At 35.7% G+C, this 72,089-nt stretch overlaps 4 protein-coding genes and 1 pseudogene across 5 annotated transcripts; 2 read left to right on the top strand and 3 right to left on the bottom strand.

The window, feature by feature from the left end:
• Positions 1 to 12,799: 12,799 nt before the first annotated feature.
• LOC115951774 lies at positions 12,800 to 13,426 on the bottom strand. Its single transcript, XM_031068921.1, has one exon. The coding sequence runs from the start codon at positions 13,424 to 13,426 to the stop codon at positions 12,800 to 12,802; it is 627 nt and encodes a 208-aa protein (XP_030924781.1).
• A 17,418-nt stretch (positions 13,427 to 30,844) lies between these two features.
• Positions 30,845 to 32,847, top strand: LOC115952276 (probable L-type lectin-domain containing receptor kinase S.5). Its single transcript, XM_031069372.1, has one exon. It carries the CDS (start codon positions 30,865 to 30,867, stop codon positions 32,845 to 32,847), a length of 1,983 nt encoding a protein of 660 aa, XP_030925232.1. The 5' UTR covers positions 30,845 to 30,864.
• Positions 32,848 to 38,000: 5,153 nt separating this feature from the next.
• LOC115951773 lies at positions 38,001 to 40,410 on the bottom strand. The gene is made up of 5 exons (XM_031068920.1): positions 40,273 to 40,410; positions 40,119 to 40,191; positions 39,934 to 40,007; positions 38,414 to 38,558; positions 38,001 to 38,287 (listed from the first exon to the last, which is right to left on the bottom strand). Exons 1-5 carry the CDS (start codon positions 40,408 to 40,410, stop codon positions 38,001 to 38,003), a joined length of 717 nt encoding a protein of 238 aa, XP_030924780.1.
• A 1,262-nt stretch (positions 40,411 to 41,672) lies between these two features.
• Positions 41,673 to 44,572, bottom strand: LOC115953744 (histone H3.v1-like). Of its 2 annotated transcripts, none has more exons than XM_031071511.1 (2): positions 43,782 to 44,572; positions 41,673 to 41,930 (listed from the first exon to the last, which is right to left on the bottom strand). In XM_031071511.1, the coding sequence occupies exon 1, from the start codon at positions 44,366 to 44,368 to the stop codon at positions 43,928 to 43,930; it is 441 nt and encodes a 146-aa protein (XP_030927371.1). In that variant the 5' UTR covers positions 44,369 to 44,572; the 3' UTR covers positions 41,673 to 41,930; positions 43,782 to 43,927. The 2 variants fall into 2 exon arrangements, with proteins under 2 accessions (XP_030927371.1, XP_030927372.1); XM_031071512.1 differs by having other exon boundaries at positions 41,673 to 41,919.
• Positions 44,573 to 50,222: 5,650 nt separating this feature from the next.
• On the top strand, positions 50,223 to 63,647 carry LOC115951772 (annotated as a pseudogene).
• The last annotated feature ends 8,442 nt before the right edge of the window (positions 63,648 to 72,089 follow it).

Genomic DNA, 72,089 nt, shown 5'->3' with positions numbered 1-72,089 from the left:
TGAAAATTAATCAACATTCATTATGATAATTAGAAAACAAGAAAGAGCATGCGTTTGTCAAACCAAGAAAAAGTTAAATTTTGAACTTCTGGATTTATTTTGCCGGCAGTCCCACATCCAATAGTAATAATAATAATAATTTTCCTTCCTTTTATAGTACTTGCAATAATTAAACAAACAGCCAAACATATTCAAATACATACATACGCTTTTTTAATGGTTCTAAAAGCATTCTCATTAAAGATGCTAAAAATGCTCTGATATGCTATTTTTATAGCTCCAAGTACAAAAAATGTGCTCCATCAAAGAATGCAAATGCTAAATTTTTTGACACCCAGCTACAGTGCATTGCTATCTTTAGCAGCACACTGTAACTGAGTGTCAAACCCAAATATTATATTTTAATCTCCACACGTGCCCTCTCTCTTTCCCACATGCAATTTCCATCATCTTTCTCTCTTTTGGTTCTCCCTCAATCCACGCCTCATCAGTCATCATGCTACCCTTCTTTTTATTTATTTTTATTTTAATCTCTTGTTGGTTCTCCTTCAACCCAAGCTCTTCCCTTCTCTCTATGGCCTAACCCAAAAACCCAAGCTTGAGTCGACGTTCAAATCAGGTTGAGTCAGCATTCTTGAGTCTACGTGGTCGATGTTCTTGGCTGGGGTTGAGACCAGAGAGGTTGGGCCACTGCGGTGGTCATCAGAGAGGCTGGGGTGGGTTTTGGTTGCGGTTTTGTAGTGGGTTCAAATCGGGGTGAGTTTGATTTGATTTTGGGTCTTGATTTGGTTTTGGGATTGTGTTTTGGTTTTACAGTGTGAAGGAGGAATGGGAAAAGAAAGTGAAGCCGCCGCCATGGAAGAAGATGATGACGGGAAGGGAAGTGGTGTATGTGTCCGTGTCCGTGGGAACGAAGAGGCGGAACCAGAGGTTGAGTTGTAGAAGAAAAATGTGGTTTGTTTTCGTGTGTGTGGGTGCGTGCTACAAAGTTAAAGAAGGGATGAACTTTTTTTTATTTTTTTATTTTGGTTGTTGGGGGTTCAAGTTGGTGGTGGTGGTGGCTGTGGCTGTGGGCAGCAGTGGCAGTGGGTGTTGGTAGTGGCAGTGGGTTTGTTAGCAGTGAAAGAGATGAGAATGAGAATAAAAAATAATACTTTAATGAAGTGGTAAAAAATATAAAATCTTTAATGTTGGATGTATTGTAAAGTAAGTTGTTAAAATTAATAAAGTAGGTTTTTGAGATACTAAATACTAATTTTTCTGAAATTTTTGATGAGAATGCTCTAATCACTTTCAAGAAAGTGATGATAATGATACCATAAATACTAAAAATAGAATTTTAGCATTTATTACACTCTTGATGAGAATGCTCTAAGTAGCAAATCTCATCTTATGATGCTACTAAGAATAGATAACTTGTCATTGGTTTTAGTCACAAACCGGCACATCATGTGTTGGTTTTCCATTGCAGAATAGATAATTTTTCAAGTTTTCAAAAATCAAAACGGGCAGTTTCTGGGAATAATCCCTTTCTTTGCAACTCGTACCTGTTTCTTGTTTTTTGAATTACATTCTATTTTCTCTCTCATTATCTGTTTTCCTTTTATTTTTTACATTTCTGTAATAAACAATCAACAAAGAATAATCAAATTCTAAAAACCACGTTTTCGAGATGATCAATTAAATAAATTAGAAGTTTGAATGATTTGTTAATTGGCCTAATTCCTATGGATTATCTCTATATTCCTTAGCTGCAAATGACTCTACATGTTTGAATTACCTTTTTTGTTTATTTTATTTATTTATTTATTTATTTTTAAAGTTTCAATCTATGATGTTAATTAGCTCTTGATAATTGCTCTTTAGTATTAAACCAAGATATCAAATGGTTTTTGGTACAAATGGTAATCAAACCCCAAATCTCTTATTTGACCTTAAGAGACTTTACTAATCGAGGTAACTAGTGTTGTTCCAAAAAAATAAATTGAATTTTATAACATTCAAAATATCATTTTAAATAATAATAATTCACATAATTTAGAAATTAGCATAAAATTAGAGAATAGTTGAGAGATATTACCTCAATGATACTTTAAAATCATTTCATAAAATGATAAACAAATTACAATCAATTCATGAGTTTTTAGGTGGCAGGGTTGATGCGTGGACAAAGTTACTATTTTCAGATTATACATGTCGTTTACAGAATTTCCGGTGTAGTAGACTAAAAATATTATGCGAGCTGCCCCTGGGATACAACAACCATTGTTGATTATCATTACAAGCCTACACCGCTTGTAGGACATGAAACTCTCAAAATAATAGTACTTTCCAAACCATGAAATATAATACTCCCTCCATCCCAATTTAATTTATTTTCCTTGTTTCAAAATCAAACTTTTAAGGGAACATAATTTATTATCTTGATAAAAATGTATAAGTTTCCAAAATTACTCTTAAATAAATTTATCAAAAAATTTGAATATTAAATTTGAAATTACACGAACAAAAATCTGGTCCTTAACAGTGTTAACATTTTTGAAATTACACATACAAATTGTAACTTATCCTCTTAATCAAATTTGAAAAATCTACAACTGCCACAATACAAAAACTATTGGGTATTGGCTCCAAGAATTTTGGATTACTTTAAATAAAAATTCTAGTTTATCTTTTGAATCAAATCTTAAAAACCCAATACTTCTAAAATACAAATTCTATTGGCTCCAAGTCAGAAATTTTATCAGCTCCAATCCAAATGTGAAATTTTTTTTAATAGTGGCGGCAAAAAAGAATTGTTACTAGGAGAAAATTATTTGCAACATTTCATTGCCTATAAAATTCTCATACGTAAGTAGATCTAGATTCTAGAGTATTCCTAATCTCAATCCAATACAACCTTTTTCATTATCCTTTTGCTAATGGGTTCCGTGCCAACATAAAACTCTACCCGTTGCCTTGCCTATTCTCCTTCATCATTATCCTCTCTTCAATTCTTGTCTTTCATGGGCGGCGCTACTCTATATTCAGGGGTTCAATTGAACCCCCTGACTTGAAATATATATTTTAATATATATATATATATATATATATATTATTTTATTAGTTTAAAATACTTTATATAATTGTAGCTTATAGGGCTGTCCAAATCAACCGCCCACCCGCCCGGACCCGACTTGAAATCACTCGATCCGACGGCTCCAGTGGTCGGACTCAAGTCCTGACTCCAAAAACCCAATTCTGGCGGGTTAGGTTTCGGATCTTTTCCTCTAAAACCTGTGAAACCCGACCCGTCCAATGTCCATCAAAATTCGGCCATTTTTTTCCAGATTTTGGCCCTTTTTTCCAGATTCCGACCATTTTTTTCCAAATTTTGGCCATTTTTTTTTTCCATATTTTGGCCATTTTTTCACTTAAATCCATCGATTTCTGGCACAATAAACACCGGATCTTGCCGAACCAGTGATTTCTCAACACGATTTGGTAGAAATCTTACCGGATCCGACGAGATCTCACTAGATCTTGGATGGATCTAGCAAGATCTCGCCGGATCTGGCAAGATCTCGCCGTATTTCGAAGGATTCTGGTGATAATCGGGTTCACCCAAAACCGACGACCACCCGTAGGCAACTCGAATTGACAAATCCATTATTGTTACAAGTCGGTTGCAGGTTGAAAAACCACTCACCAAATCTTGTACAAGTCGGTTGCGGGTTGGGCAAAAACCCAACCCAACCCACCCGGCCCATGGACAGCCCTAGTAGCATATATATATATATAATTTTATTTTATTAGTTTAATATATATATATATATATATATATATTATTTTATTAGTTTAATTTACCTTATATTCAGGCGCTATTCTATTTCTTATATAATTTTAGCTTGTATACGAAATTTGTGAAACCCCTTTGATTTTAATTAGAAATAAGTTCTTAAAGGTATCATATATGCTCTAGCTCTATGGTTGACACGGTGATTGACCTACTAAATAAAACAAATTCATCGAACCTGATACCTTTTTGGAGTGCTTCTATTGCTTTATATGCAGTTTATTTAAAGATATTTGGGGTTAGCCTGACAACTTTGTGTTTCTTGTTCTAGAGCAATTTGCTTTAGATCTTAGTTGGGTATACAATTTAACAATTGTATAATTAAAGGTTGCCTGAAAGTACATAGAATACAAAGACCGTGTGAGAGAGGGAGAGAAGATGAAACTAATGATGGAGATCAGTAAAGAGTTAATAATGTTTTTTATTTTATTTTTATACTTTTAATAAGAAGAGTTAATGACTTAATTACTAATTTCTAGGGAAAATGGAAACCACTCTTACCACTCAAAACTTGACCACACATTTATGTAAAGAAAATTACAACTGATGAAGTGTGAATGCGTCAGTCGAAATGGGCAGATGGAACTCCTCGTCAGCACCAATGTATCCTTTAAAAGGGTCACCGGTGTGGTGCCTGCCACAACGCCTCCGATGCCAAAGTTAGAACATAAAAGCAATTCGCCAAATGGGAATGAATGAACTAGAAAAGTAATAGATATTTTCTTAGAATATCCGTATATGTACCTTGTGCTGCCAATGCAAGGGCTTTATATATGTGATTTTGGTTGCTAGCCGTTGGAGTGTTAATGCCTTTCTTAGTAACGCCTCCAGCCCAATAATGGGGCTTTTAATAGGCTTCCAACGGTCTGTTTTGCTGGTTTCGTAATTGCTCAGGCTACTGGTTGGCATCATTGAATGACTTTCCTTCCCTCGTCAGTGCTGGCTGATTTCCTCGTCGCTAAGGATGACCTCGTCATTAGTGTTGACTTCGTCAAGGTAGTGCATTCTCGTCACTCCCATCAGTTGCCCCCGAGGTTCTGTGGTCGTCAGTGACGTGTCATGAGGGCCACAGAAGGTGAAAGGTTTTTCCTAAGTTGTCTGTGACGCTTGGGGTTCTGCTCCAAATTTAATGCATGATGGCGGCGCAGTATGCAACGTGGCCACGTGGCACGTGCTGATTGAAGGCGTTGATGGCATGACCTTTGGGTTTCCCGCTACTTTTCAGTTTCCTTGGATTTTTGGTTTCAAAACTTTTCTTTTTCCTTTACTTTGATTTTTGCTCTGAGTCTTATCTTTCTTGCTTATATCTGCGATTACTCCGATTCTGCTCCGGCGACTTCGACCTTGCTCCGGTGACTCCGACCTTGCTCTGGCGACGCTTCTTTCCGAATTTTTCTGGCTTCTACCGCTTCGCTCTTCAAGGTTCGCTACCCTTTTATTCTCCTTCTGATCCTTTTTCTTAACGGTCTTCTTATAAGTTCCTAATTTTTCTTTTGTCTTTTGCTTTTGTTGTTTTTGTGTTTGATATTTGGGTTTTTAGGATTGTGTACCCTTTTCATGGCTAGTTCTTCTGAGGTTTGGGTAGCTTGCCCCTCAGTCTCTTTCTTTTTTGCTCGCTTAGGGGCGGCTTTGGGTGTTTCCGGTGACTTTTTCCCTTTGGTTGGGGACTATATCTTTGAAGGTTGTGGGTTGAGTGTAGTTTTAGGGGAACTATCTCCAATTTTAGGCCAGTCACTAGCTTGGTTTGAGGGAGAAACGAGAAGGATGTCGGAGGTGAGATCCAGCGAACTAGACACTAGGTTGTCGTCTAGTGAAGGCCTGGTTAAGGGTGATACGGCCATCTCCATCCCTCGTTAGGTTAGTGCTTTTTATGCCCTTAACGAAGAGTGTGGGCTGGATGTTGTCACCGTGGCTAGGTTTAAGGATAGGTTTCAATTTCCTACGCGAGTCCGCGTTCGTCGGCCTGGTCTTGAGGATCGGGCCTGCCACTTCTTTCCTGGTGAAGTATGCTTCTACGAGGCTGCTTTCACTTCTGGGCTTAGGCTACCCGTCCATCCTTTGGTGATGGAGCTCTTGGGTTATTTTGGTATTGCCCCCGGGCAACTCATGCCTAATTCATGGAGGATAGTGATCAACTGTATGGAGATATGGTTGGCTGCCAACGAGGATATGATCAAAGTGAGTGAGCTCGTCCACCTTTGCCGCTTAAAGGAATCGAAAGAGTATGGGTATTATGAACTAGTCCCTTGGACGAGGAGGACTAGAATCATTAAGGGTTTAGCCTCGTCATTCAGGTACTGGAAGTCACGTTTCTTTTTCGTGTTCGGGGACGATTTTGAGACCCCTTCTAGCGAGGCTTGGGGTGATATCCCAAGGTTACTCCGTCGGTGGGGAACCCCAAACTTAGGTGCGACAATGTTTCTCCTTGTCTGTTACTTTTCATCTTGCATATATCGTCGTCCTTAATCCTTTGTTCATTTTTCGTTGCAGTTAAAAGACGCCCCAAATTGAAGAGTAAGTACCAAGGTCGTATTGAGAAGGCGATAGAATACGCCAAGTCGATTGAGAGTTGGGACGACCTCGTTGACCCACGGACGCTTGCTTTCTACTGTTTAGGCCCGGACCCATCTCCTTACGTCTTGCGCAGCATTAACATTGAGGAGAAGAAGAGTAAGTGTTTAACTCGTCAGTATTGCTCTTCACGTGTGTACTTTGGATTTCTTAGTTTCTCTCATTTTTATTTATTTTTTATTTTATTTTTTTTTTAGAGATGACGACCAGGTTCAACAAAGATATGTACGCTAAGATGAGGTCCAAGAAGGACAAACCTTTGGAGAATATTGGCCAAAAGGGGGTTCGAGTCACGGGGAAGGGTTCGTCCGTCCTCCCTTCTGCAGATGCCACTCCCATCGTCTCGGGAGTTGAGAGCCTATGGGTGGCTTCACCGGCTACTTCAGTTGAGGAGATCCCCACCCCTTCATCCAAAAGGCAGCAATTGTCGGCTAAGGAGAAGGAGAAGGAGAAAGTGGGTTCGTCCGTCTGGGACGATGAGGGTGCAGCCGTGGAGCGTGCACATGACGTTGTAAAGGCTAAGGACCTTAAGGTCTTTTCTGGAGTGCCTCTCAATGTGGTTGCGAGCCAGCATGTACATAAGATCGTGCAGGTAAAACCACATCTGCATTTTCCTTGGTCTCCTTTCACATAAATTTCCCCACTTTTTTTATTGACGAACTTAATTTACCTTGTCAGGTGTTGGGGGAGAGCCTTCACCTTGCTTCTAAGTGTCTCACTCAAGAGGCTAAGGTGGCTTCTTTGGCGTCCAGGATGGAGGCCCTAGAGAAGGAGAACTCCACGCTGAAGAAGGATCTTATAGGGTTGATGGACGAGGCTACTGCTTTGAAGGAGAAGGTCAAGGCCTTGAATGCCGATCTTAGGGTCGAGCGTCAACTGAACCTGGAGAAGGATGACCAGCTACAGGTGGCAAAAGAAAAGCTAAAGACGATCGTTGCTAGGTCCGTCGAAGCCTTCCAGCAAACCGAGGAGTACTCCACAGTGCTCTTTAGCTGGTACCTCGTCAAGCATCCTACCGGGGTTGATCTGCCGAGCCTGGACCTAGAAGTGGTAGATCAAGAGATGGCGGCTAACGAGGCTGCTCAGTCATCGGCCCCCAATGGTGACGCTCCTGCTTCTGGTGACGCTCCTGCTGCTGACGATCTCCTTACTGACGCTCCTACTGACACCCAGACCTGATACTTATGAAAATTTATTTGTTATGTATGCCCTTTATGTTTTGGGCTTTTTGGTGGTATTTATTTTATATATTTTTTTATCTATTTTGAGAACAATGTTTCTTGGTCCTGTGTTTTACGGGTTTGTAGGAAGAACAAGGTTAATTGCCCGTTGTTTTTGGGCTTTAATTGGTTTTATGATTTTGTACTTGTTTTTATGACTATGCTTGTGCTTGTGATGTTTAAGTTCGTCCGTACCTTGTACTTAGCATAGATTTCTTAGCTGTGTCAGTGATTTGTTTATCACTCTCAATCCTTCAAGAGGGCTTGAATATAGCCCGAGTTTTTTTTTGATTTGTTGCAAGGTTCTTGTCCCTCTTCTTCTTCTCTTTATCCTTTTTCTTGTGGATTCGTCAGTAGCCTGAATCCGTCAAGCGGGATTTCGCCATTTGCACAGGCTTAAGGATTGTGTCTTCGTCAACAACTTGTTCCCGTTGAGAGAGGGGGGGGGGGACCTTCCTGCTTGATTTGCACTTACTCTGGGGATATTTGCTGCTTATACGGCTTTGTTAGTGACTTACATCCGTCAAAGCGGAATCTTATCACTTAGCCATTCTTTTGGTGACTTACATCCATTTAAGGAATCTTGTCACTTTAGGCTTCGTCAGTGATTTACATCCATCTTGGCGGAATTTTATCACTTAGCTTTTATATGTCTTATGCCCATTGGAGGCACCGACAGTAACTTACATCAGTCAAGGTGGAATCTTGTTACTTAACTTTTTTTTTTATGCCTTAAATCCGTTGGGGGTACCGTCAGTAACTTACATCCGTCAAGGAGAAATCTTGTTACCTAGCTTTTTTATGCCTTAAGATTGGCTAGACCTGCCTACACAAAGATATCAGAGGAATAATTCATTAGAGGAATGATTCTTTTATTGACTTCAAGAATGAACATGTCCGTTTGTTACATCTACTTGTGGTACTTTTTTAAATGCTCGATGTTCCATGGTCGGGGGAGCTTTTGTCCGTCCATGGTCTCCAGGTGATAATTGCCTTGCCTTGAGTAATGAGTAACTCGGTAAGGCCCTTCCCATGTGGGACCCATCTTTCCTTGGGTAGGATCTTTGGTTGCTACGGTGGTCTTGCGCAGGACGAGGTCTCCTATGTCTAATCGTCTGAGTTTAACCCTCTTATTGTAGTATTCGGCCATCTTCAGCTAGTACTTTGTCATCTTGCTAGATGCGTTGTCTCTCACTTCATCCAGACAGTCTAGGTTGAGTCGCAGTTCATCGTCATTGCAACCTAGGTTGAATGTCCCTCGTCTGACGCTTGCTACTCCCACTTCGACTAGGATTACTGCTTTCGTGCCATAGGTAAGCCTGAAGGGGGTCTCTCCTGTTGGGGTTCTTGCTGTGGTTTTGTAAGCCCACAGGACATTAGGTAATTCTTCTGGCCAGGCACCCTTCGCGTCGTCTAGCTTGGTTTTGATAATCTTGAGCAGCGTTCAATTCGTCACTTCTGTCTATCCGTTTGCCTGGGGATGTCCTGGGGACGAGAACTGATTCTTGATCCCAAGGTTTGAACAGAAGTCTTTGAACCCTTGGTTGTCGAACTACCTCCCATTATCTGATATGATCGTCAAGGGAATCCCGAACCTGCATATTATATTCTTCCACACAAAGCTCCGTATTCTTGCTTCGGTGATCGTTGCTAGGGCCTCTGCTTCAACCCATTTTGTGAAGTAATCAATAGCAACAAGTAGGAATTTTACCTGACCTTTACCTTGGGGTAGTGGGCCGACGATGTCAATCCCCCATTGTGCAAATGGCCACGAGGAGGATATGGTCGTCAGTTTCTCCGCTGGAAGCCGTTGCACGTTCCCGTATCGCTGGCACTTGTCGCACCTCTTGACGATCTCAATAGCATCCACCTGCATAGTTGGCCAAAAATATCCTGTCCGTATCACCTTGTTCACTAGTGATCTGGGACCAGCGTGGTCGCCGCAAACTCCTCCATGGAATTCTTCCAGTATGTATCTAGTTTCTTCTTCGTCGACACACTTCAAATAAGGCATGGAGAAGCCTCTCTTGTATAAGGCGTCATTAAGGATCGTGAACTTGGCTGCCCTCTTCCTGACCTTCTTAGCTTCTTCTGTGTTCTGAGGGAGGTGCCCATCCTGGAGGAAGGACATTATGGGTGTCATCCAGCTATTTGCGCTCTGGATGGTAAATGTCGAGACCTCTTCAATGCTAGGGTGTTTCTGGATTTTCATCGTCAAATCCGTGCTACTTTCTTCTCTACTTGATGACGCTAGCTTCGAGACTTCGTCTGCCCCCATATTCTGGCTTCTTGGGATTTGCACGAACTCCACTGTATCGAATTCCCGAGTTAAATGTTTCGTCAGCCTGAGATACTTCTGCATTCTTTCTTCCTTTGCTTCGTACTCCCCTCTAATCTGCCCGATTACTAGTTTTGAATCATTTTGGATTAACAGGTTCTTAGCTCTAAGTGCCTTTCCAAGTCTCAATCCCGTTAGTATCCCCTCATATTCAGCTTCGTTGTTGGTAGCCGAAAATTTTAGTTGGACCCCATATTTCAGCATTTCTCACCCCATATTTCAGCACTTCTCCGTCAGGGGTGGTTATGACGACCCCTACTCCCCCCTTCCTCTAGGCTGACGAACCATCAGTTTGTATCGTCCATCTATCTACCTCGTCGGTAATCTTGTCTTTGTCTGGAAGAGTGAACTCTGTGATGAAGTCCGCCAGAGCTTGCACCTTGATTGCCGTTTTGGGATGGTACTCGATGTCAAATTGACTAAGTTCAATCGCCCATTGGACCATTCTTTCGGCTGCCTCAGGCTTGTTCATTGATTTCTTGATCGGTTGGTCTATCATTACAAGGATAGGGTTTGCCTGAAAGTACTGCCTTAGCTTGCGCGAGGCTACTATTAACGCAAACGAGATCTTTTCGATCCTTGGGTACCTGGACTCAGCCCCTTGGAAGGCTTGACTGACGTAGTAAACTGGGAGCTGCTTCGTGCCCTCTTTTCTGATCAGGGCTGCACTTACTGCCGAGGCTGACACTGCCAAGTATAAGTATAGGTCTTCCCCTTCTTTGGACGGGCTTAAGAGGGGTGGACTGCTCAGGTAACGCTTTAGTTCCTGGAACGCAGCTTCACATTCATCGGTCCAGGCGAAAGCTTGCTTCAAGGTCTTGAAAAAGGGCAGACATTTGTCTGTAGCCCTGGAGACGAACCTGTTCAAAGCTGCTATCCTTCCTGTGAGTTTTTGAACTTCCTTGACTGTCCTGGGTGACGTCATGTCGATGATGGCTCATACTTTCTCTGGGTTTGCTTCTATCCCTCTTTGGGACACCTGAATCCCAAGAATTTTCCCGAAGCTACCCCAAAAACACACTTACTTGGATTCAACCTAATCTGGTGTGTTTTGAGGGTTGCAAACGTCTCCTTCAAGTCGTCTAGATGTGTGAGCTCTTCCTTACTCTTGACGAGCATATCGTCCATGTACACTTCCATGTTCCTGCCAATCTGTTGACTGAACATTTTGTTCACCAACCTTTGATACGTAGCCCCAGCATTCTTCAATCCAAAAGGCATTACCTTGTAACAGTAGAGTCCTTGACTTGTGATGAAAGCAGTCTTCTCTTGGTCTTCCTTAGCCATCTTTATCTGGTTGTACCCTGAGAAGGCGTCCATGAACGTTAGTAACTTGTGCCCGGCTGTGGAGTCCACGAGCTGGTCTATTCTCGATAGAGGGAAGCTGTCCTTTGGGCATGCCTTGTTCAGGTCAGTGAAGTCTATACACATCCTCCATTTCCTGTTTACTTTCTTTAATAGGACGACGTTTGCGAGCCATTCAGGATAGTACACCTCCCGGATGAACCCTGCCGTCAGGAGTTTGGTAACTTCCTTTGCAACTGCCTGATCTCGTTCTGGGGCGAAGGTTCTTCGTCTTTGCTGGACGGGTTTCCGTTCTGGGTTCACGTTCAACTTATGCTGGAGGACTTCTGGGGCTATGCCCGACATGTCCTCATGGCTCCATGCGAAGACATCTAGATTCTCTTTAAGGAACCTTATGAGTCTTGTTCTCATCTCGGGGCTTAACGTCGTTCCTATCTTAGTCGTCTTGTTCGCTTCCCCTTCTACCAATTCCACCGTTTCCAGGGCCTCTATCCTGTCTTCTTCCTTTTCTTCAATCATCCATGTGTGGTTCTCCTTCATAGCTAGGACGGCTTGATAGCATTCTCTTGCCAGGACTTGATCTCCTTTCACTTCACCGACGCCATTATCTGTTGGGAATTTTACCTTTAAATAGTAGGTTGATGTCACCGCCTTCCACTTGTTGAGCGTGGGCCTCCCAATGATGACATTGTAGGATGAGGGGCAATCTACCACTAAGAAGTCTACTTGACGGGTCAACTGCACTGGGTAGGCCCCCGCCGTCACCGTCAATGTCACTATGCCCCTGGGGTAGACCCTGTCTCCGCTAAAGCTGACGAGTGGAGAGTCAAAAGGGCGTAGTCTTCTCGGATCTAGTCTCAGTTGCTGGAAGGCTGGGAGGTAGATGATGTCTGTGGAGCTGCCATTGTCGACGAGGATCCTCTTGGTATTGAACCCTTCTATATTCAGCATTATGACCAAGGGATCGTTGTGGGGCTGCTTCACTCCCATGGCGTCTCCTTCACTAAAGGACATGTCCTGGTATGTTCGTCTATGCTTAGACGGGGGTACGGTGTGGACACTGTTTACCTGCCTCTAGTATGCCTTCTTGAGTGATTTAAATGATCCTCCCGAGAATGGCCCCCCTGTAATCGTCTTTATCTCCTCGATCACTTTGTGCGGAGGTTGGGATGGACGGTCGTCGTCCCGAGAAAAGGATTCATGCTGGCCTTTATTATCGTCCCTGAATTTACTATATTCTCCCTTCTTCACATATTTTTGTAACTTCCCTTTATGTATCAACTCCTCTATCTACTCCTTTAGGTCTCTGCAGTCTTCCGTGTTGTGGCCGTGATCTTTGTGGAAACGGCAGTACTTGTTCTTGTCACGGACATTGGGGGATGAGTGCAATGGTCTTGGCCATTTGAGGTAATGCTCGTCCTTGATCTGCGTGAAAATTTTGTCAACAGGCATAACCAAAGGAGTAAATCTTATCGTCCGAGGACTTTTATCATCCTTCCTCCTATTCTCGCCATTGTTCCGATGGTCCGGTCACTCTCTCTTTTGCCCCCTACGGTCGTCTTCTTTCTTTGCCTTGTCTCCTGGCTTCTCTACATCCTTTATGGCCGCTAAAGCGTTTTCAGCGTTCATGTACTTCTGTGCTTTCAGGAGCATTTCTGCCATCGTCTTTGGCGGGTTTTTTGCGAGGGAGGCCACAAGATCTCTGGACCTCAGTCCTGCTTTGAAGGTCGTCAGCTGCACCTTGTCATCGACTTCGTCCACCTGTAGAGTCTCCCGGGTGAAGCGTTTGACATATGACCTCAGGGTTTCCTTTTCTCCCTGTCTAATGGTGAGTAAGTAGTCTGCCGGCCTCTTTGGTCGTTGCCCCCCTATGAAATGGCACAAGAAAGCGTTACTTAGTTGCTCGAAGTTGTCTACAGACGAGGTTGGCAACTTCGTGAACCATTCTCTTGCAGCTCCTTTGAGAGTGGTAGGAAAGGAATGACACAGTATCTCGTCAGGTGGTTGTTGAAGACCTAAAGTCGTCTTAAAGGTATTAAGCTGGTCCTGAGGGTCTCTGAGTCCGTCGAACGGCTCAAGTTGAGGTAAGCGAAACTTTAATGGTACAGGGCATTCAAGTACCGCCGCGGTGAAAGGCGAGTCCGTAGCCTTTACCATTTTGTCTACGCTCCGGTCCGTCTTCTCCTTAATGGCGCTCCTCAGTTAGTCCATTTCCTTCCTCATTTCTCGAAGGAGATATAAGTTCTGCTCGTCCGGAGTAGTTGGCCTCTGAGGGGTACCTCTCCTATGGCTAGCCCTTTCTCTTTCCAGGTTGCCCTTGGACCGGTTTTCTTCCTGTTGAGCCTGTTGAACCTCCTGGAGTCGTAGCTTCATTTCTTGGTTTTGTTTGGTGAGTTCTTCAATGGTGGCTGCAAGGGCTTGAACTTGTTGGGCCAAGGCTGCTGAATCTGGGTTGGATTCCATCTGACTGTAGAGGGTTGATAGAAACTACGTTTTCAGATATGAATCTGAGAATGTCGTTCCCACAGACGGCGCCAAACTAATGAAGTGTGAATTCGTCAGTCGAAATGGGCAGATGGAACTCCCCGTCAGCACCAATGTATCCTTTAAAAGGGTCACCGGTGTGGTACCTGCCACAACGCCTCCGATGCCAAAGTTAGAACAGAAAAGCAATTTGCCAAATGGGAATGAATGAACTAGAAAAGTAATAGGTATTTTCTTAGAATATCCGTATATGTACCTTGTGCTGCCAATGCAAGGGCTTTATATATGTGATTTTGGTTGCTAGCCGTTGGAGTGTTAATGCCTTTCTTAGTAACGCCTCCAGCCCAATAGTGGGGCTTTTAATAGGCTCCCAACGGTCTGTTTTACTGGTTTCGTAACTGCTCAGGCTACTGGCTGGCATCATTGAATGACTTTCCTTCCCTCGTCAGTGATGGTTGATTTCCTCGTCGCTAGGGATGACCTCGTCATTAGTGTTGACTTCGTCAAGGTAATGCATTCTCGTCACTCCCATCAACAACCACTCATTTATGTAAAAGAAACCTACTTTATGTAAGATTTGAGGAGGCCAAAATTGTAAGATTTAATGGATTTTATGATAAATTAAATTTGTAATCTTCTCTCTCTCTCTCTCTCTCTCTCTCTCTCTCTCATAATTGTGGGGGCAGATAAGTAAAGTTTAAGGAAATTTCAAATTTTATTAGTATCATAGTAGGAAATTTTGAAAAGTCAGTTTCTCGCCTCAGTCCCAAAAAATCCTAAGTTGAAATTACCCTAGATTGAAAACACTGAAGTCTCTGACTCTAGAATAATCACTTGTTTATCTACAGAGTAATATAACAACAAGAAAACTACTTGAATAATAATCAATTGACTGAATGTGACAGTTGCTCTTAACATAATAAAGGAAGGATCGCACTAAATGACACCAAACAAATTTTTTTGATAAGGCGGCAGTTGGATAGAGTGGTAAAATTCTATCAGGTATGAAATCAGAAGCCCATTATCCGTATAGCCATAAAACATATGCAAGTAGGAGTGTCGATTCGGGTTAGCATGTCGGGTTCGTATTGTGTTGAGGTAGAGGTATTCGACTAAATGGCTTAACCCTAACCCAACCCATTTAATAATCGTGTCATGATCCTTCAACCCTAACCCGACCTGTTAATAAGGCGAGTTGACCTAACCCAACCCATTTAACACACTTAATAAACGAGTCGTGTTAGGTTGACATGAATGCAACATAACCCATTTCAACATACATAATATTAAATGTAACATTCATCTAGAAATAATTTTTTTACATCCTAAAAGCAGTGCATATACTTCAAGTCTTCAACTCACATTCAAAATAATATAGTTCAATAAAAACATAACATTCATCTAGAAATAAGTTCTTTATACTCTAAAAGAAGTGCATACGCTTCAACCCAAATTCAAAATAACATAGTTTAACAAAAATAAAATAACATAGTTTAACAAAAATATAATATCCTTGGAACTTGCCAAATGCTAAGTATAAATATTAAAAGAATTTGAGCAAACAGTAGACTAATCCTGATTATAACTATGATTATCATCCATAGATTCTTTGTTGATGTCCAAATTCATAACATCTTCCACAAGCTCATCCAATTTCATTTGTGCAAGTTCTATGCCAATATATATATATATATATATATATATAAGTATTAGTAGTTACAAAATATGATCATGCCTCAATAGTTTTAAAGACAATACTCATCAGATCTAGTTTATAAACTATCTTAATAAACCCACTTGCAAGATATGCAGACGGTGTCCAACACTAATACAAACACAAAAAAAAAAAAAAAAAAACACACACACGGCACAAGACAAAAGCTACAACTGTGGCCTTAATCAATAATTAATATATCTCATATATTAATAACGGCACATAGGTTCAAAGTTTATAGAACAAAAACATTATGCAGAAAAAATTACTACAAAATTTTGAAATACCAAGAAAACGGTTTTCTTTAATTCTAAAACTCACTAAACACATGAGAGAGAGAGAGAGAGAGAGAGAGAGAGAGAGAGAGAGAGAGCAATAACTGGTTTGAGATTTTGAGTTTGAGAATTAGGCGTGAGTCTATAAAATAGTAGAGCGAGCAGTACAGCTGAAATAAAATAAAATAAAATAAATTAGAGATTTAGGGTTTGTAGGGTTTAGAGATCTAGGATTTGTGAAGTTTCAATTTCCAATTATATCCCTTATAAGTTTTTGTAATTATTCACTTTTCTTTTTAAAAAAATATATGTTGGATATAAAAGGTATTTGACAAATCTAAAATAAAATGAATATTTATTTGTTATACAAGTTAAACTGGTTGTGTTAAGCAGGTCATTTCGGGTTGATACAAATAAATTGAAGTGTCAAACATGTCTATTGCGGGTTACGCAAGTTGACCTGCTTATGACACATTTCTTATCGTGTCACTTTTGGGTTGACCCGTTTATGACCAAACCCATTAAGGCCCAACTCTAACCCACAGTAACTCGTGTTGGGTTCGTGTCGTGCTCTCGGGTTGGGCCGAACATTGACACCCCTATATGCAAGTGTGAGGACTACACAATTGAGACCATATAACTTAAGATACACACCTAGTTCAATTAAAGTAAAGCAAATATCTTTTGAATAGACAAAGTAACCATAAATTCGTTATCAAGCAGAGTAAAGCAAGTATCAGATTTCTTCAATATTGGGAATAGAAAAAAATAGTCAAGTAACCACAAATTCTCTCATTACTTTCTCCGCCCAAACTCAATTTTAAGTAGACTAAAATCAAACTATAGCAGTAGAAAAAGAGAAAGAGAAACCTGTTTGACGGATTCAATGCACTAATATCATCACCAGGCCAGAGAAAGGTTGGAATTGAAGAACTCAATTTCTTCTTTTGTGGGTTTTCCTTAGAGTTTTGTTTAGTAGCTGTCTAGGTTTACTGTGGCTGGTTTGGAAAAGAAGAAGCATAGAAGGAGAGGGTTTTGTTTAGTAGTCGTTTAGGTTTCTTTTGGCTAGTTTGGAATGGATGAGGCATGGAAGAAGAGATAGAAGGGGAGAAAGAAGCCTGTTAGAGCATTAGTATTGGGGAATGCTAATGCCAAATGTAAGAGATATTTGGCATTTCAAGCCCCAAAATGTATTGCATCAGGAAATGCTATTGCTAAGTATTGCAAAATTTTTTGCAATAGTGCGACAGTGCAATTCTATCTTTAGAATTGCACTGTAGCATAATTCTAAAAAAGAAAAAACTAATATTTTATTGTGTCTCTCTCTCTATCCGTCTCAAAATCTCTGATTCTCTCTCCTTTCAGTCCTCACTCACTCCCTCTCTTCAGACTCAAAACTCCAAAGCCTACAAAACTCAAAACTCCATAGCCACCAAAACTCAAGATCAGTGTGGTGGAATGGAGATCGGCGTTTGGGGTTTGGTGCAGAGATTGGCGTTAGGTTGTGGTGTGGAGATTGGTGTTGGGTTGTGGGTTTTGTTTGGGTTTGCCGTGGGTTGCGTGGGTTTGGGTGTGGTGTGGAGATCAGCGTTGGGCTGTGGGTTTGCCATGGGTTGCATGGGTTCGGATTGGCGTGGATGATCGGCGTTGGGCTGTGGATTTCTACAGGTGGTTTTTTTTTTTTTTTGGGTGATCAGTGTGGTGTTTGGGTGATCGGCGTTGGGCTGTGGGTTTGCCGTGGGTTGCATGGGTTGCATGGGTTCGGATTGGCTTGGGTGATCGGTGTTTGGGTGATCGGCGTTGGGCTATAGAGATTTGCAGGTGGTTTTTTTTTTGGGTGATCGGTGTGGTGTTTGGGTGATCGGTGTTGGGCTGTGGTGTTTGGGTGATTGGTGTTTGATGCTTTTTTTTTTTTTTTTTTTTTTTTTTTTTTTTTTTTGGTGTTGATGGTAGATTATGGGTTGTTGGTAGTGGTGGTGGTGGTGTCAAGTGTGTGTAGTGCAGCGGTGGTGGGCATGTGGTGATGGTGTTTTCTGTAAAATTTGTGGTTATTGAAAAGAAAGAATGAGAATGAAAGAATAAATGATGGTGATTGGGGGAAATATTATTTTATTGTGTAGATATATTATTTTAATGAGTAGAATAGGAAAATAAAAGTTTGGGATGCTGGAAGTATTGTAAAATGGTATGGTATAATGATAAAGTGGCTTTTTGAAATGATAAAATATAGTAGAATTGGAATTGTGGGATGTTGACGCTCTTAGTGCAAAAGAAAATTCTTATTTTGTTTTTTGTTTTCTGTTTATATATGTAACATGCTCTATCAGTAACCAATATCCACTTAAATTAAATGAATGGTAGAATGACCCATAATTATGACATAAATTATATAATTATATATATGGTGTCAATGCAAAGAATAAATTAAGAGATACGTTACTAGGAGGAGCTTGAATTTGGGGCTATTTTGGAAGTGGCGGCCTTGAGGCTTAATGTGTGGCAATAGATTTTTTGTGGTTGAAGAAGGTGATAGCGATGAAGAGGAGGTTGAAGATGAAGGTGGCCATGTACTTGAGGAAGCTTAAGAAAGTGGTGGCGATGAAGAGGAGGTTGAAGAAGAAGGAAGCTTTGAAATTGAGGAAGTTGAAGATGAAGGGGGAATTGAAATTGAGGAATTTGAAGAAGAATGCTGCAATGAAGAAGTGGTTGAAGATGAAGATGGCCATGTAATTCAATTTCCTCAATTACATGGTTGCCTTCATCTTCAACTTCCTCTTCATCGTTGCATTCTTGTTCTACTTCCTCAATTTCAACACCCCTTTCTTCTTCAACTTCCTCAACTTCGACACCCCTTCTTCTTCAACCTCCTCTTCATTGCCACCGTCATCTTCAGCTTCTTCAATTACATGGCCATCTTAATCTATAACCTCTTGTACATCATCGCTGACTTCTTCAACCCCCTCCTCATCGTCGCCTTCTTCTTCGTCTTTAGAGGTTCTGGTGGATCCTTTGGGAGGTAGCGGCAATTGGAAGGAGACTTGATTGAAAGGCATTTCTTTCCTAAAATAATACTGTGTAATAGATGATGTCCCTATTAATTGCTCAGTTGGAGTCTTAAGGGGGAGCTGTTAGGACTTAATATGTCCATTGCCAGGGATGAAATCCTTTCAAATATCTATTTTTGACTCTATTCCAAGTGAGAAAATAAAATGCCTCAATTACTCATTTTTCATAATGGCTTTATTTCTTTCTTTAGGTCATTGTATTTGAATGACGTTATCTAAAAATACTACAAGTTGACCCATCACCCAGCCCTTTTTTTTTAATACTAATTTTTTTATTAAAAAAATGTTTATAGATAATGCCAACGTAATTGCATCTAAAATTAAACACAACAATTAGATTATTTTTCATGATATTAGATTATGAAATAAGTTTTCAAGATTGTAAATTTCTTATGTGTTTTTATTATTTGTCAAATTAGCTTATCCAATGGGGCATTTATAATTTTCTTCTCAATTTTGGGATATTAATATTGTGTGAAAATGGAACTTGTTTATTTTTTATATTAAATATTCAAATAGTTAACTAAACTTATTTGTACTTGTGCTATTTTGTTTTGGTTAGAAATGCTAGGATTTGTATAATTTTATTATTGAATATTGAAGCAAGTATCAATTTGTTGACTTGAACTCTTCTTTGACATGGGTGAATATAAATTAATGCATTTCACACCAAATAATTTATTGCATAACTTGCCAAGTGGAAAATACATGCTTTAAAAAAAATCCATGTAAAAATATATGAGTCAATTAGAATCTAACCCGACCCAAAACCGGATTGATCAGATTTGTTTCTAACCTATTTAAGATGACTCATTTTCTATTCAAACCTAATTAACATGACCCAACTTGGCCTGTTTGCCCCGTCTAGAACTTATGTATTTCACAATTTAATATGAGATTACTCTCATTCTCATACTAAGACTTTTAGTAAGAAAATCTTAAAATAATTTTGAATCAAAAAATATGACCTCTTCTTTGAATTTCATTGGCATGCATGCCACTCATAATAGAAGTTATCCAATTTCATATCTGTAAAGTTGTGATTTACAACTATGTTTTAGTGTTGGCTTATTCCATGACAAAAAGTGTTGTAATTACTTTAATTTTGTTCCTTGTATTTTGTGGGATTTTATTGTATTGAGTTTAGTATTAAGTTGGTGAAGAATCAAGCTTAAATGGAGAATCAGTGGATTTCGCAAGAAGCTTGTGAGAAGCTAATCCGTGAAAGAGCCATGTGAGGAGCACATGATTGGAAGCTGAAGAGTCGTGCCAAGCTATCGTTTTCGCAAGTGTCTCGCAGGTTAGGCCTTCCGGCAAGGCAGTCGCGAAACATTCTGAATAGAGGTTTTTTAAGTGTGACTTGCTTACCCTTCACCCATGCTATATATACCCTCATTATCCACAAATGTAAAGGAGGCCATTCAGAGAGAAAAACCCTAGATAAGTTTTCTACAATACAAACACCCATTTTTTAGAGAGTGAGCTACTCATCCTTAGTGAGAAATCATTGTAACCTCTTCTCTTTCTCTCTCACATTGTCATACCTTGAGAAGAGATTTGTACTCAAACACAACTCACACCTTTTCAGAGTGTAGAAAGTGTTTTGGAGCTTGGGAAGTTTTGGGGAATTGCCAAAAGAAGCCAGTAAGGTTTGGCAGATGTAATCAGGTGGATTGCGGAATCCAGAGAGCTAGATAAGACACGATTCCGAGAAGTCTTGTTGAAGTAGGAGCTTGGAGGGCTTAGGTATATCGAGTAGATTAAGCTTGGAGCGTCTCTTGCTAACCCATGTATCCCAACTGATTGTCTAATGAATCGATTATCACTTGGAGGGCGGCGGAGAGGTTTTACACCGAGAACTTCGGTTTCCTCTTCGATAACACATCGCTATGTTGTCTTTGTGTTTGCATTCTCTCTTCCCTTACTCTTGTACTTTATATTTATTGTTTGTTATTCATGTTTATGCACTAGAGTAATTATCGGTTTATTGCGCCTCATTTACTTTTGTTCCGCACTTAGATAAGTTAGAGTAAAAGCAATGTAGCTGTAATTTTAATTTGAGGGTCTAAATAGCTCTTGTGTTTTCACACATTTTAGAGCATTCAATTGGTATCAGAGCGGGTCCATTTGTTTTGGTTTTATTACCTAAGTGTGATCCTTGGCTCCTTGTGTGTTTTGCCATAGATAGTGTTTTGTATGCTTCTATGAATGTTTGTGAGTGTAACATGCCATGTGTTTGTGAAAATGCCTCTATGAGTGTTAATCCTCATAATTGTGATGACATGTTACATGAATCTATGGGTGTTGTTGTTGATATTCAAAATGTCAAACTCTTAAAGAAAAAGGCTAAGAAGTTTTATGAGAATTTCAACAAGTTCATTTGTGAAAAGGATGATTTGATTGCTAAGCTCAATGAATCCAATAAATTGGTTGAAAAGTATAAGAAACTTACTGAACAGTCTCTTGAAAAACTAAAGGAGTTTCAATGTTTGAATATGGACTTGGATGTTAAACTTGTTTTGTCTAACAAACTTGTTGATGATCTTAAATTTGAAAATAAATCTCTTAAGATGCATGCCAAGTGTTTGATTGATGAATCTATTGCTAAAAAAGATGAAAATATTTGTTGCAATCATGTTGTGGTTCTCGATTTTGTACATATTGTGTGTTCTACCTCAAAGGAGAAATCGGTGTACATTCCTCCACATAAAAGGAATCAAAAGGTGGAGAGAAAGGCTCTTAAGCCTAAGCCTCTATTTAGGTCTCATCCTAGGGAATTGAGTGAATCTAAGTTTGTTCCTACTTGCCACCATTACGGTGTGATTGGTCACATAAGACCTCAATACTCCATGTTGAAGAAAGAACAAAACCATGGTGCTAGATCACTCCCTAAGAAGCCTAATGGACCTAAACCCATTGTTTGTCACCATTGTTTGTCATGCTCTTAAAAGAATCAAAAGAAAAGAGAAACTTGAGCTTCTTGGAAGTTGTGCTAAAAAGGGTAAATCGGATTTGAGTAAAAATAGCATGTTGTTAAAGAAAGTGTTTAATGTTCTTAGCTCCTTGTCTATGTGCATCTCCGGTTCTCATTCTTCCAACTCTCGTCTCACTTCTCATGAGACACTCATTTCAAACAATCATTCCGTTTGGATGAGAAAGGGTTCCTATGGTTGAGCTTTTTCTCTTTTGGTCCTTAATCTAATACTTTTGATCTTTGTAGGACTCTTTATGCATTAGATGCTTCATTATCATGCATTTGTACATCTTGCATTTATTTGTATGCATTGTTTTTGCTTTTGATCGTACTTTTATGCTTTTGTTTTTGTGTGTAAAAATCCAAAAACACATAAAAAGTGGAAAATTCAAAAAATTTGATCGTATATGTTTGAGCACATTTCACTTGTGAGTTTGGCTTAGTACTTTCGTACTAATGGTGTAGTGCATTTACAAGCTTAACTTGTTATGTATGCACATATATCTGTGTGGGAGAAATCTTGAAAACTATGTGTGATTGTTGTAAATAGATTTTTAAGCTTGTCATAAATGATTGGTCAATAGTCTTGATGGTTTTGATACTTACATAGACTTGTGCCTATATCTCTTCCCACTTTATTTTTTTTTCTTTTCTTGAAGAGCTCAACAAATGTAAATCTCAAAATGAAAAGAGATAATGAGTTGCAAAAGCCATCACACATACTAGTATTTGACTAGGAAAAATGAAAATTGACTTTTGTATTGAAAGTATGGTGCTTAAAAAGTCAAAGGCTAATTCTCAAAGTTGAAATATCAAAAATTTCAAGCACTGATCTCAAACAGAGATGTATTATCCAAAAATGATCAAATGTTATAATTTGTAAAGAAGTCAAATGAAAAGCTTCAAAGATTTCGTAATCATTTTTGTGGGAGGTCATATATGTTCATTTCTATAATTGAGATAGATCACTTGACTTAATATTAGTTGTGTATGACTTAATTGAATTGATCATTGAAATTTCACTCTAGACTAAGGACTATTCCACACTTGATCCACACTCACAACACACAAGTCTAATGTTCAATGAATATCTATTTCATTTGTGTGATTGTACATGTTCAAATGTGATGGGTGTGTGCTCAACCATATGTGGATCAAACCAAAAAGATTTTTGTTCTTTTTGTTTGCTTTTGGAAGCGATTTGTATCACCCATGTTTTTCAAACTTTTTCAAGTTATTTTTGTGTGAAAACCATGCTTTCTAGGTGTTTTCGTGACTTATTTCATGCGTAAGTTCAGTCACGAGTTAAAGGGTCCAATTCTCATGTTTTTCAGCTTTGGACAGAGAGTTTTACGACTATTTCGCGAGTAAAGCTTACCAGCAAAATACTAGCGAAATTTTCGTGGTAAGCTAACTAGCAAAATTACTAGCGGAAATTTCCAGATTAGCTTTTAAAGGGCATTTCGTGGGACATCTGTTTTAAACGCCTCCCATCTTCTCCCAAGCCCCTATTTTAATGTTTCTACATCAGAACCCAACTGAATTCAATTATTTTTCATTCCATTAACATCTCTAAGATAATCTTTAACTCTTTTCATTGATTTTGATCCTTAGATTATGTTTTTTGGGGTTTTATGTTCATATTTGGGATTTTTTCAAATGGGAGTTGGAAAACTTAATTTTTGTCAATCTTTTTTATTGGAATTTGTTTTGAATGATGATTTGCTTTGGATGTTGGCACCTTGTGGCAAAAATAATATGTATTTAGGCAAGATTTTCATATGTTCATGCATTGTTTAACATACATGTGTAGAGTGTGCACTCTAAGTGTTTGATAAAATGTCCAAATGGAATTTTCTCGTTGTTTTGGACTCCGATGAGTTCCAATTTTTGGGGATAACCATAATTATTCATGTTTATCATGTTTTGATCATTGGTTATGTGTTTTATACACTTTGCCCCTTGAGTGCTTGCTCATGCATTGGTCATACATCTCACATGCACACTAGATGCACCTTTGTTGCACACACTTGATCACTTCACATGTTTTGTACTTCACTTATGCTAGTTAAGTCTTTTTAGACCTTTTAGCACGTATAACATGTTCTTGTGTCTATGTCATGCCTAGGTTTACATCATGTTCCATCATCCTTAGCATGTCATATGTTCTTTATGCTTTGTAGCATTTTTTTTAGATGTTTTTGTCTTTCGTTTGAGCTTTATTTTCTCATTCATCTTGCACCCCTCATGCATCTTGTCCTCGTTCATATCTTCTTTTCTTTCCCTGCTTTCTCTTAATTCATTTGTCTATTCATGAAAAAAGGGGGAGAGTATACTAGAGAGTATACCAGAATGTATCGTCATTTATATATGACTCATGTGCACAATCTTAGGGGGGAAAAATTATACCTCGTCCACATTCGTAGGGGGAGAAAGCCATAGGGGAGATGCATATACCAAGGGGGAGAAGACATTTTTTATGAGAAAACCTTGTTTTATTTTGATTATATTATGCTTGTTTTCTCATTGTTTTATGGTACTTTGAGTTATGTTTAGTATCTATACTTTGCTGCTCTCATCGCATCATACTTATGTGTTAGACATGCATTTATCTTTACGCTATTATGCTTTATTGGTTGCATGTTCGAATGATCATTTGCTTTGCTATATGATTATTGTAGTCATTTCCATATGACTGTCTGGTGTATGATCAAGTTGCTCACATGTTTCACATCATGCTTACTTGATCGCATTTTACTTGTTACATTATATTTGTCCTTTTATCACTTGATTTACCTTGAGGGTCTAATGCGTTTTGTGCAAGTGTTTCAGGTTACATGTATATATGTTCCAAGTTCATCACAGGTTTTAGATTTAGGTGTGAGTGAGTTTTACCATTGTTCCCAAACTCACGTTTAACTCTAGAGTCTGTTATAGGGTGTTTTGTCATGGAATAGTCAAAGGGAGAGATTGTAAAGTTGTGATTTACAACTATGTTTTATGTTGGCTTTATTCACTGACAAAAAATGTTGTAATTGATTTAATTTTGTTTCTTGTATTTTTGTGGGATTTTACTGTATTGGGTTTAGTATTAAGTTGGTGAAGACTCAAGCTTAATTGAAGATCAAGTGGATTTCACGAGAAGCTAACCCGCGAAGTAGCCATATGAGAAGTTCATGACTAGAAGCTGACAAGTTATGCTAGGCTGTCAATTTCGCGAGTGTCTCGCGGGTAAGGCCTTCCTCGTGGGTAAGGCCTTCTCGCAAGGTAGTTGCGAGACATTCTGCCTGGAAAATTTTTAAGTGTGACTTTCTTACCCTTCACCCATACTATATATACCCTCATTACCTACATAAATTGTAAGGAGGCCATTCAGAGAGAAAAACCCTAGATAGGTTTTCTACAACACACACGCCCCCATCTTTTAGAGAGAGAGCTATTCATCCTTAATGAAGAAATCATTCTAGCCTCTTCTCCTTCCCTCTCCCATTGTCATACCTTGAGAGGAGATTTGTACCCAAACACAATTCGCACCTATTCAGAGTGTAAAGAGTGTTTTGGACCTTAGGGAGCTTTGGGAAATTGCCAAAAGAAGCCAGTGAGGTTTGGCGGATGCAATCGGGTGGATTATGGGATTCGGAGAGCTAGACAAGACATGGTTCCGAGAAGCCTTGTTGGAGTAGGAGCTCGGAGGGCTTAGGTACATCGGGTAGATTAGGCTTGGAGTGTTTCTTACTAACCCATGTATCCCAACTGATTGTCTAGTGGATCGATTACCACTTGGAGGGCGGCAGAGAGGTTTTACGTCGAGGACTTTGGTTTCCTCTTCGATAACACATCGCTGTGTTGTCTTTGTGTTTGCATTCTCTCTTCTCTTACTCTTGTGCTTTATATTTATTATTTGTTATTCGTGTTTATACACTAGAATAGTTATCAATTTATTGCGTCTCATTTACTCTTGTTCCATACTTAGATAAGTTAGAGTAAAAGCAATTTAGCCGTAATTTTAATTTGGGGGTCTAAATAGTTCTTGTGTTTTCACACATTTTAGAGCATTCAATATGCATGCATGCTATGCTCATAATAGAAATTATCTAATGTGAGTAGGTAGAATAATATTGTTTGATTATTTGTCTGGGAAAAAAAATCCAATCAATCTAAAATTGGGGTATGTTCATATGTTAAAAAAAAAAAGCAACCATACGTGTATTTGGGTTTAATTCACTTAGTTAAGAGATTTATAGATCAAATTGTTGTTATTTTTTGATATTTTCAGTTGAGACATTCAAAATTCGAATATACCTTCCATTGTAACCATTAAATTATTAAAAAAAAAAATAGTTTAATTCTATCAACCCTCGTTGTAACCATTGAATTATAAAAAAGAAGTTTAATTCACTTAAAAATTAATCAGCACTCATTATAATCATAAAAAACAAGAGAGTAACTATCAAATATCGAATATTCCCTCTCCTCCTATGTTGTAACCATCAAATTAAAAAAAAAAAAAAATGAATTTAATACACTTGAAAGTAATCAGCATTCATTATGATAATAGTAAACAAGAAAGTGCATGCATTTGTGAAACCAAAGAAAAAGTCAAATTTTAAACCTTTTGAGGTCTTTTTTTTTTTTTTTTTTTGGCAGTCCCACCCCCAATAATAATAATAATAATAATAATAGTAATAAATTTCCTTTCTTTAATGGTGATTCCAATAATTAAACAACCAAGAAAACATATCCAAATGCATACAAAAGCGTTTGTTTTTTAATGGTTCTAATCACATTCAAGACAGTGATGATAATGATATCATCGGTATAGCAAACCTCATCTTATGAATCAGCTATGATTCTACTAAGAATAGATAACTTGTCATTGTTTCTAGTCACAAACCAGCACATCATGTGTTGGTTTTCCATTGAAGAATAGATAACTTGTCAATTACTCAAAAATCAAAAATGGAAAGTTTCTTCAAATAATCCCCTCTCTTGGCAACTGGTACCCGTTTCTTGTACATTTTATTTTCTCTCTCATCATCTGTTTTCCTTTTATTTTTTACATTTATGTGCTGTCAATAAATAAACAATCACCACCACGTACTCTTGGCGTGATAATTACTTCACAAGTATATATGTTTGTAGGGTGTAGGAGGAAAGGGCCAAAGTTTAAGTTTCTAAGAGAGAACTTCACACTCATATACACTCAAATTAGGTTAGAGTAAAGTTTTATCTCAGAGCATAAAAAAAAAATAAAAAAAAATAAAAAATTCTCAATACCACATTTTCCAGATGAACGACTATATAAATAAATTATAAGTTTGAGAGATTTGTTAGTTGGCCTAATTCATATGGAATATCTTTATATTCCTTACCTATGCTTTGCATGTTTGAATTATTTATTTTTTTAGTTTTAATTTATGACGTCTGCTTTTGATAACTGTTCTTTATCATCCGACCAAGATATCAATTAATTTTTTTATGTAAACGGGGATCAAACCTCATCTTTTATTTAGTTATAAGAGATTTTACCAACTGAACCTAACTAGAATCCACGCGTTATGTTTGAATCACTCAGTGCCGGCTGAATAGTGGAGCAAAAAATGCGGTTGCCTAAGGTCTCAAGTAAAAAAAAGGCCCCCAAATTTTAACCAATAGGGTTATTTATAATCAATAAATAAAATAATATTTTTTTTCCAAATGAAAAACAAATAAAAAATAGAGAAAAATGCAACGTCCACAATATTTTTTACAACACTTTTACAATCATGCTAAGTAGCAGGTTGTTACAACCTGTTATTGATGGCAAAAAAATAATTATAGTGATATTTTCAAAGAGAGAAAAAAAAAAAAAGAAAAGCAACTTAAAACCTAGGATTTGTTGTAAAAAAATATTGTGAATATTGTACTTCTAAAAAAAATAAGAATAATAATAAGTTTAGTTAGCAAACTTTTACTAGTTCTCATCTAAGTCCACCACTAACACCACTCTTTTACTTACTATTATCAATCTACCATATCAACAAGTATGAAAAATTTTGTCAAATTTTTTTTGTTTATAAAATTTCTAAAAAAAGAAAAAAAATTTACGTAGTTTATGTTAATTAGTAGTAATTTTGTATCTAAAACAAGATAATCAATTTTTGCCTTAGGCCCCCAAATACATCAAGCCGCCCCTGCAAACAGCACATAAGTTTTCTATTTATTGTATTATACATGTACTAGTTTGTCATTCTTTTTTCAATTCTCACGACAGCTTTTCTTACCCCTAATACTAACGGACTTACAATCCTACTACAACTCTTATATAAAACTAATGGGTTCTACTTAGTATTGATAAAAATAAAACAACCCAATACTTTGCGGAATCTGAGTCAGAAGCCTAATAGAATTCTAGAAAAAAAAAAGTATATATATAATATAATATAAAAAAACATGCTTTTAAGCAGGCCTCCCATCATTTTTTTTTTTTGGTGGTACCAGTCTCTTTCAATTTGAAACTTAGAATTTCTGTTGAGTTTGAGTTAGGTCTATATATTCACAGGTATATTGCTATACTCTTAATATTTTATTAATGTTGATTTATTTTTTCTATGGAGTATTTGTTTTGAACAGGGCCAGCTGAAGCTATAGGCCACTTAGGCAGTGGCCTAAGGCCCCCACTGATAAAGAGGCCCCCAAATAGTAATAATATATTATATAATATTCCATCAAAAAATTGTATAGTTTGAAAAAAAGTTGTCTTAATCTTGAATATTTTCTCACACATGAAACTTATTCCAATATTGATGGTTTAGATTTATTTTCAGAACTAAAAGTTTTAAAAGAAGTTTTGCAAATAAATGAAAACTCTCTAATTAATGTACTAAATTATATAAAGAGGCTAGAATATTTTCCAAATGCATGTATTACTTTCAGAATATTACTAACTATACCTGTTACAGTTGCTTCCGCATAAATAAGTTTTTCAAAATTAAAATTAATAAAATCCTATTTAAGATCAACTATGTCACAAGAAAAATTAAGTGGATTAACCATATTACCAATTAAAAAGGAAATGTTAGCGGAACTTGAATGCAAAAATTTAATTAGTAATTTTGCCTCTCAAAAAGCAAGAAAAATAAATTTGAATTGAAAAATATATATGAATTTATAATTAAATATAATAAAAGGCTCCATTTAAAAATTTCGCCTAAGGCCCCTAAATTTATTGAGCCGGCCTGGAATCACTTAAAGAAATTCTTCATAGCTGACTTTTTATTTATTTATTATTAGAATGTTTGCTGTTCCATTAAATCAAATCCATCCAGCTTTCAACAGTTTAGCTGGCTCCATGGAATTATTTAGAATTCAATCATTTTCTAGATAAAAGAAATATAGATATATATATATATATATATATTTATATTATTGAGTATACTTGAGGTAATGATATGGATTTAATTGCACATAGAAGACAAATAAAATTTGTAGACAACGAAAAGGACTCGTTCTTCCTGGGTATATTGGTCATGTTACTCTGCTTTAAAATTTGATGATAGCTTGACCAACTCTGTTGACATTGCTATCATATAGTTTCGTTGTTGATTCGGTCAGAGGAGAGCCGTGTCCAAATTACAATATCCTATCCAAAAATAAAATAACAATAACAATAACAATAAATTATAAATTTTATAGTCTTCTTATTTTTTAGATGTACTTAATACTCATAGGCTCATAGAAAAATGACGTGCATGCCACATTGAACTGTGAGAGACCATATACTAAAGAAAAATAACTAGACTACTTCAATTTGATCTATATTATATTCAAACTAGTAATAGTGCCCAGGATGAGAAAATTTTCTAAATAAAAATTCTAAATAAGGTGCCTATAAAAAACAAAATTGGAATTTGTAGATGAGAGAGAAAACAGAATATTATTCAAAGTTTCAAACTAAAGGGCCACTTATGATTAAAAATTGCAAGTTAACAAAAGGGCCACTTATTATTATTGTTTTTACTTTTTTGTTCTATGTTTGATTGCAACTTGAAAATGAGTTAGAAAATTTTTTTTTTTTTTTTTTTTTTTTTTTTTTTTTTTTTTTTTTAAGTTTGCTTCATTCGCATGAAAATTCATTTATAATTTTTTTAATTTCAAACTCCGATCATTACTACTGATTAAAAATTGCAAGCTAACAAAAGGGCCACTTATTATTGTTTTTACTTTTTTGTTCTATACATGTTTGATTGCAACTTGAAAATGAGTTAGAAAATGCTTCTTTTAGTTTGTTTCATTCGCAAGAAAATTCATTTATAATTTTTGTAATTTCAAACTCTGATCCTATTATAAAAAATGAAGTAAGAAAATGACTATTTTCACAATAAATCCTAAATGGTAGGTTGTTACTTGTTGTTATTGTTAGAGTAAAAAAGTAATTTTAGTGTTAAATTCAAATTTGAACTCATAACAACTAACCACTTATGATTTGTTGTGAAAATATTGTAGACGTAGCACCTCTCTTAAATCCTTTATAAATTATAAATGTAGAACAAGATACAAACAATTTAAATTTTAGTAATTTTAAACATTGATGAAATTGTAAGAAATATCATAATCCTGCAAAATCCCACAATTTAAATAGGTATCTTAAAGATCCTACAAATTTAAAATTTTACTTAAGATCTGAATTGTTTTAAGCTATTTGAATCTTAAAATTATATTATTTTAAATCTAAATCAAGATTAACCATTACCCACCCCTTCATAGTATTATTGTGACCACTTCCATGATTCCATGTTATTTGAGACTTGAGTAGGCATATGATATTCTACCATTCGAAGTTGAACAACAATAAAATATTATTATCGATCGTAGAAAGTTCAGGGAAATTTCTCTCTTCTAAAAGTCTGATAGTCTAGAACCTAAAAAACCTTTCATATTTGTACGAGAACAACAATTGTCTTCCATAAAATCTAAAGTTTGCTTTCATTCATCTTGATCATTATTGGACCTTACCAGAAATTGAAATTAATCCTAATACCTGTATTAAGACCCTTCTGCCTTTTCCGTAGATTAAGACCATATCTGTGTATTCTGTGAGTAGAATGTGTTTCTCACAGGTTGTTAAGTCCCTTTTTCTGGTGTTCCTCTTGGGTGGAACTCTTACTCGAGTACGGTGTCTTAGTTTTAATTATACGTTGTTCGACACAATCTACCCTGAAAGTGGTTCTGGTCAACTGATTATGTCGAAGTATTCACATATTGAGTTCGGTGCTATTCAAGTTACACCAGATGTTACGGGAGCTATTCCAAATTATTCTGGGCGTGTCTTTTACAACAATACATTCAGATTATGGGACAAGACCAAAGGTGTGACAGCAAATTTCAGTACCACCTTTGTACTTAATATCAGTCCTAAGACATCTCCAGGAGGCGAAGGCTTGAGCTTCATATTAGCTGCAGATACCACACCTCCACAGAACAGCGACGGACAATGGCTTGGGATTGTAAACGCAAGCACGAATGGATCCTCTCAAGCTAATGTGGTGGCAGTTGAATTTGACACGAGAAAGAGCTACCAAGAAGATTTGGATGATAACCATGTTGGCCTGGATGTAAATACCATCTACTCAGAACCGCAAGTCCCTTTAACCAACCTTGGTATCAATCTTTCTTCTTCTTCCAATATAACGGCAACGGTTCAGTATGATGGCAAAAATATGACTCTGCGTGTTTCTTCCAAGGATGTATTTTCTTGGCCGCTTAATCTCTCTGAACATCTTCCAGAGGAGGTTTATGTGGGATTCTCAGCTTCAACAGGAAATGACACTGAACTCAACTGCATATGGTCATGGGAATTCAATGGTTCAGATATTGGTGATAGTGGTTTTGGCGGTGGTGGTGATAATGATTTAAAGTTGTTGTGGTTATGGATCACAGCTCCCGCTGCAGTAGTGCTTGTGCTAAGTGGGATTGTCTTTTGCTTGTATTGGCGGAGGAAACAGGCTCTATATGCAGAGGATCCATATCCAGGGCTAGAAGACCAGATCAGAGGGTCCTCTACAGCTCCACAGAAATTCCTACTAAAGGAGCTGAGAAAAGCAACAGGCAACTTCAATCCCAAAAACAAGCTTGGAAAAGGCGGCTTTGGAACAGTCTACAAGGGACTCTTGGCAAATAAGGAGGTAGCTGTCAAGAGAATCTCAAAGAATTCTAGTCAAGGCAAGCAAGAATTTATAGCAGAAGTCACAACAATTGGCAGCCTCTATCACAAGAATCTTGTGAGATTGATCGGATGGTGCTATGAAAGGCGTGAGCTCCTTCTAGTTTATGAGTTCATGCCGAACGGTAGCCTTGACAAGTTTATATTTGGCAATGAGAAACTAGGCATGGAGGAACCAACACTCACCTGGGAGAAAAGGCACATCATAATTCATGGGGTAGCTGAGGCACTGGATTATCTTCATAATGGATGTGAAAACAGGGTGCTTCATCGAGACATAAAAGCCAGCAATATAATGTTAGACTCAGAGTACAATGCAAAGCTCGGAGATTTCGGACTAGCTCGTACCATTCAACAGAGGGGAAAAACTCACCATTCAACAATAGAGATGGCAGGAACACCAGGATATATGGCTCCAGAAACTTTTCATATTAGTAGGGCAACTGTTGAAACAGATGTCTATTCATTTGGTGTTCTTGTACTAGAAGTTCTCTGTGGAAGGAAGCCTGGAAATCAGATTGAAGAGAACAACTACAACAGCAGCATTGTGTATTGGCTATGGGAACTTCACAGGAATGGAAGGATCCTTGATGCTGTTGATTCACGACTGAACATGGAATTTGATGAGGAAAGAATGTCGTGCATGCTTATTTTGGCATTGCTCTGTTGTCATCCAAATCCACACCAAAGACCCTCCATGAAAACAGTTTTACAGGTACTTACAGGAGAAGCACCTCCACCACTTGTGCCCACTGAAATACCAGCTTTCGTGTGGCCAGCCAAGCCTCCTTCATTCAAAGGGGACTCCGGAAACTCTCTCTCTGAAAGCAAACGTTCTTCTTTCACAGAACTCACCGGAAGATGAATCATGCCAGAAGCTAGATTAAGAATAATGTCCACTTGGAGTATCTATTGTTTTTATTTGCAGATGTTTGACCTGTCTATACAGCATTAGTTTCAATGGTAATTAAGAAGATTGTGGTTGCATCAAAATAGTACAGACACTCTTTTTCGGTCCTGTACATGTATATAGGTCCCAAGTTTCATGTTAATTAGGATGTCAGGAAGCTTGTAGTATAATGGCACTGTCAAGTTTTCTTATTGGGGAAAATTTAGATTTGAATCTATCTCATCATTGTAATATAATAAAGAAAATGTAATTTAATGTACTCGCAGTGAGCATTGTAGACCTCTCGGAAACTGAACATGTATATTAAAAGTGTCTTACTTTCTTGTTCGTGGATCATACTCTCGTAAGATGCCATGTTGATGTTATGGCAACACCTTGCTGTACTAAACTATCTAAATAAATAAAATAAGTTTCCACTGTGGCAGAGCAAGTTACACTTCTGTTTGTTTCGCTGGAAAACTTTCTGTAAAGATAGTTTTCCACATTTTCTAGTGTTTGGTAGCACAAAAAAAAACCTGGTCAATGGAAAACTATCTTTGGTCAACAGAAAACTCTAATAAAAATAAGGTTTATTTTCTATAGGTTGTTTTCCAAAAAAAAATTTTGGAAAACAATCTCTCTCTCACGCGTTGCATCTCCTATAAATATTATCTTCGTCTATAGCCGTGGGAAACATAATTTTTTGACACCTTCTTTCTCTCATGGTAAGTTTTCTTACTTTTTCTCTCTTCCCTTTGCTTTTTCTCTCCTCACACCCTCATTGTCACTAACTCTATTCTCTCCTTTCCCATAGATCTCTTTCTCTGTCTCTCTTCTCTCTTTTCTCCATGTTTCTCTTCCCCTCTGTAATGCAATTCTCTAATTAGATTTTTTTTTCCTTCATTGATCGGTCAATAGCTTCGACTTGGAAAGGAAAACAAATTTGCAGTGGTAATTATTTCATTCCTCTCTACCAAAATCCCAATTCTTTGCTTTGAATTTCAAGCTCGATTTTCTTTTTTCTCTAAGAAATTTTCGGTTTGATGTATTCCAAGCAAAAGTTACTTCTTTTTTGTATATAAAGTGCAAAAAAATAAAAAATAAAATAAAAAGAAGAAGAAAAAGAAATAAAGAATGAAGTAAAAGATGAAAATTTTAAACATAGTACCTATATTGCTCTAAATTGCTTTTACAAGGAACAATCTTTACCGTGAACTAATAATATTATTATATAATGAATGATAATTATTTAAGAGAATTGCATTTGTTGGCAAATATTTTTTTTTTTGTTAGCAGATACTATGTAGTGATAATATATTATACAGTACATTATGTAAATACATAATTTAGAATAATATTGGAGACTTGTGGTTGACCATAGTAGATGTGGGGTCAGAGAACTTGTGACTCCGGCCCACTTTGTTTTAGGGCTCAAGGCCCGAGCCGAGGAGGGATATAGCCGAGAACATACAATGAAAGTCTAAATGGCCTAGAGATATAGCCGATGATGATTCTATTCTCGGCATCCCCACTCGCTCCTGAAAAAAAGTGCAGGGACGGCATAGAAACAGTTTAAGGAAAAGTTGAACACCTCCACATTGATGGAAAAAGGACCCCTGGACAATATGGCGACAAAGGACAAAGGAAAGGCTGCCATTACTGCAATTAAATACTCTGCGCCAGATAAAGCAATACTTTTCAACTTTTACAACCACCCCCAACCACTTTGGGTATGGGCTGATGGGACAAGTATCAGCTTTGGAAAGCTGAACCTACACGTGGACGTTGGAGGAAAAGTAAAGGCTAATATAAAAAGAGAAGTAAGCAATCCAGAAAAGGAGGCTAGGAAAAAAGGCCAAGAACCAGAGCCTCCCAGGCCATGCCGAGGAGAAAGACTTCTCGAGCAAACATGGGTCACCTCTGTATGAGTATCATGATTAACCACCGTCCGGTGACCAAGGCCTAACATTTCAAGCCCACGCTCTACAAATTATATTGTTTGGACCCTTAACGTACGAACCCAATACCATTTTTGGGGTCGTTACAAATTGAGTCCTTACAGTAGATAATTAGCATACCAACAAAAAGAGTAGACAATTAAAAGTTATTGTTATTTATACGTATTGAAAATGTATTCCCCTGTCAAATTTATATATATATATATATCGACAAATGGTTGATATATGTGTGTGTGTACGTACATTACTGTCTATATATATGAGCAAAATGAGTGGTAGAGATCTTAAAAATTTGACAACTAATTAATTTTGATTGTATCTATTGTCAAAATTTTAGTATGAAAACCAAATTCATTCTTGGTTTTTTTATTTGTAATGATTACATTAGTTAGTTTACATAATATACATGTTTTAAATTATAAAAGAAATATTTTTAAAAAAATTGCATACCAAACACTAGAAAACATTCTCAAGCTCATTTTCAAAGTCGTTACCAAACACTGGAAACTGAGACAGTTTTCTAGAAAATGCTCTTTGAAAAATGAGCAATTTTTCAGAAAATGTTAATGCTGAAACAAACAGAGCGTTAGTAAGTTAATACCTGAATTCAAATCGTTCTCATGTTTTCTGAGTAGTTAAAAAGCTATATAAATGGCTGTCGTTGATTTTTAATTATTATTCTTTTCTAAATTGTACACTAATAACAATGCTGCTAATCATTAGGGGCAAGAGAAAAATACTGTTTCACACTTTTTTCCGTACACAACGTCCACAAATAAATGCTCGACTCCAATTTGTAACAAGACGGTAATGTCGCTGGTCCTAAACAATCTTTTTTTTTTTGAGCCCATTGGTCTACGATGGTACTAGAAGGAAGGGACATTCGGTCACCCAATGAAAAACTATTCACCTTACATTCTCTAGAATTTCTAGAATTTAAAAAGAAAACGCATCAAATAAAATTTATAACAGTTAAGATATCTTGAAATCCCTTAATATGTACGGACAAAGATAAATTGTACATGTTCTTTTTCACACAAGGAAAATAGGGTTAGGAAGGCAATGTGGTGAGGACTGAGGAGAGTTCAGATCTACGTTAAAAAAAACTTACAAAGGAATTCCAGGAACAAACAAGCTCAAAGTGCTCAAGAATATTCTTGTGTTTTGTCTAGAAATTTAGGACAGTCAAAAAGAAATTTATAGGCTTAAAGAGCTCAAGAATATTCAAATCTAAAATTTCATAATAACCTACAGTAATTGAAGTCACCAATCTTGTGTTTTGTTTAGAAAATAAACTCTTTACTGAAAGAAACCCACTCTTGATTGAAAAATTAAGCTTTTTCTGTGATTTCAATATCTCAATACTTGATTATTAGAGTAAACCACATACTCTCACTAAAAAACTACATTGGCCTTCCTTTCTTACTAAGAGCAGCCCCTATTCCCAAGTGTGAAACATTGCACTCCACAATAAAAGATTTCCTAAAGTTTGGTAGTGCAAGAACTGTAGCTATCTATAGGGAATTAACCCGAAATTTTCAACTTGTGAGAAACAAAAAAATAGAGAAAACACACGCCAAAGAAAAACAATCACACGGACAAGATAATATTTACGTGATTTGGCAATTTGCTTACATCCACGGAGTTGCAGAGATTTTACTATTATCAAGGAAAAAAAATACAAAGTGCGGCTACAGTGTTTTAGTCTCTCAAAAGACGACAACAACAACAACAAACGACCCTAATCACCAAAAACAGTTTTTACATCTTGCGCACAGGATTTACAATGAGCTACAAAACAGGCCGCCCAAGCCTCCGCTCCATGGACTAAGCCTCAGAAAATCTTCCATTAAAAACCACACAACATTATTCAAGTCGGGTCGGGTCAGGTCGGGTCGTCAAACCAGATCAAACATAACTAGGCTCTACAAAGCCCAAACAAATCTTCCACTTGGAGACTAGTTCAATCACCAACATCAGCCGCTATCCTCCAAAAAACAATCCCTTATCCCTGTAACTCATCCTCCTGTCCTCAAGCTAGAAGGCCAACTAAAACTACACACAACTTCAGCTTCTCAATAGTGACACCCTTAGTCAATATGTCTGTTGGGTTCTTAGATCCACAAATCTTCTCAAGTATTACCAACTTATCTTCAACAAGGTAATGGATAAAGTTGTATTTTTTCTATATATGCTTCGACTTTGAATGAAAAGCCGAATTTTTAGCAAGAAAAATTACACTCTAACTATCACTGTGTAGAATGCCCATCTCCTACTTCTTACCCAATTCATCTAAAAAACCTGTAGCCAAATCATCTCCTTTCCAACCTCAGTTGCTGCAACATATTCAGCTTCTATAGTAGACAAAGTAACAATCTTTTGTAGATTTGAAGCCTATGATATAGTTGTACCACTCAGAGTAAATACAAACCCAGTAGTACTCTTTCTACTATCAATATCACCAGCAAAATTAGCATCCACATAACCCTGCAGTTTCAAATTTGCACCTGTGAAGTAAAAACATGTATCTGATGAACCCCTTAGATATCTCAGAATCCACTTGACTGCCTCCCAATGCTGTTTTCCTGGCCTACTCATGAATTTGCTCACAACTCCCACTGCATGTGTAATGTCTGGCCTTGTACACACCATAACATACATCAAGCTGTCAATAGCTGAGGAATAGGGCACCTTGCTCATATATTCTCTTTCTTCTTCTGTTTTTGGTGACTGTTCTTTATTTAGTTTGAAATGACTACCCAAGGGTGTGTTCACTGGTTTAGCTTCATTCATGTTGAATTTGCTGAGAACTTTCTTCACATACTTTAACTATGAAAGCTTCAATGTACCATTAGCTTTTTCTCTAATGATTCTCATACCAAGGATTTGCTTTGTAGCTCCCAAATCCTTCATTGCAAACTGTTTGGACAATTTCTTCTTCAGATTATTAATCTCCTCAATGCTAGACCCTACAATAAGCATATCATCCACATACAATAGTAATATGATGTAAGAATTGTCAAAAGACTTAACATAACAACAATGATCAGCTTCACATCTCTTGAACCTAATTCTATGCATAAAACTGTCAAATTTCTTGTACCACTGTCTAGGAGCTTGTTTTAGGCCATATAAACTCTTTCTCAGTTTGCAAACTAGATTCTCTTGTCCCTAAACAATGAACTCTTCTGACTGAATCATGTAAAGGTTTTCCTCCAAGTCACCATGAAGAAATGCCATTTTCACATCTAATTGCTTAAGATGTAAATTTTCTGCAACCACTATTCCTAGTACCAGTCTAATTGTTGACATCTTCACAATTGGAGAAAATGTCTCTGTGTAGTCAATGCCCTCCTTCTGTTGGAACCCTTTAACAACTAATCTGTCCTTGTAACATTTGCTACCATCACGGTTATTCTTTATTCTATATACCCATTTGTTGTGCAAAGCCTTTTTTCCTATTGGCAATTCAGTCAGTTCCCATGTCTGATTCCCCAACAAGGAATCCATCTCATCCTTTATGGCTAACTCCCACTTGCTTGAATTCTCATCTTGCAATGCTTCATCATAACACTCTGGCTCACCACCATCAATCAATTGGAGATAATTTAGAGCAGGTGAATAACGCTGTGGAGGTCTAATGTTCCTAGAAGATCTACGGACTTTAGCTACAGGTGTACTCTGATCTACCTGTGAATTTACATTCTCCTTATCTTTTTCACCCCTTTTCTGAACAATACTTTCAGTCAATTCATCTAAGTTGGCAAACTCAATTTTCTTTCGATCTATCTCTGTAACATCTGACACTACAGTTGACCTGTCCTTGTACATAACTTGTTCATTAAATATCACATTTCTACTTCTAATGATTTTCCTGTTTTGTTCATCCCAAAACCTATAGCCAAATTTCTCATCACCATAGCCAATGAAAAAACATATTTTAGACTTTGCATCAAATTTACTACGAGTATCAGAATCAATATGAACATAAGAAACACAACCAAAAACTTTTAAATATGAAAACTTTATCTCTTTACCGCTCCAAACCTCCTCAGGAAGTTTGAACTCCATGGGAACTGATGGTCCTTGGTTTATCAGGTAAGTTACAATGCTAATAACATCAGTCTAGAAAGTTTTTGATAGTCCAACATGCAACCTCATACTCCTAGCACACTCATTGAGAGTTCTGTTCATGCGCTCAGCCACACCATTCTGCTGTGGTGTCGCAGGAATGATCTTCTTCATCCTAATTCCTTGTGTAGCATAATACTCAATGAACCCTCTATCTATGTACTCTCCTCCATTATCTAACCTCAAACATTTTACTTTCAAACATGTTTCTGTCTTAACCATAACATTCCATTTCTTAAAAGTTTCAAATACATTAGATTTATTTTTCAAAAAATAAACTCATATCTTTCTACTTGAGTTATTAATGAAAGCAATGTAATACCTTGAACCTACAAGGGATGCAACCGAAGAAGGCCCCCTCAAATCAGTGTGTACTAACTCCAATTTTTCAACTTTTGGTGTCTTGCCAATTTTCAAGAAGCTTACATTTTTCTGCTTTCCTAAGATACAGCTTTCACATATGTCAAAATCAATAGACTTCAATTCTGGTAGTTTTCCTTTTGACAGCAGTATCTTCATCCCTTTCTCACTCATGTGACCAAGTCTGCGGTGCCATAGGCTTGTATCAGTACTTGCATCAGCAACTGTAATTGTGTCTCTTGGACTTGAGGTCATATATAAAGTACCAGTCTTCTTTCTACGAGCCAATACCCTAGCTCACTTTGTAACCTTCCAAGTACTACCAACAAATTGTATTGCATGTCTTTCATCATCAAGTTGTCCAACATAAATTAGATTCCTCCTTAGGTCAAGAATATGTCGAACCTTCTCCAGTAACCAAATAGACCCATTGGGTAACAATATTCGGACGTCTCCCATACCCACAACATCAACCAAATACACCTTAACCAAAATCACATGTAACATAATTTTGTATGATTTCTCGACGTGGAGTGGTATGAAATGAAGCTCCTGAGTCCAAAACCCATTCATCAAGTGGACTGTCTACTGCAAGAAGTAAAGCATCCTGTACCTCTTCTATTACAGCATTAGTAGAGTCATCTTCATTCTTCTTCTTAGGACTTTTGCATTGTCTCTTAAAATGACCTGTTTTCCCACAATTCCAGCATTGTACTTGTTGGCCTTATCTAGATTTACTTTTGTTCCAGTTAGAATTTCTAGATTTTGATTTGCCTCAATTTGAATTTTTGTCATTACCTTTACCTCTTGCCTCAAGGTTTAGAGTAGAACCAGATCCTAAGGTTTTACCTGCATCTCTTCTACGAATCTCCTTAGCCAGAATTAAATCTTGTATGTCATTATACTTCAACTTTTCCTTTCATGTAGAATTGCTTGCTGCCATCCTCATTGCCTCCCAACTATTTGGCAAAGAAGCCAAAATGATCAGTGCACGAATCTTATCATCAAAATCAATTTCTACAGACGACAATTGATTTATGATGGTGTTAAATTCGTTCAGATGTTGTGCTACTGATGCATTTTCTGCCATTTTCAGATTGAACAGTTTCTTCATCAAATGCACCTTGTTGTTTGCTGACGGCTTTTCATACATACCAGACAAGGCCTTTATCAGATCTGCTGTGGTTTTCTCCTTTACAATATTATGTACAACGGACCTAGACAAATTTAACCTGATAACTCCCAGAACTTGTTTGTCAAGAAGAGCCCATTCCTCAGCCTTCATAGTCTCAGGTTTTGTCCCCAAAAGAGGCAAATGCAATTTTCTCCCATAGAGATAATCTTCAATCTGCATCCTCCGATACGCGAAGTCTGTGCCATCAAACTTTTTTATTCCAGATGCCTTTCCTACTTCCTCTACCATTGCTCCCACTCAAACCTAACTCTAGGCTCTGATACCAGTTGTAGGAAATTAACACGAAATTCTCAACCTGTGAGAAACAAAAAAAAAAAAAAAAAAAAAAAAAAAAAGTGCGTCTATCATAACTCATATGAAAGTGCTTTGTACAATATTAGACCGTCCAAATAGCTTGTGGTCTATATTAGACCGTCCAAAAGATTGGCCACATTAACATTTTGTAAAAATATTGTAAAATAGTTTGTAGTTGTAATATTACTCATATCATTATTAACCACCCATAAAGTCCATCCAATGTCTTAAGTCCGTTTGTAACGTGTTTAGTTTTTTCATTTAACTTTTAACTTATTTTATTTTATGTAAAGCTTTTTAAAACTTTTTTTTTTCAAGTACAAGTGTACTTTAACCCATTTTCAACAATTAGATGTTCTTAGGTAAGGGGGAGATGGGGGCAGAGGGGAAGGAGGGAGGGGAAGTCCCGGTGGTTCAAATGTTGGTCTCTGTCAATGTATAGTGGCAATCCCATTTCATATACCATTTTCTACATCTTATATCCAAACACCCTTCTGATATTTGACCTCTTCCTAAAGCATTTTAATAATCGAAGGAGATTCAGGGACTAATTCCAAAAAAGGAGCTTGAGATGGAGAATTGGAGATACAAAAAGAAGGTGGTTTTGTTTCCACCTCTTATAGTCTTCCTTGTTTGACCACTTATTGATTAAATATACATAATATGTAATAAGGGCTTCTTTTACACAAGTATTGTTTCAGCACATAGGTGGAAAGAGCTTTGTAATTAGTCATTTTTCATATCAAAATTCAAGGCGATTTCTTTTTCTTTTTCTTTTATTTATTAATCTTTCAGTTTTCCACATTATATCAAGGTGATTTGCATTTTGCATTACCACCCTAGCGCATCAAATGAACTGAAAATTTTGTTGAAATGCCTAATTAGCCTTAGCATTTACAGAAATCTAAAAACACCTCAATTTAGTTCAAGACATCTACCCCTATTTGTCAAAAGAAGAAACCTAAATATTTTATAGCTGAAACTAACTAGATAAAGTTTCTAACTGCAAGACAGTAACTTCTTAACAAGTATATCACTCCAAGGCCACTTGACCCCCTGAGTCATTGCATGTGTGATCAATCTTCTATGATTTTCTCTTGCATTGAACATCTGCGAACAATCTGAGAAACATATGTCAAAGAAAAATATGTAAAGATCAAATTAAAAGTCAGAACCAATTTGACATTGAATTTTGATTAAAAATATTTCTAGATTTGATTAAAGCTATTAATATATATATATATATATATATATATATTAGAATTGACATCCTCAAACAAGTCCAATTGTCAAGCACAAGCTCATGACAAAGAAAATTTATTTAAAAAAAAAAAAAACAACAACAATTCACTAAATCATAAACAATCTCTTATTCATCATTTTATACAAATTACTGTCATTCGAGTGACCGAAAATAATCATGTAGTAGAATTTTTCCAGCATTTTCTATAATTTTGGAATGTTGTTAATTTTTTGTTGAAAGCTCTAGATTTGATGCCAACTTTTATCACAAACGTTCCAACCAATTCTCCTACAAAAATTGGACACTGTTGATAAAGAAGCAGTTTAAACAAATTATGTTAAAACTATAAAATTTACTTCCAAGAAATATATTACCAAAAAAGGGTAAATTGGTGTTGAAAATGAGTATACATGTGTTTAATAACATACATGTCGCAATCATGCCTGAAATATGAAAACAGTTAAAAATAAATAAATAAATAAAATGATAACAACCAATAGCAATAGATCAGGATGTTTAGACTTTTTTCACACTACCAATTTTTGGTGGCTAGAACTAAAACAGATGCAAAGGTATTAGCTCATATAGAGAACCACACATTGATAACCATGTTGCAACCAATCCTATAAAGGTAGCTGTGTCAATATGGAGAAACTAATTTCTCTCCTCATTACTTAGCATATAAGAACTATAAAAACAAAATTTGAGAGTACAAGGCTACACATGCATATTGTTCCTCAATCATTCAGAAAATCACACTGAATTCACTCACAAGTCTTGTAGAATTTGGCAAACAAATTGTGTGAAATTGAACAATATGCAGAACTTCTTCAAGCTAGAGGATGGCAGTTCACAAACCAACTTGAGCAAATACTAAAAGAGAAGGTAATACCAAACTAAACAGCCCCATGATGCAGGGGCGGCGACGTGGTGTTAATTGTTCTTGTTCTTCAGGGGGATCAAGTGAACCCCCGACTTAAAAATTAAAAAAAAAAAAAAAAAAATTATCTTACTTTATTAGTTTAATTTCTATAAACATCACAAAGACCCTCACGTGTTCTCTCTGGAATTCACTCCCCTCTCCTTCCTCGCTTACTCTGTCCCCCTCAGTTTCTCACCTCAGTCCTAGACCCAGTCCCAAAAAATCCTAAGTTGAAATTACCCCAGATTGAAAACACTAAAGTCTCTCACTCCAGAACGGCCACTTGTTCATCTGCATAGTAATAGAACAACAGGAAAACTACTTGAATAATAATCAATTGATTGAATGTGACAGGTGCTCTTGACATAATAATGGAAGGATCACCCTAAATGACACCAAACAAAATTTTTTGATAAAGCGGCAGTTGGACAGAGTGGAAAATTCTGTCAAATGGTAAAGATGCGCAAATTCTGTCAGGCATGAAACCAAAAGCCCATTATCCATACAGCCACAAAACATACCCAGGTGTGAGGACTATACAATTGAGGCCATATAACTTAAGATACACACCTGGTTCAATTCAAGCAAAGCAAATATCTTTTGAATAGACCAAGTAACCACAAATTCGTTATCAAGCAGAGTAAAGCAAATATTAGATTTCATCAATATTGGGAAAAAAAAAAAAAAAAACTAGTCAAGTAACAACAAATTCTCTCATTACTTTCTCCGCCCAAAATCAGATTTTTATCAAGCAGACTAAAATCGAATTATAATAGGAGAAAAAGAGAAAGAGAAATTAAGAGATACCTTACTAGGAGGAGCTTGAATTTGGGGTTATTTTGGAACTGGCGGCCTTGAGGTTTAATGTGTGTCAATAATTTTTTTTGTGGTTAGAGAAGTCGACGGTGATGTGCAGGAGGTTGAAGATGAAGGCGGCCATGTAATTGAGGAGGCTAAAGAAGGCGGTGGCGATGAAGAGGAGGTTGAAGAAGGGGGCGTTGAAATTGAGGAAGTTGAAGATGAAGGGGGGCATTGAAATTGAGGAAATCGTAGAAGAGCGTGGCGATGAAGAAGAGGTTGAAGATGAAGGCAGACATGTGTAATTCAATTTCCTCAATTACATGGCCGCCTTCATCTTCAACCTCCTCTTCATCGTTGCATTCTTGTTCAACTTCCTCAATTTCAATGCCCCCTTCATCTTCAGCTTCCTCAATTTCAACACCCCTTTCTTCTTCAACTTCCTCAACTTCAACGCCCCATTCTTCTTTGACCTCCTCTTCATCGCCACCGCCTTCTTCAGCTTCTTCAACCTCCTGTTCATCACCACCTTCTTCTTCAACATCCTCCTCATCGTCGCCTTCTTCTTCGACCTTACAGGTTCTGGCGGTATCCATTGGGAGGCAGTGGCAGTTGGAAGGAGACTTAATTAAAAGGCATTTCTTTCCTAAAATAGTAATATGTAATAGATGATGTCCCCATTAATTGCTCAGATAGAGTCTCAAGGGTGAGTTGTTATGGCTTAATATGTCCATTGCCAGGGAAGGAATCCTTTCAAATATCTATTTTTGACCCTATTCCAAGTGAGAAAATAAAATGCCTCAATTATTCATCTTTCATAATGGCTTTAATTTTTATTTGAGGTCATTGTATTTGAATGGCGTTATCTAAAAATACTACAAGTTGACCCATCACCCAATCCAAATTTTTTTTTTTTTAAATATTAATTTTTTATTAAAAAATGTTTTTAGATAATGCCAACTTACTTGCATCTAAAATTAAACACAACAATTAGATTATTTTTCAAGATATTATGAAATAAGTTTTCAAGATTGTAAATTTCTTATGTGTTTTTGTTATTTGTCAAATTAGCTTAGCCAATGGGGTATTTATAATTTGCTTCTCAATTTTGGGATATTAATATTGTGTGAAAATGGAACTTGTTTATTTTTTATATTAAATTTTCAAATAGTTAACTAGACTTATTTGTATTTGCGCTATTTTGTTTTGGTTAGCAATGCTAGAATTTGTATAATTTTATTATTGAATATTGATGCACGTATCAATTTGTTGACTTGAACTCTTCTTTGACATGGGTGAATAAAAAGTAATGTATTTCACACCAAGTAATTTATTACATAACTTGCCAAGTAAAAATACACGCTTTTAAAAAAAAAAAAAAATCCATGTAAAAATATGAGTCAACCAAAATCTAACCCGACCCAAAACTAGATTGACCAAATTTGTTTCTAACCCATTTAAGATTACTCATTATCCAATATGAGAGTCTCATTTTGGATAATATGAGACTCTCGTTCTCATAATAAAACTTTCAGTAAGAAAATCTTAAAATAATTTTGATTTAAAATATATGATCTATTCTTTGAATTTCATAGGCATGCATGCCATGCTCATAATAGAAATTATCCAATGTGAGTAGGTAGAATAATATTGTTTGATCATTTGCCTGGGAAAAAAATCCAATCAATCTAAAATTATTCATATGTTAAAGAAAAAGCAACCATACATGTATTTGAGTTTAACTCACTTGGTTAGGAGCTTTATAGCTCAAATTGTTGTCACTTTTTTATATTTTCAACTTAGACATTCAAAATTTGAACCTACCCTCTATCGTTGTAATCATTAAATTATTTTTAAAAAATAGTTTAATTCTATCAACTCTCATTGTAACCATTGAATTATTAAAAAAAAAAAAGAGTTTAATTAACTTTTTTTTAGGGACACTGAGTTTAATTAACTTGAAAATTAATTAGCACTCATTATAATCATAAAAAACAAGAGAGTAATTATCAAATATCGATGCCACCTCCCCTCCCCTCCCCAGTTGTAACCATCAAATTATAACATAAAAAAATATTAATACACTTGAAAGTAATCAGTATTCATTATGATAATATTAATAATTTTCCTTTCTTTAACCATCAAAAAAAAAAAAAATTCCTTTCTTTAATGGTACTTCCAATAATTAAAATAACTAGGAAAACATATCCAAATGCGTACAAACGCGTTTTTTTTTTTTTTTTAATGATTCTAATCACATTCAAGACAGTGATGATAATGATATCATCAGTAGCAAACCTCATCTTATTAATCAGTTATGATTCTACTAAGAATAGGTAACTTTTCATTGGTTCTAGTCACAATCCAGCGCATCATGTGTTGGTTTTCCATTGAAGAATAGATAACTTGTCAATTATTCAAAAATAAAAAATGGGAAGTTTCTTCAAATAATCCCCCCTCTTTGCAACTGGTACCCGTTTCTTGTATTTTCTATTTTCTCTCTCATCATCTGTTTTTCTTTTATTCTTTTTACATTTTTTCACTTTCAATAAATAAACAATCACCACCGCATACCAACAAGGGTGCAATGGTCATTTCACAAGTGTTTATGGGGTGTAAGGGGGTAAGACCAAGGTTCAAGTCTCTAAGAAAAAGTTTCACACTTATATACACCTAGATTAGATTAGAGGGTAAATGGTTCATTTTCTTCTCCTCACGCTAGGAGTCTTTTTCTCACGTTGAAGTGAGACATTTTTTTTCTTTTCTTTTTTTTTTTTTTTTCTTTTTCCTACTCTACTGTTGACTCCTGGGAGCTCTGTGCCAACCTTAGGTGTAGGAATCCTACTTTTCTCAAATAATTACTTGTCAACATGGACTCAGACTTTGTAGAATGGCTACAGAGGGTCAGTTTGACAGTAGAGAAGGATGAGGTGATCATGGTTTGGTCAGAGCATCATGAGAAAACCTTAGAAGACTTCTCCCTCAGTTTACTAGGAAGGTTCCATACGACAAAACTCATCAACTTCAGAGTAGCTAAAAACCTCTTACACTCTGTTTGGAAGATGGGAAACGATCTAAAATTACAGATGTTGGTGATAGGCTGTTTCAGTTTAAATTCTTGATGGAAAGTCAATTGAAATGAGTTATTAACAATAATCCTTGGAATTTCAATAATCACATCCTACTACTATGACGATGGGAGAAAAAAATGATGGCCTTTTCGGTTAAGTTCCTAACCATTCCAATATGGGTGCAAGTTTGGGGTCTACCTTTTGATTTGATCAACGAGGAAGCAATGAGAGATATTGGACAGGGAATTGGCAGAGTCATTGAGGTTGATTGCAAGGCCATTGCCTTGGACCAGGCAGGGTTTCTCCGAGTTAGAGTGGACATGTTAGACAAACCGATACCCCAGGGGCCCCAATACTCAGTCCGGAGGGTGATAAGGTGTGGGTGGCTTTCCAGTATAAACGCTTATTAGGCCTATGTTTCCACTGTGGCCGCCTTGGGCATGACACAAAAAACTGCAAAAACACAACACTAAAGGAAGGGGAGGAAAGTCCATAAGGCGAATGGTTGCGAGTTGGTTTTCGAAAACCAAAAGCAATGCCAGGTAGCGATACACCATGTCCACCATGGCTGCAAGAGACAGAGGGAGTTCAGCCACAATCCAGTGACTCTCCAATGACACAAGCTCACCAGAACAGAAACCCCAATAGTCACGGCATTGATGGTGCAGAAGCGGATCCCCAGCAAAATGTTATTGAAAGTAACGGACACTCCCATCATTCAACGACAATAACTAAGGAAGGAAATCTGGGCATTATGGAGATTGTTGAACGTAAGGAATTACAGGGGATCGGGATTAATGAGGAGTAAATCTCATAATTTAATGTTGGAATAAATCCTGAAAATCATGCTAGGTTGTTTGTTAATGTACCTATCATGTATGTGGACAATGAGGTTAGCCAGGTGCACTCTCTTGAAACTGAAAACCTAGCTCGCCTAACTCCTGATGGGTAGTCACATGAACGAACTAAAGGCACATGTGCAAAGGTCCCAAAGTGGACCAAAATCACAAGGGAGGCCACGGCAAGCAAGGAAAAATAAAATAACAGTGGGGTTGTTGGGAAAAAATGTGGACATGGGGAGAAGAAGGAAGAAGGTTGTGACAGGAAACACTTAAAGGGGGATACCGAAACCAAAATAAACTCAATGGTGGAGGCTAATACCCATCTCCACTGAGCATAATGATTGCCCTAAGTTGGAATTACCGGGGGCTTGGGAACCTCCGTGCAAGCACTATACTCTCTCACTTGGTGAGGGAAAAAGCTCCTAAAGCTTTGTTTCTCATGGAGACAAAACAAACAGTGGATGAGACGAAGAAGATTCAAGCAAACTTACACTATGATTCCATGATAGCAGTTTTGTGTGTTCGTAGAGCTGGTGGTCTTGCTGTGCTATGGAAGGCAAACGTAGAATTACATGTGCAAACGTACTCTCAAAACCATATTGATGCCATGAATAATGACTGATCCCTCTTCACCATGGAGACTAACGAGATTTTATGGACGACTAGAGGAGCACCAAAAATGCGAGTCTTAGGAGTATTTGAGACATCTTTACTCACGAGACTCTTTGCCTTGGATATGTAAAGGTGATTACAATGAAATTCTATCATCAGATGAAAAACAAAGACGAATCCCGAGATCACTTCGGTGTATAGAGGAGTTCTAGAGTGCACTACTACATTATGGGTTAATAGACCCTAGCTTCACCGAAAATATCTTTACTTGGAGAAATGGTAGACCGGGGAGTGCCTTCATTCAAGAGAGGCTAGACTAAGCTTGTGCAAATACTAGATGGCGAGACATATTCACACACGCCAAGGTACACCATCTTAAAGTTGCTTATTCTGATCATGACCCAATATTACTCACCACTCAAGTAGATGGAATAGTTGACAGAAGGAAAAGAAAGCCAAGGCGATTTGAAGAGAGATGGGAAGCATATCTAAAATATGAAGGGGTCATCCGAGCAGCATGGAATGCAATGGCTCCCACAAGTAGCCCTATGTATCACTTGTTTGACAAAATAAAAAATTGCCGAAGATGGCCTTGGTGGCATGGAGTAGAAATCTAGGTAACACAAAGGATAAGCTTGAGGAAAAACACAAAGAATTAGAAGCTTTGTCTTCTATGAACTTGGTCAAAAATCAAGAGGTGATTCAAAGGGTGAGGGATGAGATTAATTCCTTATTATTCCAAGATGAACTATTTTGGAGGCAGAGGTCATGATCTATTTAGTTACCTGCAGAGGATAAAAACACGAAATACTTCCACCAAAGAACGAGTCAAAGATGACGAAAGAATCATATACATCGTTTTATGGATGATGCTAGTAGGTGGTGCACATCAAAACCTGACATTGATAGAGTGGTAGAATCCTATTTTCAAAATTTGTTTACCTCGTCAAATCCAACAAACCTGGAAGAAGTATTGGATTCGGTGGACATGGTGGTAACTCTGGATATAAACCATATGCTACTACAAATTCACTCCGAAAGAGGTGAAAACGGCATTGTTCAGTATGCATCCATCCAAATCACCTGGGCCTGATGGTATGTCCCATTTCTTTTTCCAAAAATACTGGCATATTGTGGGCACTAATGTTACAAATGCTATATTATCTGTACTGCACAAGATGAGCTATACCCATATTGTACTCATTCCAAAAATAAATGAACCTAAATCCGTTTTTGATTACCGGCCTATTAGTCTAGGAAATGTTGTATCAAGAATTGTATCCAAAGTTTTAGCTAATCGGTTAAAACTAATTTTGCCAAATGTAATATCGAACTCACAGAGTGCTTTTATTCCTAACTAGTTGATTACTGATAATACAACTTTAGCTTTTGAGGTTTTGCACAGGATGAGGAACAAAAGAATAGGAAAGAAAGGGCAGATGGCAATTAAACTAGACATCAGCAAGGCCTATGATTGAGTGGAGTGGGTTTTCCTATGGAAAATCATGTTGAAGGTAGGATTTGATGAACGGTGGGTTCACTTAGCCATGGAGACAGTACACACAACTACATTCTCGGTGCTCATCAATGGAGAATCAAAGTGGTACATCACTACATCATGTGGGATAAAACAAGGAGATCCCCTCTTTCTATATCTATTCCTTTTGTGTACAGAAGGCCTCTCTTCTCTAATCAGTAAGGCCATGGAGAGGAAGTAGTTGCATGGCATCCTATCTTGTACCAATAGAGTGTGTATATCCCACCTATTATTTGTAGATGATAGCTTCATTTTCTGCCAAGCGGCGGTGGAGGAGGGTCAACGTGTACTCGATATTCTTGGAAGATACGAAGTCGCTTCCGGTCAAGCCATCAATAGAAAAAAAACATCCATTTTCTTTAGCTGTAACACAAGGCAAACAGTTAAAATGGATATCCAAGCACTCTTTGGGGCTAGCATTATGGAGGATTGTGAAACTTATCTTGGCTTGCCTATGGTTGGTGGAAAATCAAAGGTGAACACATTTAAAGGCTTACTGAGAGAGTAATAAAGAAAGTGATGGGTTGGAAGGAAAAATTATCTCAAAGGTGGGGAGGGAGATACTTATTAAAACAGTTGCTCAAGCCATCCCTACGTACACTATGGGGATTTTTAAAATCCCAAAGGCCTTATGCGACACACTAAACTCTACACTAGCCAAGTATTGGTGGGGCCAGACAAAGGATGAGAAGAAAATTCACTGGATCAACTGGAAGAAACTTTGCAGACCAAAGGGAAGAGGAGGTATGGGTTTTAGGGATATCCAAGCTTTTAACTTGGCTTTATTGGCAAAGAAAGCATGGAGACTTCGTCACAACACTTATTCATTATTTTTTTGAGTGTACAAGTCAAGGTATTTTCCAAATTGTTCTTTTATGGATGCTAAATTAGGGAGTAACCCATCATATGTATGGAGGAGTTTATTGGCAGCCAGGGAGATAATTTGTGAAGGATCAAAATGGGGTGTGGGTGAAGGCAGAACCATTGGTGTGACCACACATAAGTGGCTCTCTCATAAGCCAATTTTCCTCGAAAACAATAGCCGGACTTGATGGTAAAGGACTTAATAGATGGTGATACGGGGCAGTGGGATAGAGAGAAGATTTTCTATCTCTTTGCATACAAGACACACATGGAAATCATGTATATACGAAATACCACTCGGGATGTGCTGATTTGGAAGGAAAATAAGTCACAATCGTTCACTAGTAAAATCTGTCTATCGAGTGGCCCTTAGGATGAAGGCAAACACACAAATTGAACACTCCACAACAAGCACAGAACGACCCTTATGGAGGAAGATATGGCGACTAAATGTCCCCCCCAAAGTCTGCATGTTTCTCTGGCGTGCATTCAAATGTATTGCCAACCAGGGAAAACCTCCATAAGTGAAGAGTGCAAGTGGATCCTCATTGTGTAATTTACTGCCAGCAACCAGAATCAGTAGGCCATTTGTTGTAGGAATGTGCTCTTGCAAGGAACGTGTGGGCACTTTGCCAAGGTGGACTCCAAAAATGTGCAAATAGTTGCTATGACTTCTTCCTACTTTTTCAGGTGTTGGTGAAAAAGTTGCCTCTAGTGGAGTTGGAGAGGTGGGTAGTGACAACTTGGGCAATCTAGAATGCAAGGAACAAATACTACTTTGAAAAAACCCAAACCCATCCAAAAGAAATTTTGAGTAGGGTTCTCGACTTCTTGTAGGATTACCAGACGCTAATGGTAACACAACAACACACCTAAGCCATGAGGATGGCTTCTTGGAGCTTAGGATGGAGTGGGACCACACGGGGTATAGGGGGTCTTTGAAGAAATTGGAGTTTTTAAACTTGTGTTAATTTTCCTTTTTCCCCCCTGTTTCTGGACTACTTGAATAGGGTATATATGTTTGTGAGACACCTCAAAAAAAGTGTCCTTCAAAAAAGAGATTCGGGTACCTTTTAGGGCACCTCTCTTTTTTGATAAGTGGTGTGAAGTTGCTACTTATTTTTTGTACAAAAAAATAAGAAAAAATAAATAAAACATAACTGAATAGTATCCTTTCATTGATTGAATAAAGAATTATATATTTGAAAAATTACATAGTTTTGGGTCCTAGTTACAAACTACCAAATAATTACATGTTTTTTTGTCCTAGTTACATTCTACCCAAAATAAAAAGTAAAGACAAGGCTAGATCTACTTAGCCAAAGACCTAAATCTGGTGGCTAGGTTACAGAATGGGAAGGTGTTAGGCACCCATTCCGCCCAGACAAAGTCTAGTCTTCTATACTCTTGTGACCAATGTACCTTTTTATACATGTTATGAATGATATGTTGAACATGTGAAACAAAAACTAGATCACACAAATTTATTTATGAATGAAGTCTCTTCTTTTGAAAATAATTTGATCTATTTTGATTGGTAAAAAAAATGGATTTTGATTTGTCAAAATACCAGATCTATTTTGTAGTATTTAAAAAAATGGTTTTTGATGACAAAAATTCAAATCTATTTTGATTGGTAGACAAAATGGTTTTTAATGATAGAAAAATTAGACCTGTTTTTTATATGTTTTAAAAGAATGAAAAATATATATATATATATATATATATTTTTTTTAAGAAGAGAGTTTCACTCATAATTTAAATTTATGCAACAAACACAAAAACAATCATGTTTTATCTTTTTCTTTATTTCAAAAATCTGCATGCATTAAAAAAATCAGATCTGTATTTAAGGAAGATACAAATCATTTTTTTGATAATAATAAAAAAAAATGTTCAAATTTGCATCTAATGAAGACACAAACCAGTTTTGATTAAAGAAAATCAAAATCTACATCTAAAGAAGATGCAGATTTGTTATATTTTGAAGAAAAATTTAGATCTACATCTAAGGAAGATGCAGATCTGTTTTATACTTTTATTGTGAAGAAAAATTCAGATCTACATCTAAGGAAGATGCAAATCTGTTTTATTTTGAAGAAAAATTCAGATCTACATCTAATGAAGATGTAGATCCGCTTTATTGTGAAGAAAAATTCAAATCTGCATCTAAGGAAGATGCAGATCTATTTTGTTGTGAAGAAAAATTCAGATCTACATAGGGGTGTTCACCAAACCGTATAAATTGCACAAACCGCACCAAAACCACCCGCAAAATGGCATAACTGTACCACACCGCAAGTAAAAATGCACCGCATCACACCATACCACATGGTGCAATGTAGTTTACGGTTTTATAATAAGAAAACTGCACAAACCGCACCCTTTCTATATATTAATATATTTATTTTTTTAATATTAAATATATTATTAATAGTTTAATAACCCTAGTTTTCAACAAAAAAAAAAAGTTTAATAACCTTAGCAAGTGTTGATTAGGAAAGCCAACCTAAAATAAAGAAAAACTAGTTCAATAGTTTAAAACTTGGGCTAAAACAAAGGGAAAAATCAGTCTTAGACTGGGCAGGAAAAGACCAAAATTTGAAAAATATACCGGTTTCAAACCATTCAAACTGTATCTTATACACTACACTGCACATGTGACCTAAAAAATGAGGTGCGGTGTGGTTATGATTTTGTCTAAACTCTAAAACACATCAAACCGCACCACACCGCACATGTGACCTAAAAAAGAGGTGTGGTGTGGTTGTGATTTTGGTTAAACCGCACCATAAAGTGCGGTGCTAAAAATGGCTCAAAACCGCACTACACCGCGAACACCCTAGATCTACATCTAAGGAAAATGCAGATCCGTTTTATTTTGAAGAAAAATTCAGATCTGCATCTAAGGAAGATGTAGATCTGATTTATTTTGAAGAAAAAGAGTTGATTACATGCCAATCTTTAAAACTAAGAAATAAATTACATCAATGAACATATTTTCATAAACTAAATTTAAAAGGTAGAATATGAATATCTAAAACAATTAAGCAAGCATCATCCTGATAAAGAAAAGCATGAAAAAAAAAAAAGAGAAGGTTAGAAAACAACTTCTTGCATAAGCACACTTTGTTCTTAAGAGGATGTTTTAGGGTTCAAAGAAATTTATGCAATTCTCTTTGAAACCTAAAAACTCTAATTTAAGCAGCAACACTCAGAGAGGGGATTAGAAAATATAAGTAATTTGAGAGTCTAAAACATATGCCTCCCAGAGCGTAAAAAAAAAAAAAAGTGTTGAATTATGAGGTTCAGTCTTTATTTATAGAGGACAGAGGGTTCCAAAAAATAGGTACGGACAATTTGGTTTTGAATTCGGATGCATCCTTTTGAGAAAAGGTCGAAAAGGGTATGCATTATCGTCACCAGAAGGTCGTTGGGCCAAAGCCTAATACATGGAAATTTAGCCCTTTTAGAGTGCCATTCAGCACTCCAAAAGTGCCAAATTGGCCTTTGGACTTCGATTGTTCTTTCGTGTTCGAGTGTTGTTTGGACTCATCTTCTAGGGTTTTTTGGCCGGTCCTTGTACCTAGACATGTTTTCATCCTCCATCTATGATTTTTCGTCTCTTTTTGGATAATTCAAGTTATTTAAGAACAATTATCATGTAGATAAATTCCTTAAAATAAATCTTGATAAAGCTCAGATTATTTACAATTTTATTGTTATCCAATCATCCCTTTTATTCCTATGCATGCAATCCTATTTTAAACACTAATTATCAACCAATCACAAAATTATTTAATTAATTTTAATGGTTTAACCAATTAGAATTAATTTAAACTAATCATGTGTGGTCAACCTTACCTAGACACAATGCATGTTAACCATGCAAACTTGATCATGTGACATCTTTCGATCCGATGGCTTAATTTGAAAACCAGAAGCACTATTGCGACCGTTAGAATCTCAAGATCATTTTTATGATATGTAATTAATGAATTAATGCATGTAATGCAAAGACAAGTTGATGCATGTAATGCAAGAACCAATTGATGCATGTGATGCAATTATGATTTTTGTGGTACATGGATGGTCATTCAAGTTATTTTCCTTGATTAAATCATGGGTGCAAAATTGAGTGTCTACAATGTTATATATGTATTGGCTTTTATCAATAACACTTCTATCTTTTACCTTAAAAAGATTATGTTAGAGTAGAATTCTATCTTAGAAAAAAAAAAATCAAATTCTCAAAACTACTTTTTCTAGGTGAACAACTAAATAAATATGGAATATCTCTATACTCCTTACATATGCAAATGTGCAAATGACTTTGCATGTTTGAATTACTTGTTTTTTTAGTTTCAATCTACGATGTCCACTCTTAATAATTGTGTTTTATCATCAGACCAAGATATCAATTGATTTTGGTGTAAGAGGGGATCAAACCTCATCTCTTATTCAACTATAAGAGATTTATCAATTAAGCTAACTAGGATTCACACATGTTTGAATTAGTTAAAGAAATTCTTCATAGCTAACTTTTTTTTAATTTTTTGTTATTAAAATGTTTGTTGTTCCATCAAATCAATTCCTTCCATCTTTAAACAGTTTAGCTGGCTCCATTGAGTTATTTATAATTCAATATATATATATATATTTATTTATTGAGTATACTTGAGGTAATGGTATGGATTTAATTGCACTTATAGATAAAAAATTAATCTAGCTTGTTGAGAAGTGTCGGACTAGCCAATTCTCCAAAAACAAAGAACTTAGAAGACAAATCAAAAAAATTGAATAAATATTTATTTAGAATTCTATCATAGAAAAAAAAAATCGAATTCTCAAAACTAATTTTTTCTAGATGAACAACTAAATAAATATGGAATATCTCTATACTCCTTACCTGTGCAAATGACTTTGCATGTTTGAATTACTTGTTTTTTTAGTTTCAATCTACGGTGTCCACTCTTGATAATTGTGTTTTATCATTAGACCAAGTTGTCAATTGATTTTGGTGTAAGGGGGATCAAATCTCATCTCTTATTCAACTATAAAAGATTTATAAATTAAGCTAACTAGGATTCACACATATTTGAATTAGTTAAAGAAATACTTCATAGATGACTTTTTTTAATTTTTTGTTATTAAAATGTTTGTTGTTCCATCAAATCAATTCCTTCCATCTTTCAACAGTTTAGCTGGCTCCATTGAGTTATTTAGAATTCAATCATTTTCTAGAAAAAGAATATATATATATATATATATATATATATGTTAAATATTAGCATTGATACACCATGTTGAATATGCTAGTATAGATGCGGAAGCGAAAGCATAAAGTATAAAACACAATAACACACGAGGGTTACGTGGTTCAGCTTAACGGCTTACATTTACGGAAGAAACCCTAAAGGGCTACATCAATAATATATTATAATGTAGTACAAATCCTGTATTACAATGAATCATAACATGTGTATATATAGTAGACTAAACTCTAGACTAATAGACTTCTAGTACAAGTAGGAGACTTGACTTGCACACAAAGTAGAATTAGGCTTGGGCTTATGCTAATGGGTTAATATATCTCTAACACCCTCTCTCAAACTCAAGATGGAAGCTTAATGAAATCTTGAGATTTGATAAGGTTCAGAAGATCCCTTGAATGAAGTTTGGCTTTGTGACGGTAGTTTGAGGAAGGCAATGGTCTTGCAGTGTTGATGCGACTTCTAACGGTGGCATGACTATACCGGAGAATTTTGACGGCAGCAGTAAAAAGCTAAAGAAGATGAACGCAGCGAAAAAACACCGAGAAAGACAAAAATTGCTCTTAAATATACCGCAAGGACAGAAAACCATGGCTACAAGAAGATGGCTCTGATACCATGTTCAATATTAGCATTGATACACTATGTTGAATATGCTAGTATGGATGTGGAAGTTAAAGTATAAAGTATAAAACACAATAACACACGAGGGTTACGTGATTCAGCCTAACGGTTTACATCTACGGAGGAAACCCTAAAGGGCTACATTAATAATATATTATAGTGTAGTACAAATCTTGTATTACAATGAATCATAACATGTGTATATATAGTAAAATAAACCCTAGACTAATTATATATGTGTGTGTGTGTGTGTGTGTGTGTGTGTGTGTTAAATATTAGCATTGATACACCATGTTGAATATGCTAGCACGGATGCGAAAGCGAAAACATAAAGTATAAAATACAATAACACACGAGGGTTACGTGATTCAGCCTAACAGCTTACATCTACGGAGGAAACCCTAAAGGGCTACATCAATAATATATTATAGTGTAGTACAAATCTTGTGTTACAATGAATCATAACATGTGTATATATAGTAGACTAAACCCTAGACTAATTATATATATATATATATGTGTGTGTGTGTGTGTGTGTGTGTGTGTGTGTGTGTTAAATATTAGCATTGATACACCATGTTGAATATGCTAGCATGGATGCGGAAGCGAAAGTATAAAGTATAAAATACAATAACACACGAGGGTTACGTAGTTCAGCCTAACGGCCTACATCTACAGAGGAAACCCTAAAGAGCTACATCAATAATATATTATAGTGTAGTATAAATCTTGTGTTACAATTATGAATCATAACATGTGTATATATCGTAGACTAAATCCTAGACTAATAGACTTCTAATACAAGTAGGAGACTTGGCTTACACACAAAGTAGAATTAGGCTTGGGCTTATGCTAATGGGATGATATATCTCTAAAACCCTCTTTCAAACTCAAGATGGAAACTATGAAATCTTGAGATTTGATAAGGTTCAGAAGATCTCTTGAATGAAGTTTGGCTCTGTGACGATAGTTTGAGGAACACAATGATCTTGCAGTGTTGATGCGACTTCTAACGGTGGCATGACTATACTGGAGAATTTTGACGGAAACCATGGCCACAAGAAGGTGACTTTGATATCATGTTAAATATTAGCATTGATATACCATGTTGAATATGCTAGTATGGATATGGAAGCGAAAACATAAAGTATAAAACACAATAACACACGAGGGTTACGTGGTTCAGCCTAACGGCCTATATTTATGTAGAAAACCCTAAAGGGTTACATTAATAATATATTATAGTGTAGTACAAATCCTGTATTACAATGAATCATAACATGTGTATATATAGTAGACTAAACCCTAGATTAATAGACTTCTAGTACAAGTAGGAGACTTGACTTGCACACAAAGTAGAATTAGGCTTGGACTTATGCTAATGGTCTAATATATCTCTAACAATATATATATATATATATATATCGAGTATACCTGAGGTAATGGTATGGATTTAATTGCACTTATAGATAAAAAATTAATATAGCTTGTTAAGAAGTGCCGGACTAGCCAATTCTCCACAAACAAAGAACTTAGAAGACAAATAAAAAATTGTAGACAATGAAAAAGGACTCGTTCTCCCTGGGTATGTTAGTCATATTACTCTGCTTTAAAATTTGATGATAGCCTGACAAGCTCCGTTGACATTGCTATAATATATTTTCGTTGTTGATTCGGTTAGAGGAGGGACAAAATGGGCTTTTGCCCTTTTCAGGCAAACTAATTAGCCTTTTGCCCTTCTTCCCAAACTAAATAGGGAAATGCCCCTCTTTTGAAATTCGACTTTTTCAAAATCGAGTTAAGCCCTATAGTGACGTTTTTAAGGACCTATAGTGGCATTTTGTAACTTGATATCCATGAAATCGAGTTATAGTCAATTTTATTGCCTATAACTCGATTTCATGGATATCAAGTTACAAAACGTCACTATAGGTTCTTAAAACGTCACTATAGGTCCTTAAAAACGTCACTATAGGTCTCCATAATTTTTTTTTTTTTTTAACTCGATTTTGAGAAAGTCGAGTTTCAAAAGAGGGGCATTTCCCTATTTAGGTTGGGAAGAAGGGCAAAAACCTAATTAATTTTCCTGAAAAGGGCAGAAGCCCATTTTGTCCGTTAGAGGAGAGCCGTGTCCAAATTACAATATTTTATCCAAAATAAAACAAAATTAGAATACATTATAAAATTCATAGTCTTCTTAATTTTTTAGATGAACTTAATACTCATTGGCTCGTAGAAAAATGACGTGCGTGCCACATTCAACTGTGAAAGCCCATATATACTAAAGAAAAATAACTAGACTCCTTCAATTTGATCTATATTATATTAAAATTGTTCATAAAAAAAATATATATATATATATATATATATAATATATATTCAAATTAGTTATAGTGCCCAGGACCCGAAAATTTTCAAAGAAAAATTTCTAAATAAGGTGCTTATAATTCCATAAACAGACATAATTGGAATTTGTAGATGAGAGAGAAAACAGAATGGGGCCACTTACTGTTTTTACTTTTTTTGTTCTATGTTTGATTACAGCTTGAGTTAGAAAATGTTTCTTTTTCGTTTGTTTCATTCAAATGAAAATTCATTTATAATTTTTGTTTCCCATTAACCACAAAAAAAAAATTAAAAATTAAAAATTAAAAAAAATGTGTTCCATTTCGAATGCATAAAATGCAAAATTTGTTCGCAACAAAGTACATTTTTATTGCACCAAATACTAGAAAATGTAGCACAAAGTCATGTGACCCTTCGCATTTAAGGTTTTATTTATTTATTTACGTTTCAACAATTTTAATTGTGACCCTTTATGTTTGATTTCATTTTTATATTAACACTGTCGTCCATGCTTTTTAGTAATCTAATTGTCTATAATATGTTTTACATCCTACAATTATTAAATTCCTTGCATTCTACAACATTTTAGAGGTAATCATTGAAGGACATTTAAGGTTCGTTTGGATATAGCTGAAAACTGAAAATTGAAAAATACTGTAGCAAAATCATTTTTAAATATGTGAATAGTACCGTGGGACCCATTTTTAATGAAAAAGTTGTTGAAAAGTGAATTTTGCGGGTCCCGTGAACAATGCACGGGACCCATTGATTTGCTGAAAAGGTGAGAAAAGTCAAACTTTACGGCTACTATTCATGAACAGTGCATGAACAGTAGCCGTAAGTCTTACAAACGCGTGCAAAAAAAAAAAAAAAAAAAAAAAAAAAAAAAAAAAAAACGCCAGATACAGACGCGTTGGGTTTTTCAGCCCAATCCAAACGTAACCTTAATGTCATATTAGTAACGGAAATGTCAGAAATTTATTTTATATTATTTTATTTTTAAACACCCATTCCTAGAAATGTTGTGGTCCTTGTTTCTTGCCTATAATAAATTTAAAACATTTAGGTAACGTTTGGTATGGGGTAATGTTTTAAGATTTTCGGGAATGTTAAAAAATTCTTATATTTGATTACAAATCACATAAGAAAACCAAATGCTAGGAGTGGATTCCCACTTAACCACTTTCTTTTAGGAATGTGGATTCCCTTTGAAACAAGTGGGTATCTAGATTTCCAAACTTAAAAAAATTACTTTTGTTATAAATTGACAATTTTACTAGTTTTCACATATCGATCATTTAGCCAATGGAGATAAAACATACTTATCAAAAAAAAAAAAAAAAATAGAGATAAAACATAAAACAAATCATCAATATCTATTCCTTTATTTTTATCTCTTCCCACCACAACAACATAAATGTTAAAATAAAATGAAATATTTATATCTCCTATTTGGATTGGTTATTTGCTAAAATAAAATAAAATATTTATTAACAAAACATGATGTTGTGATTTTCATAAAGGACAGGAATTTAAATAGTTATTTATTTTTGTATTATAAATATCATTTTGAAATGTTAGACTATAGTTTTAATGAATTTGCCTTAATTTGTAGTTTATATTTTGTTTGTTATTTTTATTTGGAGGAAAATTTAAAAAAAAAAAATTGATATTGAGTTTATAAATCTAAGAATAGTATGGAAAAAAATAAATAATCCTTTAAGATTCCTACAAATAAATCAAACATAGGAATAGTTACATTCCAAGGCGTCCAGATTGCAAAAAATCACATTTCAAGGAATTTGGATACTAGGGGTAATATGAATTCCCTCATACCAAACGCCACCTTAGAGTAGTTATTACTTATTACACCTTTAAATCCTTTATAAATTATAAATTAACGTAGAAATATCATAATCCTACAAAATCCCACCATTTAAATAAGGATCTTAAAGATCCTACAAATTTTAAATTTTACTTAAGATCTGAATTGTTTGAAGCTATTTGAATCTTAAAATTATATTATTGTAAATCTAAATCAAGATTAACCATTACCCACCCATTCAAAGCATTATTGTGACCACTTCCACGATTCCATGTTATTTGAGTGGGCATATGATATTCTACCATTTGAAGTTGAACAACAATAATATATTGGATATTAGTATTATCGTAGAAAGTTCAGGGAAATTTCACTCTTCTAAAAGTTTGATAGTCTAGAAGCTAAAAACCTTACATATTTGTACATGAACAACATTTGTCATCCATAAAATCTAAAGTTTGCTTTCGTTCATCTTTTTTTCTTTTTTTTTTTGATGAACTGCTTTCATTCATCAAAATCATTATTGAACCTCACCAGAAATTGAAATTCTAATACCTTTATTAAGATCCTTCTGCCCTTTCCATAGATTAAGATCGTATCTGTGTATGCTGTGAGTAGAATGTGCTTTTCACAGGTTGTTAAGTCCCTTTTTCAGGTAGTCCTCTTGGGCGGAACTCTCACTCAAGTAAGGTGCTTTAGTTTTAATTATCCAGTGTTCAGTGATTCTGATCATCTGATTAAGTCCAAAGATTCAAATATTGAGTTGGGTGCTATTCAAGTTATGAGGAGCAAATAGAATTGGGAAAAACTGAAAATTGTATTGAATAAACTTAGTTTGTTCCGTATATACAATATCGGGTCAACCAATGATAGAAGCAGAGCTAACAAACTAAACTTCTCACGTGTAAACACTAATAACAGAAAACTAAAAACTACAAGTCGTATTATAAACAGTACATACAATTGCTAAACTACAAGTGCATCAGCTATAGCTTCGTACAAGTGCATCAGATATAGCTTCTTGAACTTCAACCACATCTGTGGAATCTTGCTTCCTCTGCTCTAACTGCTCAGCTATTCTGCCTTGATCTTGATACAAGTTACATTAGATGTTGGTGGAGCTCCTATTACAAATCTTTCTGGGTAGGTCTTTCACAACACTGCATTCAGATTATGGGACAAGACCAAAGGTGTGACAGCAAATTTCAGTACCACCTTTGTACTTAATATCAGTCCTAAGACATCTCCGAGAGGCGAAGGCTTGAGCTTCATATTAGCTACAGATACCACACCTCCACAGAACAGCGACGGAAAATGGCTTGGGATTGTAAACGCAAGCACGAATGGATCCTCTCAAGCTAATGTGGTGGCAGTTGAATTTGACACGAGAAAGAGCTACCAAGAAGATTTGGATGATAACCGTGTTGCTTGGATGTAAATACCATCTACTCAGAACCGCAGTCCCTTTAACCAACCTTGGTATCAATCTTTCTTCTTCTTCTAATATAATGGCAACGGTTCAATATGATAGCAAAAATATGACTCCGCATGTTTCTTCCAAGGATGTATTTTCCTGGCCGCTTAATCTCTCTTATTATCTTCCAGAAGAGTTTATGTGGGATTCTCGGCTTCAACAGGAAATGACACTGAACTCAACTGCATAAGATTATGGGAATTCAGTGGTTCGAATATTGGTGATAATGATTTAAAGTTGTTGTGGATCATAGCACCAGCTACAGTAGTGCTTGTGTTAAGCGGGATTGCCTTTTACTTGTATTGGCAGAGGAAACAGGCTATACCTGCAGTCGATCCATATCCAGGGCTAGAAGACCAGATCAAAGGGTCCTCTACGGCTCCACGGAAATTCCTACTGAAAGAGCTGAGAAAAGCAACAAGCAACTTCAACCCGAAGAACAAGCTTGGAAAAGGTGGCTTTGGAACAGTCTATAAGGGAATCTTGGCAAATAAGGAGGCAGCTGTCAAGAGAATCTCAAAGAATTCAAGTCAAGGCAAGCAAGAATTTATAGCAGAAGTCACAACAATCGGAAGCCTCCATCACAAGAATCTTGTGAGATTGATCGGATGGTGCTATGAAAGGAGAGAGCTTCTTCTTGTTTATGAGTTCATGCTAAACAGTAGCCTTGACAAGTTTATATTTGGCAATGAGAAACTAGGCATGGAGGAACCAACACTCACCTGGGAGAAAAGGCGCATCATAATTCAGGGGGGTAGCTGAGGGCCTGAGGCACTGAATTATCTTCATAATGGATGTGAAAAAACGGTGCTTCACCGAGACATAAAAGCCAGCAATATTATGTTAGACTCAGAGTTCAATGCAAGGCTTGGAAATTTTGGACTAGCTTGTACCATTCAACAGAGGGGAAAAACTCACCATTCAACAGTTGAGATCGCAGGAACACCAGGATATATGGCTCCAGAAACTTTTCATATTAGTAGGCCAACTATTGAAACAGATGTCTGTTCATTTAGTGTTCTTGTACTAGAAGTTCTCTGTGGAAGGAAGCCTGGAAATCAGATTGAATTAAACAACTACAACAGTAGCATTGTATATTGGCTATGGGAACTTCACAGAAATGGAAGGATCCTTGATGCTGTTGATTCAAGATTGAACATGGAATTTGATGAGGAAGGAATGCCATGCATGCTTGTTTTGACATTGCTCTGTTGTCATCCAAATCCACACCAAAGACCCTCCATGAAAACGGTTTTACAGGAACTTACAGGAGAAGCACCTCCACCACTTGTGCCCACTGAAATACCAGCTTTCGTGCGGCCAGCCATGCCTCCTTCATTCAAAGGGGACTCCGGAAACTCTCTGTGTGAGAGCCAACGTTCTCCTTTCACAGAACTCTCAGGAAGATGAATCATACCAGAAGCTAGATTAAGGAAAATTTCCACTTGGAGTATCTATTGTTTTTATCTGCAGATGTTTGACTTGTCTATACAGCGTTGATTTTAATGGCAAGAAGATTGTGATTGCATTAAAATAGTACAGCACAGACACCCTTTTTTGGCCCTGTAGATAAACGTCCCAGGTATCATGTAAAAAGAATTAAAAGTAGGATGTGAAGAGGCTTGTAGTATAATGGCACTATCAAGTTCTCTTATGGGAGAAAATTTAGATGAATCCATCTTCCCCTTGTAAGAAAAAAAAAAAGGTAATTTAATGTAATTGCTGTGAGGATTGTAGACCTCTTGCTCTTGGAAAGTGGAATCTAAACATGTATATCAAATGTGTCTTTTTCTTGGGAAATTCTAGCCTTTTGTCCCTATTGAGCAAAATATTTGGCAATATGTCCCTGTTTCAAAACTATATAGGGGCGTGTCCCTGTTTTGATACTCAATCAACGTAAAAACAAGTTACTTAAGGAACTCAACTATTATAAGGCCGAGTTTCGAGAAGGTTGTTGCTACGCTGGATCACCACCGTGGCTTTTCCACATTAAAATATTCCCTCAAAACTAGCAATAAGGAAACCGAGTTACTAGAGAAACTTGATCCTTGTGAAATCGAGTTACTGAGGGAATTCAAATTTCCTGTTTGCATGTGAAGTGTTCTTGTCGTGTGCTTAACCCAATGAAGGAAAAATCGAGTTTATTAACCCATACTCGACTCTGGAATAATCGAGTTATACTTTTATTACACAGAAATCTCCTCATTTTCAGAATTTCCTCCTAGAAGTTGGTGTTATCTCTCTATCATCTCAGGTGAGAAACTCATTTTCTTCTTTGAAGTATATAGAGAATTTTATGGTGTAGGTAAAGAGTAGTTTTAGATATTACAAAAGTTTATCATCCATAATGTATGTTTATGTTAGAGAAAAATTTTCGTTTGATAATTTGTATTACTTGTGCTTTGGTATTTTCTTGAATAAGTGTTATGGGTGTACATTGGTTTATATTGGGTCTTTGGTGGTGTAAATTTTATTGATAAAAAATAAAAATCTTTAGATTTGCTAAAACTAATGAACAGTTAATCTTTAAATTTGCAAAATTTGAACATACATAATCATCATTCGTCAGACATTAACAACATTCTATATTGCACACAACGTGTAGACATTAACAACAACGTCTAATGTTTATGGTCAGATGTGAGTGTTAGCATTTCATATTTAGTATGTAATAGTACACAAATTTATGACATGTACCATCTTATGCAGTTATACATTATTTACTAGTAGTTGATGCACACAGTTAACTTGATATTTGATGTTATTGTATTCAGCATCAATGTCTGGTTCTAGCAACCCTTACATATATAGGCCTCATAATGTTTTCACTGCGATGGGTCGTTGCTGGGTATTGGAAGATGAGTTCAGTTATCCAATCGATCCAAATTTGCGAAATAGTGCAAGGGTTCAAAATACCATGAGGTAGGAGTGGGCTTGGTTACTCCGTGAACTAGAAATGTTTTATGATGAGTTGGTCAGTTATAAGTTGTCAGTGCCTCGGCAACTCACATCGCAGATGCCAAGAGACACAATTGATGAACTTTGTAGAGCACTGAACCGCATAAGAGAAGAAAATAATCGAATGAAGATACGTCTAAATCGATATCGAACCCAAGTCGAGATTTGAGAGTTAGTGGAGTGTAAGTTGTACGAGCAAGCATGATACATGCAATCACTTCTTGCAGCAAACATTTATCAGGAGATATCAGATGAAGAGTAATCGAGTGGTGGTGTAATTGGACTTTATTGGAGAACTACTTTCCTTAACTATGTTTTAGATATATGTCACTGTTGTTGCATTCGTACTATGTAAACCTTAATATTGATAATAAGAAGCATGCACATTATTTGTAATCTCGGCGACTTGCATCATAGATGCCAAGAGACACGATCGACAAACTTTGTAGAGCACTGAACCGCATAAGAGAGGAAAATAATCAAATGAAGATACATCTTAATCAATTATACAAAAATCGAGTTTAGTGTTACATATAACTCGACTCTGAGGAAATCGAGTATCATTTACAGTGCCTTACAGCGATTAGGTAGCAGTTATACATACTTGTCTCTCTGACAGGCGAGTTACATAGGAATCAAAGATGAATCGAGTAAGAGTCGAATCAGGCAATGGGGAGGTCATGGGAATGGATTGTCTTCGATGGGTCGAAGAATTCCTTGATGGGTTGATGCTTCAAGTAACTTGATTTGGGGATAATCGAGTACTATACTCGGCCCTACAGAAGTCAAGTATTATTCCCTTGTTATTTAAAAAGCCAGATTTCTTTCATTCTGGTTGGGGGGTATAAGCAGAAGAAAACATTCAGACATGGAGAAGAAAAGCCTCCTTTACTTCTAGAGGGAACATACCCACATGTGTTTATAGTTGTGATTAAACAATTTACCACTGTACAATTATAGATTATGCAACTGTTTGACAGATCTTGCTACAAGCAACGTCAAGGTTGTTGAAGTCCACCGGTGCCTCTTGGTAAAGCGACATGGTACATGTTTATCTAATAGCTCAGATTCAAAACTTGGTAAGTTTTAACCCCTGCACAGCTGATGTGGTTTTAACATACAATCCTGTTGTATGTTCCTCTTTTAGGGTGGTAGATACTATGTTGTTTTCATTGGTCGTGGTTCTGGTATATACGACAATTGGGTAGAAGCAAGTAGACGAGTTCATAAATTCATAAACGCCGAACACAGGTCATACAAAGATAGACGAGAAGCAAAATTTGCATGCAAGGAGTTCTTGCAATATAATGGTAGGAATGTGCAATATGGTGCTTCCCTATCCCGGACATCTCCTAACATGTCGACATCAAGTCCAGGGGGGACGTCTCAAAGCAAAGGAACCAACTATTGCAATGGAGATTTTAGGAATAATTTGTTGAGGTATTAGTTAGACGTTGCCATTGAGGAACGTGACCACGCAAGGAGGATTGCAACCTTGAGTACTAACATGCTTAGTGAAGTGGTAGCCCATGTTATGGGGGATGATGAAGTTCATGATTTAACACGACAAGGAAGCACAAAATAAAGGCGAAACAAAACTATGGCTCTTGCTTGTGGTATTTATGAATCTAGTATTATTACCAGATGTGTTTTTATGCTAAAAGTGGGAGATATTGCCTCAAGTTTGCACTAGAGATTGGCTGAAATGTTGTTGAATAGCCATTTGGTTTCCTTTTAGTAGTTTATTTTGGAATCTGTCTTGGCCTGTAATTGCTTGTATTAGTGTTAACATTGGCTAGGTTGTTTTGGTAATTGTGCTTGGCTGCTTAGCTCAATAAAATACAATTGTTTTCACTACAACAAAATGTATTTTTAGTGATGAATTTTAGTGAAGAAAATTTTTTCGTCACAAAAAGGTACCATATAGTGACGAAATTTATATTTCGTCACTATTTATATAAAAAATTAGTAACTTTTAGTGACGAAAATTAAATTTCGTCACTATATGTTGTGTTGAACTAAAGGCGCCAAACAAAAATACCCCCTTTTTGTTATGATTTTGTAGCATGAAATGAAGCCATCTTGAAATAGAAAATCCAGAAATGAACACCACCTAGCAATGAAACAAAAAAGGCATTTGCCAAACTTTTTCATTACCTAATATGTAGTTATGCGCATATGGATCTTAACATATACAAATGTACATTTCCATTGCATTTAAAGATACTAGTCACAGACCCACGCGTTGCGCATGATTATTTTTTATGGTGATCTCATTATTATTATTATTTTGTAATTTGAACTAATTTAATGAAAAGTAATGCATTTCATAATCATATTTATCAGAAAATAATTTTTTATTATTGTAGAATTGTTTTATTTAAAATTTTATACCTTAATTCTACCATAGTTGGTTGACTAATTTTTACATCTCTAAATCAATTAAACACGTTTTGCATGCTACATGTAAACATTCTTTTCCATAAGGGTTGAAATAATGTGTGTAATATTTTTTTTCTATGGAAGTTAAAAAGAATTAAATTTACCTTGTCTTGATGTTTTCTAAAAATTAAATTTGGAGATTCTCTTTCAATAATTGTGAAAATTCCAAGCAATAATTCAGAAGGTAATGCATGTTACATGTTCATGCTTTGATTGTGTAATTGTATGATTGATTTGGGTTGTAATTTATAAGTTGAATATGGTGGTGTATATCCAAAATGGCCTAACTATGTTATTTAGGATATTGAATATAGTGTTGTGTGTGATTTATAGAGTAGCAACGGTTGTAGTAATTAAAAATTGGTTTTTCATTGTCTTTTAAGTTAATAAAAACCTTACATCTACTTTTTTTTTTTTTTTTTTTTTCAGAAAACCTTTACATATTTTTTTAACGTGAATCTTTACATATACCTTAATAAGTAAACCCTATACATTTCATTTTCTTAGATGCATAAAAAAAAGACATCTATTCCATAATAATAGTGGCTAATTAGTTTTTTCATGTTCTCATTTATAACGTTTCTTACTATTATCATATTTTACTGGCTGTTGATTTTCATAATAGAGGCATTAAATGAGAGTTAAATTCTTCGAACCTTTCATTAGATTTTAAAAGTCATGGTGTGTGAAGAATATAAGCATTTAAGGACTTTTTTTTATATTTTATTATTTTTAAATAATGTTAAATGAAATGTCAAAAAAAAGATTTTGAAAATTTTCATCTTTATTTCTTATATATTTCTATTATTACTGAAGAACGTTTTCCTTTTAGTTTTGATAATAAATATGATTTTCTAGATTAAAGTTTGATTAGTTTCAAGTTTAAATTTTGTATGATTTTATTTAATTGTTGATTATATGATTTAATTAAGTGAATTTAACGATTTATTTATTTGCATTGTAAAGTTTATAATAACATTCGTAGGGTCATCTTTAATTAATTTTTTACTCCTTTAGCCGTTCGGTCTCTTTGTTTTCCAATTAACAGTTACTAATTAATTTATTTAATTGACGTTTGATTTCTTTTACTAATCTCTTTCTCTCCCTCTTTGTTAACATCCTATTGTTTTCCCAAATTTGATGATAATTCTAATGTACTAAATATGCATATTGTAACGTTTATTTTTATTTTTATTTTACTCCATTTTGCTGCCATGAAGTTAGTACATCCATAACTATTAGTTTATTATTTTATGATATGTTTGGTTTGATATTATTATTATTATTATTATTATTATTATTATTATTATTATAAATTTAGTGTTTCTAAAATAGCATGTGTTTTGTATTCTCTTTTTCTATTAATGCATTGTAACTTTTTATGGGAATACTTTATAAGAAAATTGTTTATTCTTTTTTATTTTTTTTTTTTTTTTTAAATTGAGTGTTTCTAAATTGATATTTGTTTTGTATTTCATTTTTCCATTGATGCATTGTAACATTTCATGGGAAGACTTTATAAGAACAATTTTTATTTATTGAATAAAATATTATACGTTTAATTTTTAAAAAAATGAGACAAAATATAAATAATTATGATATGGAGGATGTTGCTAAATTTAAATGTTGAATAAAATAAGATGAGAATAAAATAATAAAAATGAAATGTATAGCAATAAACACCATATTATTTTAGTTATGCTATGTAATAAAATAATATTATATTTTTATATACTATCTTTATAATGCAATAATATAACATTTAACAACCAATGTGAATAAAAAAGATAACAACATAAAATATAAAACTAAATCGTATCAAGCTGGATTACCTGTCAATTCCAATTTTAGCAAACTAACTGACTTCTAGTAGTCTAAAACTGATTTCTGCGATGCATTTGGTGGAGCTTTCAATACTGCATCAGTATGTTTTGATGGTCAACCTGTTACACTAAAATTTAAAAAATATATATAAATATATATATATATATATAAATACCAAAAATTGAAGGAAAATATAAATATATATATATATATAGAGAGAGAGAGAGAGAGAGGGGGGGCTTTTATGTGTGGAAAAATAGAAATTATGCATGGAATAAGAGGGAGAATGACAATTTTATAGTATGAGGATAAGAATAAGAAGAGTCAAAAATAAAGGAAGATAAAAAGATAGAATAATATTAATATTGAGAGTAGTGGGGATATGAAAAGTTAAAATGGAATTGAAAATTTAATAATAAATAAGAATAATTAAAAATAAGATAAATTAAATATGATATTTTGATTGTAATATAATAGAGTTTTTAATTCACTTTAAATGTTAAAAAATTGTTTAAAAAAATTGGAAAAAAATTGATAATGACATGGCTGTTGACGTGGCTTAATGGGAGCGTAGCAACATTAAACGCTATGCTTCAGCTTTTAGTAATATATTGATTTGTCATTTTACATATATCATAGTGCCTTACTAGAAGCTGTTCAAAACATCTGTGTATAGAACCTAATATGTTTTCCGAGCTTCATTAGTCATAGAAATTGGTAGATATTATTTCCAACAAAGTGTCCAATATGTTGTTGTCCACTAGTTGTCATTTGTATGTGCAATATATTGACCATTAGCTGTGCAAAAAATTATCCAAAAATATTGAGTAGCTTGGCAAGTAAGACATGCTCTGCAAAAATATAATTCAAAAAGTCTCCAATATGGTGGTCTTCAAGGATTGAAAACTATCATCAGTAGCTACAGAAACCTACAAATATGCCACCAAATATAAATACATGTATGAGAAAAAGAAGAAGAAGAAAAAAAAAAAACATAGGAAAAATTGAGCACTATGTCATAGGGACCTAATAATTTTCTCAATAAGGAAGGTACAAATAAAATAAACTATAAGGTGTGGAAGGTGTATTTATCACAATATTAGGAAGTATATCCGGCTTGAGCTTACTATGAATATAGCTGGGCTATTGATAATTCTATCACAACAATGTTTTGTGGATCTTCTCCAATTACAACAATCCAATTGTTGTGGACAAACTATATTGTGGCTCTTTTTGGTGGCCTTGGATTATTGACTAAGCCACCAACTGAAAAACTAATGGAAAGGCTTCAATTTAAACCAAGTGAACCACTTATCACTAAGGCCATGTGGAGAAACCTTCTCATTCAAGCTCTATATCAAGCTACCATCTTAATGACCTTCGAATTTAGAGGGCAAACAATCTTGGGTGTCAGTGAGAAGGTTAATAAAGCTCTCTTCAATTGTTTTGTTCTATGCCAAGTTTTTAATTAAACTCTCTTCAATTGTTTTGTTCTATGCCAAGTTTTTAACAAATTTAGTGCTAGAGAAGTAGAGAAAAAGATTAATGTTTTTAAGGGATCCAAATCCTCTCCGTTTCTATTTGAAATGGAGAGTGTCCAGTTAAGGGTTAGGATCTGCCTAAAAACAATCAAAGGCCTATAACATTCCACCTCATTTAAAAGCCTTGACCTAACCAAATAACAAATTCAAATTTTGTAACCAGAGTTTACTCTTGTCCAAAACCCAAAAAAGCCACCCCAGGTTCCCAGCAAGGCATCAACCATATCCTCAGGTTTAGATCCTTTCGATCTCAACCCCGAGTGCCCATCAGCCACCAGTAACCAAAGTGATCAAACACTAATTTGTCTAGTTTCTTCCAGTATTGTATCAAACACTGATTTGGCTTGCTCTAAATTTTCAATTTCATTATTCTTTTTCATTAATGGAATAATCACTACTTTTAATTCCATTTTTTGATGTCTCAAAACGTTAATAATACAGAATTAGGCAAAGAAGAAAACAAAAAACATGGTTTCTCAGAAGTTGACTATATGTAAAGGATAAGGATTTCTAATTTCTTTGTTAGTTATGCAAGATGTTTACTGAATTAAGTTAGTTAGATTAGAGGTGACTAACCTCCCAGAACATGAGAAAGAAAAGACCATTTGCGATTTAATTTGCTTGCTTTCTTCTTCAAGTCTCACTGCTTAAATACAATGTAGTTTACAAGCTAATACAATCGAATAGAATAAAAGATAACTCAAATAAATGAAACAATCTAAATAACTTAACTCTCCCAAAAACTAGGAATCTTATTTGCTCAACTCCAATACTACTCTTATCAACGGTCCTTGAATTAAGGAACAAACTCAATCCATTACCCCATAGCTCATCCAAACAAAATAATAATAATAATAATAATAATAATAATAATAATAATAATAATATTAATAATAATAACAACAATGATGCTAGGTTGATGTCTATCCATATCTGTCAGTTTTACTATTTTGTAAATATTTTGTTAGTTTTACTAAGAAGAAGAAGACAAAAAATATAGAAACTCCACTAGTTTGTATGCCCTTCATGGCTCATAACACATACCTCCCTCCCCCCCCCCCCCCCAACCCCCTCCATTTAAGTTCCC

Source organism: Quercus lobata, chromosome 7, assembly GCF_001633185.2.
Source record: "Quercus lobata isolate SW786 chromosome 7, ValleyOak3.0 Primary Assembly, whole genome shotgun sequence".
In the NCBI taxonomy this organism is placed as follows: Eukaryota; Viridiplantae; Streptophyta; class Magnoliopsida; order Fagales; family Fagaceae; genus Quercus; species Quercus lobata.
The sequence above is the reverse complement of the archived record's forward strand: the minus strand, read 5'-3'. Positions and strand labels throughout refer to the sequence as shown.

Coding starts and splice junctions, on each gene's coding strand:
- LOC115952276 (XM_031069372.1), top strand. CDS start 30,865: ATGTGTTTCTCACAGGTTGTTAAGTCCCTTTTTCTGGTGTTCCTCTTG.
- LOC115951773 (XM_031068920.1), bottom strand. CDS start 40,410: ATGGCAGAAAATGCATCAGTAGCACAACATCTGAACGAATTTAACACC. Junction 40,192..40,272: donor CTTTGCCAAATAGTTGGGAG/GCAATGAGGATG, acceptor ATTCTGGCTAAG/GAGATTCGTAGAAGAGATGC. Junction 40,008..40,118: donor CCTTGAGGCAAGAGGTAAAG/GTAATGACAAAA, acceptor GTGGGAAAACAG/GTCATTTTAAGAGACAATGC.
- LOC115953744 (XM_031071511.1), bottom strand. CDS start 44,368: ATGGATACCGCCAGAACCTGTAAGGTCGAAGAAGAAGGCGACGATGAG.
- LOC115951774 (XM_031068921.1), bottom strand. CDS start 13,426: ATGGTAAAGGCTACGGACTCGCCTTTCACCGCGGCGGTACTTGAATGC.